The sequence below is a fragment of the Chenopodium album genome, chromosome 2, assembly GCF_948465745.1.
Source record: "Chenopodium album chromosome 2, dcCheAlbu1.1, whole genome shotgun sequence".
Classification (NCBI taxonomy): Eukaryota; Viridiplantae; Streptophyta; class Magnoliopsida; order Caryophyllales; family Amaranthaceae; genus Chenopodium; species Chenopodium album.
The window spans coordinates 4979896-5040843 of record NC_137835.1 but is presented as its reverse complement, the minus strand read 5'-3'; the positions used below and the strand labels follow the sequence as shown (position 1 = coordinate 5040843).

Here is a 60948-nt window from a genome sequence, read left to right as displayed (position 1 = left end):
GCAACAAACACCAAGCAAGGCTAGGGCCGGGAAAAGCTCCCTATTAGAAAGGGAAAAACAAAGGTTGTAGGTAGCCTTTATAAGTAGTAGTAGTGTGTGTATGAACAAGTTGATTAATTATGTGGTCTGTATTTTTTGGGGTGGATGGTAAAAGCAACTGGTGTTTTCTTTTTTAAAAAAAAACTATGGTCAGCTTTTGGGAATGATATTTTGTTGTAAATGTTGACATGGGTAGATTAACATGATTAATGAAAGTGCCAATTATGGATTTTATGTCCAAATTCTTTGTGTTATATTGGAGTAACAATGTAAAGCATTAGACTTTGCACAAAAAGTAGATAAAAGTGTCATTTCTTCATTAAAGGATCCAAAAGGTACATTTGTGTTCATTCAAGACATCACACTGGATTCTAGGCAACATATTGCTTCATTCTTAGCTAATTCAACAAAAGTAAATCACCAAGAAGGTTTCACCAACCTCTAAACTAACCTAAACTATCTGAATTACCTAAACATAATAACAATAACCACCACAAACACTAGCAGACAGCAAAATACAGGGAGCATGACTCCATGCTTTTTCATTACTATCACTTGATCTTTCAGTGCTTCATTCTCAAGTTCAAGGCAACCTTTTTTAGCTTTCAGAAGCATCCTTAACTCAATCTTTTGCATGTTCACATCAACCATCAGTGAATTAGTCGCATCCTTTTGCCATTTAGTCATTTCAATGTCCACCCATTTGAAATAGTCACAACCCTTGCTATTAGTGTCTTGCTCGTAAAATTGGCAAGCTTGAAATCTTCTCCCAGGATTCTGCTTAGTCCATGAAGTGAGATTGGGAAACCGGATATCCACACTTGCAGATGTGAAATTGTGTCTACACAAAATCAAACCTTTACTTAGCTATAACTACTTGTAAGTTAGAGAACTGGGTCATAATTCACAAATTGCTGTTCATTAATTCACTAATTGAACACCCTTATCCTTAATTTGAATCACAAAACCCTAATTTGAAATACAGTGATTTCATCCCCAAATTAAAAATCAAAAACCCTTAGCTAACTTCAATTGAAATCCCCTAAATTAAGATGAACAACATATCTTTGTTCGTGGAATCGTTGTCATGTTGCAACAACAGTAATAGTTGTTCCTTAATTTTGCTTTTGAAGAAGTGAATTGCAATTTATTCGATTAATTTCATAGAAAAATGAATAGAGGAGTGAAGTATCAAGTGAGAAAGAAAGAAAGAGAGTAATTTTTTTTATATTTTTTATCTTTCCATCTTTCCATTAACTATTCATATAGTAATATAATCAAGTGTTAAGTGAAAAATAAATTCTATTTTTAGTTTTTAGGTAGTAGAGGGAAAGTTGTTTAAAAACATTGATACATAGTATTATTATATAAATTAAAAATTTTACTTTTTCCATTTCTTTTTAGTTGACACGTTTCTTTAGTCACGGTTGCTAATGCACAAATTCAACCGTTTATATCTTTAATTACCTATAAGCAAAAATTATATAGAAAAAAGTTGATATTTGAAAATGTGTTATGTGACATATCTATAAACAACAAAATACTGTTAAAGATAAGTATGTGAATAGTACTAAACTCAAAACACGCTAACTAAAAGAAATAGGTAGCATGGGATAGGGTAACCGGATAAGAAGTGATAAAAGTGGAATTTTGGTAAAATAAAAAAATAAAAAAATTAATAAATTTATTTATTTATTTATTTCTAAAAAAAAAAAAAAGGAAAACATATCTACGGAGTGTATAAAGTGAAGATAAAAAATAAAAACATTTAGGAAGGTTTTTGAGCAAAATCCAAATAACACTTCACTAGTCAAATGTGACATTTGACTGATTCATTATTCAACCGTTTTACTCTCCTTTCTTTTACATATGCAAATTGGATAATTTGGATTACATCAAGTTTCAAAGAATAATCTTTGCTTGTTGAACTTTGACTCCTTCCTCCAAAGCTCTTCCTCGTTGTTATATGAGCACATGTGTTCAAATTTTAATTTATTATTGATTTTTAATTTTAAAAGTAATATTATAAAAATTAGAAAGTGCATCTGTAATTTCTTATTGTCAATTTTTAGATTAAGGATGAACGTTACCCCGTAACACAAATGGCGATATTCAAAATTTCAAATTATAACTTACTTAAAAAAAAAATTGATACTTCGTATAAAACATGTGATCAAGTCCTATTCTTATTTTTTTTGAAAGCTGATCAAGTCCTAATTTAGTTGTGTGCGTTAAAAAAAAAAGTCCTAATGATCACATGAGATTCATTTCCTTGGTTTATATGATACTCTGTAACTATAAGGATTAATTCTCAAATTCCCATAAAAAAATATATGTTACTTCCTCCATTATTTATGGAAATCAAATTTTATTGGAAAGACAATTCTTATATTTTGGTCAACCAAACAACTTTACCGTTCACAACTTCACATGATACTCCTGTACTTCCTTTATGAATAACATTTTACAACCTTTATTTTTTATTATACCATATAAATGACTCGTATATAACTATATACTCCCTCCGTCCCTAAATAATAGGAATGTAATTTAGGGACGGAGGGAGTATTAATTAGGGTAATGCTAATGCAACCCTTAAGGTTAATAAACATTTAATATATATATATTTTTTTGAATAGCCATTTAATATATTTTCTAATTTGGTATTAATTTAGATTTGTACGATAAAATTACGCACAAATCATTATAATTAATGCTATATTTTCATTTTTTTTTAAATTTTTACTCCGTAGCTTTTTATATGTAGCCCTGCAGACGACGTACAATATCTTTCTATGGAGTATTAACAAAACAATCGTTTAAATTATTTTATAATCCATATATTTTGTTAATCCGTATTTCATCATTATTCCTAGTGGGACCAAATGACCCCGCAACCTTCGGTTTTTGAAAGTTTGCCCACATTCCCATCTCGACTACTCAAATAATTCCCCTGGATTTTTATAATTTCCTACAAATAATTTATTCCCAGAAAATCACTTTCATTTCGTTATTGACCCACTTCCATGCTTCTCTCTCCTCCTACTAGATACGTTACCCTCAATTCAACTTTCCTGTTTTTTGCAAAATACAAAAGAAATTCTTTTCTAGGGTTTTCCAATTTTTGCTATTCAATTTCGATCTTCCCTGAAATTCCCAATTTTCGTGTTTGACGAAGATTTTGGAAGGAGAAAAAAAAAAGTGTATTTCTTCTGGGGTTTTTCTACAAAGAGGAAAACATTTCTAGTCGCCTTATACTTCAATTTCAAGCCACAGCTATTTGTAGTAATCTCCAATTTAATAGTCTAAAAGCTGGAATTTTGTGGGGTTGATGCTTCTGGGTTTGATTGGCTTTGCATTTTGGTGGGGTAAAGTTAATTGCTTGTTTACTCTTTGTTTTAACAGTGACCCATTTTCAGGGTTTTGTTTCAGAAGAGATCTGGTGCTGTAAATTCATGTGATTGCAGGAAAAGGGTATGATTTCTGGCTTTCTGTAATTCATTTTTTAGCCTGTTTTTATTGGTTATATGCTTGGAGTTTTTGTGGGATTAGGACTCAATTTTGTGGGGATTGTGGAACAGTTGACTATGTGTGAAAAGTAGTGAAAGAATTAGTTTGAGGTTCATATTGTTGTGGCTGAATTTGGTTAAAGAGTTTGTGGATGGATAATTCGAATATGTCGAAAAATCGACCAAATGATTACTTGGGTGTGAACAAGATTGGGAAGAACATTAGGAAGAGTCCATTGCACCAGCCTAATTTTGTTAATAGTGGTACTACTAATAATAATGGTAACAACAACAACAACACAGCAAGGCAGCAACCACAACCCCAGGTGTATAACATTAGCAAGAGTGATTTCAGGAGTATAGTTCAGCAGTTGACAGGGTCGCCTTCACGGCAAGATCCTTTGCCAAGGCCGCCTAATAACCCCCCTAAGCACCCGAGTATGAGGCTTCAGCGCATTAGACCTCCACCATTGAATCCTATTAATCGCCCTCCAATGCCGCCAGTGGTGGCAGCTCCGGCTCCTATGCAAATGCAACCTCCGCCTCAAGGTCATCATATGGCACCACCTCAAGTCCCATTCAATAATCGACCACCACCTCAATTTGGTCAGCGCTCCCCTAGAGGGATGCAGCCATTTGCTCCTGGTGATGCAGCTTGGGGAAATCCAGCACTCTCTCCTATATCAGCCTATATGCAGCAGCTACAAAGTTGTATCGGTGATGGTGGCTCTAGACCGAATCAATTCCAACAGCAACCGCAGATGCCAGGACAATATCAAACTCAACCTCAGATGCAGCCACAAGCTCCAAGGCATATCCAAAGTCAACCTCAGGCGTATCCACAACAAGGTCCTGGGCATTTTCAAGGTCAAGCACAACACCCTATGCATCAACAAGTTCCTGGGCATGTTCAGGCACAGCAACCACCATCTCCCGGTTTGCTTCCTAACCCGAACATGCCACCAGGTCCACCATTGCCTTCACCGGGATCAAATGGTCCTGCCCTTTTGCCATCACCAACTTCCCAGTTCTTGTTGCCTTCACCAAATGGCTTCTTTAACATGTCTCCAACACCGAGGTCTCCATATCCTCTCCTTTCACCTGGTAGTCAGTTTCCACCGCCATTGAGTCCAAACTTTGCATTTTCACCATTTGGTCAATCTGGGATTTTGGGTCCAGGCCCTCAGCCACCCCTTTCTCCAGGATATGCATTTCCTTTATCACCTTCTGGCCTTTTCCCCATGTCAAGCCCAAGATGGAGGGATCCTAGCTTCTAGAAATCGTGAATGACTTGTTAGATGGCTGCGGCATGATTGTTTAGATGGCAGGCACATATCCTTCATTGTAGGATTCATTTGTATGTTGTGCATTGAAATGATCTGTACAATCTGATCTTAGTTGTTCAGTGGAAATTATAGCTTTTCCGTTGCCCTTTGTCCATACTGATTATTGTGAACATGAGAGAAGTGAATATCAGCTGTTAGTTATTGGTTCTCTGGCAAAGAAGCCCTCTTCTTGTTGCTCTGGTATGATCACACAAATCTCAAGAGGAAGAGGCAAGATAACCACCCAAACAAGCTGGCATATAACGTCTCAACAGTATACTATGTAAGCAAACTAGTCAACAACTTAGCATACCTTCATTGTTTTTTTATTTTTATTTTTTTGGTTTATTTTATTAGGTAACTTGTTTTTCGTATTAATATCATGTAGAACAATAAGCAATTTCAGCTCTTTACCAGTTGCTTAGGCAGAATGGTGTCTATTGCTTCTGTAAAGCTAATTCAGTGCTTATAGAATCTAATATACATGTTTTTTAGGGGTTCCATTTGTGATGTTTTGTTTGAAATTTGCAATATGCAATCTGATTACTTTGTTTTCCCTTGTTGGGTAGGTAGATCATCTATGATACTTGTATGTTCCTTTTGCATTTGCATTTCCTTTACATATTACATCTCAGAATTGAGAGCCATGAGCATGCTGCTCAATATATTCCTTTGTTTTCCCTTGTTGGGTAGGTAGATCATCTCTGATACTTGTATGTTCCTTTTGCATTTGCATTTCCTTCTCAGAATTGAGAGCTGTGAGCATGCTGGTCATTATATTTGCTGTGTTTAAAGCTCCATAGATTAGAAATGTTTCCATATTGTCTCTGGGTTTGCCGGTATTGTTTTCAAGAGCTTGTTATGGCATCGTGACGTTGGTGTACTAATTAGCCTTCCTGCAATAATTAATATTTTCGGATAAGGAGCTAATTGGCCTTCATTGAACATTTGCTTGGTGCGGAGTTTGTCTATTCTTAAGTGTAAAGATCAATGTAATTCTTTTTGCAGAGCTTTGGAGTCCTCTTAAAAAAACTACAGGCATAAAAAGGTCAGTGGCTTTGTAGAGAAGTATGCTACAAAAATTAGCTGATAGAATTGATAATTGGGGTGTTGTGAGTGATGTTGGGTATATGGTGGTATATGGTATGTTAATACATCATTGCCTAGGTATCAATGGACTTAAATATTTTTGTTAATGCATTTAATGACAATCTTGTGTTGTTGGAGATCTGTGGTAACTTTACTTTCGTCAATGGTGGTTATGCAAGGCGTGATAATTATTGGTTTTGTGAAGTAGATAATTAGTAATTTGAGGCTACAGAGATCAAAAGAAGCTTAAGGATGACTGTTATTCTGAGATATTCTACTTATCATCATCATATATACTTTTTTTTTTTTTGAAAAAATCATCATATATACTTAAGTCAGTGTTAAGTAGTTGTCAACTAGAATTGATGGGAAAGCTGTAACCCTGTAGGATAAGGATAAGAATAGAATGCAATTATTCTGTTAACTATATGTTGGTTTATGTCTATAACAATATAAAGCAAAGGAATTTTAGGTGATTTATACATAGTGAAGCAGTTTTCAGACTATATCACTAAGGATTCTTGGGACTGAAGTCATGTTTTAATAACCTAATTTCATTGGGGGAAAAAAATACAACAATGGAACCTGTAATGCTGCAAGTGGGGAAAATAACGTATTATGTGTGTGGAGATGACACATCAGAGAGTCTCTTTGGAAGATATTATAATGAACTTAACATCAATGACTTAACTTTGCAGTGAACACGAGATGATATTTTAATAGAACAGGGAATAGAGCAAGATATTACATTGAATTTATTGTCTGTGATTTGATTTTGAGAGCTGAAGGATATATTTTTTGGAACCCACTACTGACCTAATCTGAATGACTTGGTGCCTATGATATTGAACTAATGGTTTAAAAAGTTCAGGAAAAGAAGAATTGGGTGATGTGAATTTGAGAATTAAAGCATCAGAGAGCATGCAGAGTGAATTGAAACTGTAACTTTAATTAGCATAATGCCATTTTTTGTTTTGGTTTAATTCTTTGAACTTCGACGTTAATGCTAAGAATTGGTTCTAAAGTAATTAAGATTAGTTACATATTTGACTTTAGTACTTTAATATATTTCTGGAGCTCTCCTTAATTACGACCCTTAATTTAGCCCTTGAATTATTACATTGGTACACCTTGTCAGTGGATACTTCCTGTCATGTTTCAGTTTGAGTTTCTAATTGTCAATATCTTATAATCTATGCATTTGAAGCACTGGTCATGCAAAAGGTATTATTATGAAAAGTCAACAAGGACAAATTTTAGGAAATGTATGGAGTATGATGCTTGTCGTTAGATATTATTATTTTGTTCTCGCAAGTTAGGCATCTTACCTTGTATTCCCATTAAATTGTTGTACCCAGGATTTTCCAATTATTTGCTTAAAGTAGGTTTGATTGAGAAAGATTTATAGCTAATTATTTAGTTCTTGTTCAACCTTAGCACCCATGTTGACTAAGCTCCCAAGTTGACCATCCAAGTGATGTTTTTAGTCTACATTATTTTAGCATTTCTTAATTATGGTTATTCTGTCTTAATTTTGTAGTGTGTATCTTGAATTCGTGAGATTATATTGTCTCACGTGTTAACATGTGCTAACGTTTTTGGTAGGGAAGCAGATCTCGTGTTAACGTTATATTGTCTCACGTGTTAACATGTGCTAACGTTTTTGGTAGTGGTAGTTATTGAATGAACTGCACTTTCAATGACAGATCTCGTGTGTAAGGGAAGCAGGGAAAATCTGTATGCAAGCTAGGTTGAAGTATGTACTTTGTTGCTTTCCCAGTACTGACTTTTTCTTCTATGCTCCTGGAGTTTTTGTATTATGATCTTCTTCGAAGTATAGTGATACTGGCAACTGGAAACTTGGCAAGGGTTGCCCAAGTGCACTAGCTGTATAACCGTTTAGACATAAGCATGCGCCTTCTTGCAGAGCTTTGCCCTGTTTGATGGCATCCTAACATCAAACTTTCTTTCAAATATCATCGATTATTATTAGTTAATTGGTTGATGATACCGATTGTACCCTTCTTGATACCAATCTTTTGAAATTTTGATTTCGACCTCTGTTTCATATTACTCACCCTTCAGCTCCGGAGATGATGTGCTCTACTGCTCTGATGCCATGGTTGCATTTTTTAGCTGCATCAGCCATTTGGTTCCATGTCTTATTTTGACTGCCTTTCTGGGATTGCTATCCGTTCTCGCAGATTTTACTTCTTTGCCCATCTGTATTCAAGCACTAGCACCACTCGCCTTCCTTCTAATTCCCCCCATTTCAATCGTCCAAACTGTTGCCTTTCCTTTCACTTTTGGTTACACTATCAGATGATTGAAACCGTTGCATTCCGTGTTTGACCTGTATTGAATGTCATATGCATCTCGATCTCATATTACGCTAACGGCTTCTTTGGTAGACATCATCGTTTTAGTGAGTTATTGCAATTAATGAAACTCTATTAATCCACATAAAAAATATAAAAAAAAAACATTTTCAATAATTCAATCATCTAAGACATATAATAAATTGTTATACTTTTAAGCCATTAATTTTTCAAAATATATTACAGTGATTGATTTCGTCCACTCTTTTGGATTAATTTATTATTCTTTACACTTAGAAGTATTATCCAAATAGGTCAGCAAGGATTTGGACGGCTTTATACAGCTATATCTTTCCACTTTTGCTTGACTACTAAGCTTGTACTTGGAATATTCTTTGTTAACATTTAGGCATGTTTTTTCTTCATGACACATCATTAAAACACTACATCAGCCTAACCTATCTTATAGTTATAGATGGGCACCAATAATTTACATTAACTACCAACAATTTCAAACACACAAGCAACAAGACTCACTGTCAAATGCCCACATGATTTAATTCATTCACATACTAAAGGATTTTTAATTGTGCCTTATTCACTTGATTTTAACTTATTTAAATGTTTTTGAATTTAATTAAATTTACTAGATTTTATTTTAATACCTTTATTTGAACTTATTTCATGAATTTAGTCTTAGTGCACTATGTATTTGTCAAATTTTCCTTTTGTGAACTTAACAAATTCATTAAAAAATGTCTATGTATGAGGTTATGTTGGCAACAGAACAAAATATGTTACGGTTGCTTGGATATATGTGGTGCTCCACTCTATATGCTAAACTATTTCCTGTCAAAGTCCCCCACGAACACGATCAAGCTTTGAATTTGATTTCTATCACTTATCTTGGGAGTTTATTTCTTTTGGCTCCATTATAGCATATCATAGTAAAGGAATATATATTTCGTATCATATTCTAGTTAGTAGTAACAAACCACCAGGACAAGGCCGTTCAAGCATGGATCAAGCGTCTTTCACATTGAATTTGATGCGACCCTAAGCACAAGTAGATGTCGTACATTATAATCAGTTTTACTAAACACGTTATTTTCATGTTAGTATCTCCACTTACGACCATTAACTATGTCATCGCAAAAGAAGCAATTACACCAAAAATGCTCCGAATGTGCTTAAGATTCTTTGTATAGAACTAACGTAGTAACCCACCATGTCTTTTCTTTCCCATTTAGGAAAGGCAATTGACACATTTGTAACCAATCACTATTTTTTTTATTTTTCTACTTAGGAAAAAAAAAAATAAAACATTTATTGACAAAATGTCAAAATTTGTTGTCAAATGGGTATTCAAGTATTTGTTGTGAATACAAGTTAAAACCAAAATAAACCTCTACTTTTAAGAGGTCGAACTGTCAAAGGAGTTTTTATAAGAGGAAAAAACAAATGTATGCATGTTTACGGTCCTTTATTCAAGTTGTATATTATCCCTATAATTCCTATTATATTCCTCTGGCATATAACAACCAAATTCAACATAATAATTATATCGGCAACAACACCAACAATAATGGTAGAAAATATTAGTGGTGTTCTCAAGTTGCGTGCTTATCGTCTTCAATTGGTTTCTTTGAAAAGCAACCCTAATAAATTTCCCTCCCTCTATCAACATTTTACCATTTTTACATGCTCCAAATCTATCTCACTCCCATCACTAGTCAATTTAAAAGGTACGTCACACGAGATAATACCATATTTTGGTAAAGATTGTAAGGCCCCGTTATTTTCATCTTAAGCAAATACATGAAATACTCTTTCTGACTTGTAATCTAGTTTTTGGTGTGTATTGTGTACTTTCAACAACACTAGTGTCACAACTAAGGCCTGTGACTGAAATGAGCTGAACTGAACTTATTAGATCTGACCTGAACTGAACTTAAGTTAACTGATATTTTATGAGAGAAAAAAAATTAAGAACTGAACATATTAGAGCTTAGCTTAACTGAACTAAAAATAATCCGATAAAAATAGAGCCTAAATTTATATGTCAAAAGGTAGTACTTTTTATAGTTTTGTGAAATGGTGCACCCAAATATAAAAAGGCAGTCTTTGTAGCTTCTATAATTAATTCAAGTTGTAGTACTAGTACTAACTATTAACGTCCCTCTCAAATTAAGAGTCTCACGTTTGTATCTCTCTCAAAATTAATGCAAGTTGGCAAGTTGCTACCAATCCAAAACATGTTTCGATCAAAATTCATAAGTTAATACCATACTATAAAGAAAGGTAGGTGGTGTTATATTGGCCTTGTCTGCCAAATATTAGAGTCTTTCACGTGGGATCTTAGGCTATCAATCAAATTCTCCACTCCAAAAAAAAAAAAAAAAAAAAAAAAAAAGTGTGATCATCATTATTTCAACTTCAAATCTAGCTAATTTGGCAAAGAAAGGAGAGGGCCAACTCAAATGGATTAAAACCCTAAAGTTCTTGGTAGGTTAGTATATGCATATAATCACACATTTTCATGACTATAAAGTAAAAAAGTCATTGGAGTGTTTTATAACCTATTAGAAACAGCTAGTCGCATGTTTCTAGTGATCTGAACTAGAAAAATCATAGTGACCTGAACTAGAAAATTCATATTTTTTCTTATTGAATATACAAGTAATATCCAATTCATTTAAGTTAAGACCGATAAACATTCACGTGAATATTCAAAATACAATACAGAGTATATATGTAGTTAGAGCTGTCAGTTCGGGTAAACGACTCGAGTTTGGGTCGGGTAAGAGTAGGTCAGGTCAATTCAGATTGATTCCATAACCAATGCGGGTCGGGTTTGGGTTGGGTCATGCTTAAGTCAGGTCATACTTTTTATCGGGTTTGAATCGGGTTAATAACAAGTCGGGTTACATTTGGTTCGGGTGAACAATATGTCGGGTTTAATTCGGGTTTTCACGAGTTAGGGTAATTCTTGGGTTAGGGTAATTCTTGGGTTTGAGTCGGGTTCGATTCAAGTCAATAATTTGCGGGTTAAAATCAGGTTGGGTCATTTTTCGGGTTTGAGTCAAGTTCAGTTCAAGTCAGTAATTTGCGGATTATAATCAGGTCGGGTCATTTTCAAGTTGGGTCATTCTCGGGTTCGGTTCAAGTCAATAATTTGCGGGTTATAATTAGGTTGGGTCATTTCCAAGTCGGGTCATTCTCAGATTCAAATCGGGTTATGTTCAAGTCAATAATTTACATGTTACAATCAGGTCGGGTCATTTCCAAGTCAGGTCATATTCGGGTTCAACTAACTATAAATAGATAATTATCATTTATATCAAGCTAATTATTTCCTTTGACTATAAATAATATATATGGCAATATACAAGGGAACTATATATAGTCTATCATTTAGGAAGATAATTATCTCTTTTGACCATACAACAAATATATATATACTATATTTAACTCTTAAATTTGAGGATGATGCTCATTTCTTTTGCTGGCGTGGACCGACTTCGTCTCCCAAGACAAAATGCTTTGATAAACAATAATAAGGTGGTCTAAATTGCATTCAAGGTGATTTGAAATCGGGTCAAGAACAATTTGGTTTGAATTTAGGTCGGGTCGATAACAAGTCATGTTAATTTCGAGTCGGGTTAGTAGCAAATCGGGCTGAATTTTTGGGTTGGGTAAGTACTCGGTATGGTAAAAATCGGGTTGAATTTGGGTCAGGTCAATAACAATTCGGATTTATTTCGAATCGAATTTGTAACAGGTTAGGTTAAATTCGGGTCGGGTAATTAGGAACTAGTCGGGTTGACTTCAGGTCAGGTTCGTAACAAGTCGGGTTAATTTCGGGTTTTGACAGGTTAAAACGGGTTTGCATCAATTTTGGTTCAAGTCAGGTTCGGTGCAAGTTAATTAAATTGGCCGTTGAAAACCGGTAAATTGGTGCAAGTTGTAAACCGGTAAATTGGTCGTTTAAAAGCAAATTGAATGGTTCGACACACCCAACTGGAATAACAGAGGGTATTAGGGACCATGGTAAAGATTTCGACCATTTTTATTTCCGGACGAATAAAAAAATTCTAAAATTGAAGGCTAATATCCATGCTTTTTGAGAAATTTTTGAAGGTTTCGAGGCCCGATGTCGAAAAGTCTTGAAATTCTATGGGATACATCTCGGGGTCATATAATGACGTTTGGAACCATATATGATCATTATTTGTTGTCATAAATTTTTGTGGTAGGCTTAAATTAATGAAATCGATGCAAGTTGTAAAACGGTAATTTGGTCGTTTAAAGGCAAATTGGATGGTTCCACCCACCCAATTAGACTCACAGAGGATATTAGGGACCATGGTAAACATTTCGGCAATTTTAATTTGCGGGCGAAAAAAATCAAAAAATTTCAAAATTAAAGGCTAATATCCACGCTTTTTGAGAAATTTAGGAGGTTTCGGGCCCGGTGTAGAAAAGTATTAATATTTTAGGGAATAAATCTCGGGGTCATATAATGCCGTTTGGAACCATATATTATCATTATATGTTGTCATAAATGTTCGTAGTAGGCTTAAGTTAATCAAATCCGTACAATTTGTAGATCGATAATTAAATAGGCCGTTTAAAGGCAAATTGGATTGTTCCACCAACCCAATTGGACTCCCGGAGTATATTAGAGACCATGAAATTTTTTTTTTGGCAATTTTTATTTCCGGGCGGAAAAAAAGTCAAAAAATTCCAAAATTGAAGGCTAATATCCAGAAAAAAAATCCACGTTTTTTGAGAAATTTTGGACGTTTCAGGGCCCAATGTCGAAAAGTCTTGAAATTTTAGGGGATACGTCTCGGGGTCATATAATACTGTTTGGAACCATATATGATCATTATTTGTTGTCATAAATGTTTGTGGTAGGTTTGAGTTAATGAAATCGGTGCTAGTTGTAAACCGGTAAATTGGTCGTTTAAAGGCAAATTGGATGGTTCCACACCTAATGGGACTCCCGGACGGTATTAGGGATTATGGTAAACATTTCGGCAATTTTTATTTTCGGGCGAAAAATAAAGTCGAAAAATCTAAAGTTGAAGGCTAATATCCACGCTTTTTGAGAAATTTTGAAGGTTTCGGGGCCCGGTGACGAAAAGTCTGGAAATTCTATAGGATACATCTCGGGGTCATATAATGTCGTTTGGAACCATATATGATCATTATTTGTTGTCATAAATGTTCGTGGTAGGCTTAAATTAATGAAATCGGTGCAAGTTGTAAACCGGTAATTTGGTCGTTTAAAGGCAAATTTGATGGTTCAACCCACCCAATTGGACTCCCGGACGGTATTAGGGACCATGGTAAACATTTCGGAAATTTTTATTTTCGGGTGAAAAAAAATCAAAAAATTTTAAAATTGAAGGCTAATCCACGCTTTTTGCGAAATTTTGAAGGTTTCGGGGCCCGGCGTCGAAAAGTCTGGAAATTCTATAGGATACATCTCGGGGTCATATAATGTCGTTTGGAACCATATATGATCATTATTTGTTGTCATAAATGTTCGTGGTAGGCTTAAATTAATGAAATCGGTGCAAGTTGTAAACCGGTAATTTGGTCGTTTAAAGGCAAATTTGATGGTTCAACCCACCCAATTAGACTCCCGGACGGTATTAGGGACCATGGTAAATATTTCGGAAATTTTTATTTTTGGGTGAAAAAAAATCAAAAAATTTTAAAATTGAAGGCTAATATCCACGCTTTTTGCGAAATTTTGAAGGTTTCGGGGCCCGGTGTCGAAAAGTCTGGAAATTCTATAGGATACATCTCGGGGTCATATAATGTCGTTTGGAACCATATATGATCATTATTTGTTGTCATAAATGTTCGTGGTAGGCTTAAATTAATGAAATCGGTGCAAGTTGTAAACCGGTAATTTGGTCGTTTAAAGGCAAATTTGATGGTTCAACCCACCCAATTGGACTCCCGGACGGTATTAGGGACCATGGTAAACATTTCGGCAATTTTTATTTCCGAACGATAAAAAATCAAAAAAATTTAAAATTGAAGGCTAATATCCACGCTTTTTGAGAAATTTTGGAGGTTTCGGGCCCGGTGTAGAAAAGTATAAATATTTTAGGGGATACATCTCGGGGTCATATAATTCCGTTTGGAACCATATATGATCATTATATGTTTTCATAAATGTTCGTAGTAGGCTTGAGTTAGAGAAATCCGTGTAATTTGTAAACCGGTAATTAAATTGGTCGTTTAAAGGCAAATTGGATTGTTCCACCAACCCAATTGGACTCACGGAGGGTATTAGTGATCATGAAAAATATTTCGGCAATTTTTATTTCCGGGCGAAAATAAAGTAAAAAAATTCCAAAATTGAAGGCTTATATCCACGTTTTTTGTGATATTTTGGAGGTTTCGGGGCCCGGTGTCGAAAATTCTTGAAATTTTGGGAGATACATCTCGGGGTCCTATAATGCTGTTTGGAACCTTATATCATCATTATTTGTTGTTATAAATGTTCGTCGTAGGCTTGAGTTAATGAAATCGGTGCAAGTTGTAAACTAGTAAATTGGTTAGTTTAAAGGCAAATTGGATGGTTCCACTCACCCATTGGGACTCCCGGACGGTATTAGTGACCATGGTAAACATTTCGACAATTTTTATTTCCGGGCGAAAAAAAGTCAAAATATTCCAAAATTGAAGTCTAATATCCAACCTTTTTGAGAAATTTAAAAGGTTTCAGACCCGGTGTAGAAAAGTATTAATATTTTAGGGGATACATCATCTCGGGGTCATATAATGTAGTTTTGAACCATATATGATCGTTATATGTTGTCATAAATGTCCGTGGTAGGCTTGAGTTAATAAAATTCGTGCAATTTGTAAACCGGCAATTCAATTGGTCGTTAAAAGGCAAATTGGATGGTTCCACCCACCCAATTAGAGTCTCGGAGGATATTAGGGACCATGAAAAACATTTCGGCAATTTTTATTTCCAGCCGGAAAAAAAGTCAAAAAAATTTTAAAATTGAAGGCTAAAATCCACGTTTTTTTAGGTAATTTTGGAGGTTTCGAGGCCTGGTGTCGAAAAGTTTTGAAATTTCAGGGGATACATTTCGAGGTCATAATGCTGTTTGAAACCATATATGATCATTATTTGTTGTCATAAATGTTCATGGTAGACTTGAGTTAATGAAATCGGTCCAAGTTGTAAACCGTTAAATTGGTCGTTTAAAGGCAAATTGAATGGTTCCACCCTCCTAATGGGACTCCCGGACGGTATTAAGGACTATGGTGAACATTTTGGCAATTTTTATTTCTGGGCGAAAAAAGTCAAAAAATTCCAAATTGAAGGCTAATATCCACGCTTTTTGAGAAATTTTGGAGGGTTTGAGGCCCGGTGCCGAAAATTCTATGGGATACATATCGGGGTCATATAATGCCGTTTGGAACCATATATGATCATTATTTGTTGTCAGTAATGTTTGTTGTAGGCTTGAGTTAATGAAATTGATGCAAGTTGTAAACCGGTAAATTGGCCGTTTAAAGCCAAATTGGATGGTTCCACCCATCCAATTGGACTCTCGGCGGGTATTAGGGACCATTGCAAACATTTCGTCAATTTTATTTTCGGGCGAAAAAAATTAAAAAAAAAATCCAAAATTGAAGGCTAATAATATCCATACTTTTTGAGAAATTTCAAAGGCTTCGGGGCTGGTGTCGAAATAAAATGAGATTTTAGGGGTTATATCTCAGGGTCATATTATGCCATTTGGAACCACAAATGATCATTATATGTTTTCATAAATGTTCGTGGTCTGGTAGGCTTGAGTTAATGAAATCGGTGCAAGTTATAAACCGGTAAATTGGCCGTTTAAAGGCAATTTGGTTGGTTCCACCCACCCAATTGGACTCCCGGGGGGGTATTATGGACCATGGTAAAGATTTCGGCAATTTTTATTTTTGGGCGAATAAGAGTAAAAAAATTCCAAAATTGAAGGTTAATATCCACACTTTTTGAGAAATTTTTGAAGTTTCGGGGTCCGATGTCGAAAAGCCTTTAGATTTTAGGGGATATATCTCGGGGTCATATAATTCCGTTTTGAACCATATATGATCATTATATGTTGTCATAAATGTTTGTGGTATTTTTGAGTTAATGAAATTGATGCAAGCTGTAAACTGGTAAATTGGCCGTTTAAAGGCAAATTGGATGGTTTCACCCACCCAATTGGACTCCCGGATGGTATTAAATAACATGGTAAACATTTCGGCAATTTTTATTTTCGGGCGAAAAAAGGTCAAAAAGTTCAAAAATTGAAGGCTATATCCACGCTTTTTGAGTATTTTTGAAGTCTTCGGGGCCTGGTGTCGAGAAGTCTTGAAATTCTAGGGAATACATCTCGGGGTAATATAATGTCGTTTGGAACTATATGTGATCATTATTTATTGTCATAAATGTTTGTGGTAGGCTTGAATTAATGAAATCGGTGTAAGTTGTAAATCGGTAAATTGGTCATTTAAAGGCAAATTGGATGGTTCCACCCACCCCAATTGGACTCCCGGAAGGTATTTGGGACCATGGTAAACCTTTCATCAATTTTTATATCCGGGGGAAAAAGTCAAATAATTTCAAAATTGAAGGCTAATATCCATAGTTTTATAGAAATTTCGAATGTTTCGGGGGCCCGGTGTCGAAAAGCATTGAGATTTTAGGAGGTACATTTCGGGGTCATATAATGCCGTTTGGATCCATATATGATCATTATATGTTGTAATAAATGTTCGTGGTAAGCTTGTGTTAATGAAATCGGTGCAAGTTGTAAAATGGTAAATTGGTCATTTAAAGACAAATTGGATGGTTCCACCCAGACAATTGGACTCCCGGAGAGTATTAGGGACCATGGTAAACATTTCGGCAATTTTTTTTTCCAAGTGAAAAAAAAATAAAAAAAAATTCCAAAATTGAAGGTTAATATCCACGTTTTTTGAGAAATTTTGAAGGTTTCGACCAATGTATTACTTTAAATTTAATTAATAGAAGTAAACTAATTTGCAATCAGTAAACATAATTGTTCAATAATACGAGTAATAAGGTGAGGAATAGTTTCAATTAATGAGTAAAAAGACGGGGCTTTTGACAAGTTGGATAATGAATTATAAGGATCTAATGCTTTGGCCCACAAAAATGTAAGTGACTCATGGTCTCATGGATATAAGAGCATGGGCATTGGTGAGTCACAAGCCTACTCACAACACTATCTCTCTTCTTCTAAGCTACCTTACCATTGCATACGGTGACTCGTTATTACATACTCACAAAGAGGGGGAGCAACGTCTGCTGATGCTCTGATGAGTAACTGACATATGCATGGGCTTTGCTGACTCTTTTATAAAGGAATATCATATTTATTTGTTGGTCCAATTACCACATGACAACTCATCCAAATTGCTGAACATTTGCATGAGATGTTGTTTTAGTCCAACAGCTCTCCAACGGCTCTATTATTTGGAGCACTTTCGTGTTGATATTATTAGTCTAACGGTAATTTTTCACTTCATTTAAACATATTTCCAAAACATAATTTCACCAACGGTATAATTATAATTTTATCTATAAATAGAGCCTAATATTGATATAGTTTTTCACCCTTAAAATTTCACTCTTCTTTTTTTCATTATAAAAATATTTTGTGATTATGGATCTTAATAATCCTAATTACGGAAGTGGTTCCTCTCAAAATAATCCAAATAACCAATCTTCCAATTCTCCAAATTTTCAAAGTAATTTTCATTTTGATCCAAATAACCCTAATAATCCAAATGCTCAAAGGATGTTATTTTATAACATTCCTAACCAACCAACGCATCCAAACCAACAATTTGTACAACAATTCCCAAATCAATTTCCAAACCAAAATTACACCCAACAATTCTCAAACCAATTTTTAAACCAAAATTTGCAACAAATTCCCCAAAATTATCCTTCTGGTTTTATGTTCCCAATGTCGCAACATTATGGTGTGAACCAAATAATTCAAAACAGTCCAGCAACTCCCGAGGGAGAAAGAAGCAGTAACTTAACCCCACCCGATGATCCAAGGGTTCCACAACAAGCCAATGATGATGCTGATGGTGTTGGTGATGATGATGTTGTTCAAGGTCCCCACGGGAGCAACACTAATGTTAGGGCAGGAAAATGGGGTGCAAAAGAAGATGATGCCCTCGTTTCGGCTTGGGTAGAATGTGCAGTTGAAGATCCAGAGACGGCAACTGATCAAAGTTTGGCCGTAATGTGGAGGAACATAAAATCCCTTTACGATCAAGCCAGAGAAGAAAATCCATCCACCATGCGCCCTAGAACTTTAAGATCTATTAAAAGTCGGTGGGCAAGAATAAATAAAGATGTGAGTATATGGGTTGGTTGCTATAGTGAAGCGAAAAAAAGGTATAGGAGTGGTACCAACACTCATGATGAAATGACCGAAGCTCATGAAATATATAGAGGTACGTGTAATGGTTCACGCTTTGGTTTAATTGGTTGTTGGGAGATGTTGAGAGAGTTAGACAAATGGAAGCCAATGGACCTGGATTTACCTTCTAGTGATGGTGGCAATTCGAAAAGATCAGAACCAGATACTCCAACTGATGAAGGTCCAAAAACTCACTCGTCGCCGTCGTCCTGACGGGGTGAAAGCATCTAAAAGAAAAGGTAAATCTGTTGTCAATTCTGGAATTCAAATTGGGGGTAGTTCTGAAATTAAAAATTTAGAGTCGTTTACTCAAGCCCGATCAGAGATGAATGTAATGAAAGGTCAACACAAAGATGTTGATGAAAGGCGAATTGATGTAGCAGAACGTATGCTAGAGTATCAGAAGGAGCGAGATGCCATCAAAGCTCGGAAGAAACAAGAAGAAAAAAGGTTCAAGCTATTTAGTGTCCTTCTTGCAAAACCAATTCTATCTGAAGAAGAAAAAGAAATATATCTAAAATTAAAGCAAGAATTTGCACATCTTCTAGGCTAATTTAAATATCAATAATAATATAAAATTAGCTCAATAATGAGAAATGTTGTAAAATATGACCGACATGCAATGCTACATTGAAATGTCACATGTTGACAAGAAATCTGTAAGCAATAATATCAGAGAATCTCATCTTTTACTGTTTTGTGTACCCATACATTGAATTGTCATACAAAAGAAATCTACAAACCTTATCAGAAATGTAACCTTTTTAAGTTGTTTATCCATTCAATGAATTACCAATGTAAAAAATCTGTAAACCTTATCGAAAATCATATCTCATATACTTGTGTGCCCATATATCATAATAATTACCAGCCATTTTTTTGAATAATTTTAGAAGTTATAAATAAGGGGGCTACACTTCATATTTCAATACATAAATATAAGTATTATTTCTACAAAAAAAAAATAACTCTCTCTTCCTCTCTACCAAAAAATATTACAAAATGAACTCTGATTCAAATTCTTCTAGTTCATCTAGTTCTGGGTTATTTGATTACATGGTGAACGACTATGTAGAGTGGCATGAATCAATTACCCAAAGGCGAAAAGAAGATGAATTGATCGAGGAAGCGATCAATACAGCTGTTGTTCCCTTTGTAACATCAACTTATCAGACCCCTTTCACTCTTGAACCTATGTACCAAAGGTGGTATGTACCAAGAGATCGAGAATATGCTGATATTCAGTTATATAACGATTACTTTAGTCCCCAACCATTGTACCCTGCTAATATGTTTCGTCGACGGTTTCGCATGCGTAAGAATGTGTTCACACGCATTGTTAATCAACTAAGCGAAAGTGATGTTTACTTTCAACAAAGGCCGGATGCCACCGAAAGACTAGGTGCATCCCCCCTCCAAAAATGCACTGCAGCAATTCGAATGTTAGCATACGGTACATCTGCCGATGCAGTTGACGAGTATCTTAAAATCGCGTCAAGTACTGCAAGAGAAGGTCTGGCTCACTTTGTTGAAGGGGTCGTAGCTCAATTTGGACCAGAGTACTTGAGGAGGGCAAATACTATGGATAATGAACGGCTCCTCCGTGAAAGTTATGCTCGTGGATTTCCTGGTATGATGGGCAGCATTGATTGCATGCATTGGGAGTGGAAAAATTGTCCGCGTGCATGGAAAGGAATGTATCAAGGTAGAAGTAAAACAACAACGGTGATCTTGGAGGCTGTTGCTTCGCAAGACTTGTGGATATGGCACGCTTTTTTTTGGAACCCCGGGGTCTTGTAATGATATAAATGTCCTCCAACGGTCGCCGGTGTTCTCTGATATATGTGAGGGAAAAGCTCCAGAGGTTACCTTCAATGTCAACGGAAATACATACAATATGGGTTATTATCTTACAGACGGTATCTATCCGAAATGGGCAACATTTATCCCAGCAATCAAACATCCACAAACTGGTAAGCACAAATTATTTACCAAGAAGCAAGAGAGTTGTCGAAAGGACGTTGAACGTGCCTTTGGAGTGTTACAAGCTCGATTTGCAATAATACGTCAACCAAGTCTAGCATGGTCGACCGAAATTTTATGGAAAATTGTAATGGCTTGTATTATCATGCATAATATGATTGTTGAAGATGAGCGAGATGGATATTTGCATTATGATGCAACTGAATTTATCAATGATCAACCGCAAAATGTAGCTGAATCATCAACTAGTAACAACAACCAACCATTTACTGTGAGAAGTGGACGATTGGATAGGCTCAATCTAAATGGTTATATGGAAAATAGAAATAATGTTCGTGATAGGGAGACCCATATTGCACTAAAGAATGACTTGGTTGAACATATATGGGGACGTTTCGGCAACGAATGAAGAGATGACAAAAGTCGCTGTTAATGAATATTGTATTTTAAATTTTAATGGATGTCTTTGCTAAATAAACTATGTTATTAATATATTGTATTATTTTTGTACTTTTCATTTCAAATATTAGAAAAAAAAATTTATTAATATTGTACTATTTATAATGCTCTAATTAAAAAGAAAAAAATTTAAAAATGTCTAACTTTTTTTAATTAATTATGTAAGTTCAAAAATTACAAATAAATAATAGAGATTAATACATGTTTTAAAAAATATAAAATAAAACAAGAGTGAGAAAGAGAAAATGATGGGATAGTTAGGAGAGAGAATGGTGAGTAACCTCACCATTGTAGATAAATAAATAAGGTGACTCACACTAGTAGCTTAAGATAGTAGAAGGTGAGGTGGAAGATGATTTGGAAAAAAGATAAATAAAAAAAATAGTTGAAAGTGAGGTGGAGAATGGTGAGTAACCTCACCAATGCCCATGCTCTAACTATATCCTTGCCCCCACCTTCTCACTTGTCCAGATGCCAAAAGTATTCATTACTCATTTTAATTTTTAATTTCCTTTCTTTTATATTTTCATCTATATATTTTTATCTTTTTATTTATGAATAAAAGATAATTATAGATCATACATTTTGGGTTTTGACTTTTTAGAAGTGGGAGAGCATATTTTAAGAACTCTTTTACAAATTGCTGACTTTTTTCCTCAAAAAAAAATAAAATAAAAAAATTGCTGACTTTTCGAAGCTTAGAGTTTCATATTATAGTTTGACTTGAATTTTGTAGAATTAGATTAAGAGAAAATACAAGTTTATCTGTATCAAACTTGTATAATGAAAAAAAAAAGGGTGATATGTGTTACAGTATCCAAGACATTGAATTTCATAAAATAGAAATAAAAAAATCCATCAATCAATAACTATATACTAAAAGACACACCAGCAATGACACGTGTCAATTTCAGGTGTGTCCTTACCTTTTTTTTTTTTTTTTTTTTTAAAAAAAAAACACCTTTTATAAAACTTTTATATTTTAAGAAATAATTGTATACAATAATAATTTTCATAATCAACCATATAAAATGAGTAAAGATCTTTTACATTCTATACATAGAAATGCAACTAAATACTTAAAATAACGCATGTAATTACTTAAAATAACGCAATATTTGAGAATTTTTTTTTTTTAAGAATATATAATCTTCATATACTTGACAAGAATAATTACTAAATTAGGAAAAAAAAGGCATATATATATATTAGCGAATGATTTTAAAAATAGTCGCTAATCACCGACCATTACAAATGATAATTGGTCGCTATGACTAATCGTTTTTAAAAATCAATCATTCGACATAATTTTAAAATACTCATTTAACTAAAGTACTAAAAAACTTTTTCACGTGATGTTCAACATTTAAATTTTTGTACAGACATAAAATAAGAAGAAAATAACTGTATTTTGGTAAAAACTTGCTTACAATAGCTTTATTAATTTTTAGTTAAATATAATGCTAATTTAATAATGAAAATTCAAATATACATTAATTTAATAATAAAAATTCAATATATTGTGCATGGCACGGGAGCTAACCTAGTTAATCCATAATTAGTAAAGCCATTGTTACAATAATTCCAAAATGGAGTAATTTTAAAATGTATGACAACATCACAAGTTGGAAAATGTAATTAATAAATGTTTTAAGGAAAATGATTAGGGCTTCATATAAGAAGTTAAAATGGAAAAAAATGGCAATAAATAAATATTTATTACACCGATTTACTCGTGTATTGTTGATAAATTCCTAACTTAATATTCATACTTAAAAAAAAAAAAAGAATTAGGACTGCATATAGCATTACCCATATTTTAATCAACAATACTATTTTTAGCAATTGTATTTTGTCTCCGAAACGATTGTTATTTTCTGTTAAATTATAGTCAATAAATGTTTCTTCTAATAATTGTCCGTCTTATCCTCATTCATACCTTAAGAAAGATGATGCAAAAATCGATTTGCACCCAAAAAAAAAAAAAAACAAAAACATAAAGAAAAGTAAGCATAGAATTTCAACTTTTAAAAATTGGTGCTTAGTGCAAACACCATATTTAATTTGTTTTTTTTTTTTTTGTCATTTTTTTTTTTGTTTGAATATCTATTTATTTATATATATTGACAATGAATGCACCATATTAAAAGAAAAGAGGGGTCATTTCAATTGTCTCAATCTAGAGAGTATAAAATGAGAGATTTCTTCTAAGACTAAAATTTAATTAATTTATTTAATTTATTTATTTATTTTTTGGAGGAGTCTATTTTATTTAGACTCCTTATAAAGGTCAGTTAAACTTTTTAATATGAATTTTGCCTTTTTTTTTTTAGATTTTATTGAAAATATTCTGTTTTTGACTACCTATGGAAAATCCATTATGCCGTACTAAATTACCTTTTCAACGGATATGTCTTAATCTTTCTAATTCTTATTGCATGTACATGTACAAGTACAAGTACAAGTACAAGTACGTAGCACAACGAACTTATAGTTATTTTCATTTATTTTGGCGAGTAATACTTAATTTGTCTTCCAATGCAGAGATGATTAATAATAATACTTGCTTTAAATTGCTTTATTGTTGGATGATAAGTTCATTATCAATAATTAATCTATACTCAATCCTCATATATATTTTAGAATTGATTGAAATGTGTTCATTAGTAATTTTAGTATAAATGTATTACAATCATGTAATAATTTGCTTGAAACTTTTATAACATAAATTTATTTGAAATTAAACTAAAAAGGAATGACATGTACTCTACCTTTGAAGTTTGAATTATGGGTTAGCTATACACTCTCTTATAGGTTAAATTTTAAACCCTAATTGGGGTTTGTATATGACTAATATTGAATTTAAACAATAATGTAAGCTAACAAATAATGACATACTCGTATACTTGAACATTATAAATATTCTTTCAAAAATTCATACCTAGAATTTTACTCATCAATTTTAATAAATACTCTGTACATAAACATATAGAGCAAATCTTCGCTAATCACGATATGCTTGAATTGTTTTTATGCACCTTTCTCTCAAGGGGAAATCTCATTCGTATGATGAGCACATAACAACAAAGATATAAATACATTCTTGTATTACATTTTTATTAGTGACTTGAAATCTTGACCTTCGAGGAGAAAGAGGAGACATATTATAGTACTAGATTATATTCTTAATTCTTATTATTCTATGTACTAGTAACTAGTAAGTAGTAAGTTATATGGTCCGAGACAAAATATGCAAATTGCATATGCCTTAGGCCCTTAGCTTATTAGTAAAGAATCCCACTTTTTTTAAAAAATAAAAAATAAAAAGCTCCTCACCAATAAAAATTAGTCCTATTTATTATTGTAAGTAAATGATCGTACTACTCTAAGCACCGAAATAAAAAGAAATAAAAGGTACAAGTTGTTGTACTCTGAAAATCATCAACCGATTTCATCATCAAATCAAATATTAAAATATTGCAATTTGCATATTTTGTCTCGGACCATATAACTTTCATGTCATATAGGTTTGCTTTGATATTACTATTTCTAGTTAGTGGTGGGCTGGTGTCTAATTTAGGTGGCTTTATTTTATTTTCAAATTCATTTTGATATTTGTTTGTAAAGACTAAAGAGAACAAACTTATTAATATTCCATCAATATTTCTTATCTAAAATGTTTTCATATACTACGTATATTTTTCTCAACATATATGTAAATGTCTAAGACAATACAACTATACAAGTACATCTTACTAGCAAATTGTTACTCTCTCCCGAGGGGGGGGGGGGGGGGGGGGACGTTCCTTTCTATCTTATTCATGCATTTTATAAGCATAATTGTATTGTGCTCTCTAGATGTGTAGATTAATCTCCTCTAACTTTAAGACTCTAAATTTAAATTATTCTATTCTAACTCGGAAAAAAAAAAAAAAAAGAATACTATAGAGTAGTATATACTAATACATTTTTCCCATTAAACAAATTTTAAGTAAGTAGGAAAAAAGTACTTCCTGTATAATTGTGATGTTGAGACAAAAAGAATATACAGCCAATTTTATATCTCAATTCAACATATCTTTAATTTCTATGTATGTATATGTCACTTTCTCGTCATAAATACTACGGAGTATTAAACTTAATTAAACTTCTCCAATCCACTTTTTTCAAGATAGGCATTATACGTGATTAAGATAATATGATAATCATATTATATATGAAGTAACATTTATAATATATTAACCATAACTTTTACATAAATGCGACAAAAGTCAATTATATTTATGTATATAACCAAAAAGAATATATATATTCTTCCTCCTTAATAATGGAGCAACCTAAGCTAATTAAAAATGGGACAGCTGGACAAGGATACGTGGCTTCATAACATACATATACATATATAATAATCCTAATTAAAGTACTCTATTATATAGTATAAGATGATCTTAAACAATACTTTATTCCTCATTTAGCAATATAATCTAATAGTGCACGCATAGTTTATTGTTTAGATTCGTATCTTAACCTAAATATATATTGGTCATATACCATTAAAAAAATTCAATTAAAAGAAAAAACCTTAACTTATTTCCTTTGTTTATTTTTTTTTAGTATGCCCACTCAGTTCACCTAAGCTCCGACTACATCCGGATCCGACTCGGGTAGCACACCTGACTTATGGTGGGTGAGTCTCCCAACCAGGGGCGGAGCCAAGGGGGGGCTGGCGGGGGCCTTAATTGGCCTCCCCATTGTCTCAAGATATTAATTAAATTTGCCCTTCATTGTCATTAATTTTGGTGTAGAGGAGTTGGTTTTTTTCATGTGATAGTGTGCAAGCTGTCAAGGGATCAAATCTTATAGCTAACAAATTTTTTTATTTTTTTTTTCAAGTAACACTTATAAATTCCGGCTCTGCCACTGCTCCCAACAAGATTTTCTGCATACGGTGAGACTCGAATCCATGACCTCCCTTAAGCGACATCAAGTCGCTTGCCTTTTGAGCTAACTCTGGTTGGTTATTTTCTTTGTTTATTTTTCCTCTACTTCATAAATAAGACGTGTTGCACTATACTATATATGTTGATATTTACACTATTCGCAGGATCTTATTAATTTATCTATTGTGTTTTATATTATACGCATGAAAAATTAAAGTCACGATTATGTGACTGATGTGATCAGAGTTATGTGTCAAGAAGCTTAAATATGTAAATAATGCAAGGATTATAGCCTTAGCTATAGGCATATAGCATTATAACTTATTATTTGAGAGCAACACATTACTCTAGCTTGAATATGCAATATGCCTAGCTAGCTAATAAAGAGATAGTATTATTGAATTAAGCTCTACCATCTCCACAAAACACTAGCAGCCAAAAGTATGATTATGAGCTCATTGCTTAATAAGCAACACAAAAACATAACATAATAATATATGGTCTTACATACAATTATGTTAATGGGACCCAATACAGTTAATCAATTACATTGACTGTACTATATTTATACATAGAGGAGTGGGAGATCATAATCATGTTATTGAGCATAATCATGATTATTATTTATTTATGTCATATAATATATTTTCATGTATGATGTATCAACCAACGGCGTCCATCAAATTTGTGATTGATTACTAACCTAATTATAGGAAAGTGGGTCCATCAATTTGCAAATGAACTGACCAATCAAATTGCTAGGATTTGGAAGAACTTGAAGGACAGTTCTAATAAGTTCTCCAAAAAGAGCTTTACTTTCACTTTTGCCTTTTTTTTTTTTTTGTTAAGTAGGTTTGATGAGCCGCAATAACATTTCCATCTTGAAGGAAATTTGACTATCTTCATTAGGGCTCAAATGATTTATTGGTTAGGTATTTCTTTTGATAAATAGAGTAAGATTTTAAAAAGTTTGGACCTTTCAAATTTTTTTATCCAACATTGCCACTAATTTTACATTTTAACATGATTTTCGTTCTTTGAAGTAAGGTAATCAGCATTTAAATACGTGTATATATCGTAAGCTTTGTTCTCCTTACTTTATTCTTTTTCATGCTTATCTATTCTTGTTAAAAATCATACGAAGTATGTAGTAGAGTAAAAAATATCAAACTAAAGTCAAATAATACATATGTTAGAGAACCAACTCAACCAAAAGTTTAAACTGATGGTTGAAGCCCAAGAAGATGTTTTATACTCTATCATGTCCCTTCACATGAAAAACCTTTGGGCTTGAAATATGGATGCAACATGGGCTTCCCGCATACCCTACGCAAAATATTCCACTTTGAAAGGAAGGGTGGATGAGATTCGAACACGTGACCCAATCATCAGCTTAAGTTTTTGGTTGAGTTGGTCCTCTAACAACATACATAAGTAATGATTGATTGAATAGGAAATTAAAAAAAATAATTAGACTAGACCAAACTAATATATATATCATACCTGTAAAAATCCAATCATCCCAAATCAGGTTTTATAAACTTAATTTGGATCAAAACACCTTGAGCTTACATAGAGAAATTTGTTTTGTCCCTGAAAACTGAGAGGTGACATCTTTTTTTCAATGCAACTCCTCTAACTTCTAGTATAGCAAGAGTAAAAATGAAATTTTACATTGTATGCACGACTCATGAGCTCACATAGATCATAGATGTAAGACAATTACTCCTCATTTACATGTTGATTATTTATTTAATTATTCAAATATCTAATTTTCATAAATGCATTATTAAATATATATATAGTTTGCAATAGCTAGATTGGCCAAATTAAGAATATACTTCGTGGTTTATAGAGGTTTAATTAATTAGATGAAACATTTTTTTTAAAACAAAAAAGAAGCTAGCTTTGGTCTTCATTAAAACAAATAAATACAAAGTAAATAAAAGCTTTGGTCTTCACCACCTTCCGCATGAAGATTAACATTAGCTACTAATTATTGATTAATTGTTAGTTGTTAATTATAATTTTGGTGGTTATTAACAATATTTATTTTTTAAAGGTGGTTTTTTACAAAAACAAAGATTTAAAAGGTGGAATCTAACATAATTTCCTTATTATTATTTTTTATAATTTACCTATATTTACATTTTTTGTAAGAATAAGGAATACGTAAAAGAAAGTGTCGTATAAGTAATTCCTTAAACATGATTCTTTTATAAATTTAAAGGGTGACACATCTTTAATCATAATTTACAAGTTTACAACTCAACAGCGAGATAAATCAAATAATATCCATCTTTGAAAAGGAGAGAATGGCTTATTAATTTAAAGACAGGGTGTTTCACTATGAGAAAAGTACAAGTTCAACATTTTAGCATAGGGTTATATTTATTAGGCAAAAAAGGCTAGAGTTGTAAAATAGAGCGTAAAATCTATTATGTGCCAATGCGTAACAAAAGAATAGATTATCACAATTTGATTGGTATTTACTATTAGCATGAAAGCTTGCCAACTAAATTATCATTTGAATAGAAAGGGGTTAACACATGCATTACTCCATGATTGTCAATGGAATTGAAATTGATTTAGCCTTTATTTATTTATTTATTATTTAAGGATGTCCACCCGATTTATTAGAGCTTAGCTGTGACTACATCTGGATCCGACCCGGATCACACACCTGACTTATGGTGGGTGAGTCTCCCAACAAGAGTTTGGGTATACAGTGAGGTTTGAACCTGAGATCTCTTATAAGCGACATCAAGTTGCTTGCCACTTGAGCTAGCCAACTCTTGTTTAAAATTTTAACCTAATTCACTAAGGCTTATTATTTAACCTAATTCACTAGGGCTTATTACTTTTTTTTTGGTATATGTGATACAATTATTGATCAGAATTACTCTCTCCATCCATTAAGAAGTCCACGTACGTCTTACAAAATTTCCATCTTTATTCCATTTTTTCGCAACGTTGTGGACCTAATTTCTTATTATACTCTATTGATCTTTAGCCTATAGAGATAATATACTCTATACTACACACACTTATTAGGCCCTGTTTTGCAGTTTTGTTCTCATTATTTTCACTTATTTGAATAATTTAGATATAATAAGTTCAAAATGTTGGAATAAATTTTTTCAACAGTAAACAAAAAATTACCTAGTTTAGTTTAAAAATCAAATAAATTATACTTGCATTAATTTAGGATAATTTCTATCAAAATTTTTTTGGTGAAGATGATAATTTCTATTAAACTAAGTAAGTTAAATTAGTAGAATCCGATAAATTGAACATACCCTTACATCAAAGAACAAATTGAGTAAGATTTTAATCACATAGTGGACATAGTTATATTTCTCAATTAACTTGGTTTAGGTCTTAAACCATAGCTTAATGGAATACGTAGCTCAAATTTTAGTAATTTCACAATCATTCAAAATTAGGATCTTCTACACTATGCCTTTGTTTACCCTTTAATCCTAACGAATTAGGTTTGTGTTGGTTGGACTTTTTTTTTTAGCTCTTATCCATATATGAGCATAATAATAAATTGTGTCAACCTTTTTGTTTGGACTATTACTCCAAATAGTAACACTCTTTCCTTGACCTTATGGCTTATCCATGGCATATGAAGTCTTTCATCGGATTTTTTATTCTTCATATACCTCAATTATATATTTCATTTTTCACCTTCTTGTTGACTAATTTGCCGACATTAAAATATATTTCACATTTTGTCCCTAACTCAAAGAAAAAAAAAAAAAAAGGAAAAAAAGAGAGTTAAAAAAACCCTATATTGAACTATTGAAGGTTTTTTCAACTATATTTTCCCCAAAAGCTAGAATATGCTTATAATTAAGTTGATAAACCATTAGAGAGGTCAACTGGCATCTTCAGTGATTCATGTTAGCGTGATTCTAAATCAAACATAAAAAATAAAAATAAAAAAAATAAAAAAAAATAAAAAAAAAAAACCCAATAAGTTGAAAGGTTTATATAAAAGCTTTGAGCATATACTCTAATTTTCAATTATAATTAAGATAAAAACCGTATATCGAATCTGAGAATAATTGTTTCATTCAAAACAATCTATTTTAATTATTAACTTTATTTATAAGTGAGAGTGATGGATAGCTCAAGTGGTTAGATCTTCCCTCCCGATTCCAGGAGATCCTGGTATCGATTCTCTTGTCAAGTTGATGTCATTCTAAATTGTTATTCCACTTTAAGGGAAGGGAAAAGAAAGGGAGGGGGGGGTGAGCTCCATTTTCCCTCCAAATCTCTCCAATTTTGGAGAGATTATGGTTATTAAAGAGAGAGGGAAAATGAATCCCTCCTTCTCCTTCCCCTTCCTTCCCCCAATCTTTTACCCAAACAAGAGATTTTGTCCCCCTCCATTTCTCTTCTCTTCTTTTCCTTCCATTTCTTCCTATCCAAACAAAGTGTTAAGGAGATTAAATTTCTTATTGTAATCTATTACTTTCCTCTCAAGAAAAATAAATATATAAATAAATAACTACAAGACTCCGTCATGATATTATTTTCACATTAAACTTGAAAATAATTTGCCATTAAAAAACCAATGAATCATTCACATGATTGAAAACAATAAATAAAAGGCAATTCATATGAAAAAATTAAGTGGACAAATTATTCAATTATATGTATTTTTTTTCATTTTTTTTTTAAAAAAGATGTAGGAATTGGACAATTGGTCGAATTGATTCCATACGTCTTTAACCACGACTTAAATAAACTATCAATTAAGTCAACTCTCTACATTTGCATGACCTAAACTAGCTGATAAAAATTAAAATGAATAATTGACATAAAAAAAAATCCTAACTATACTCATCTTAATTTATTTTTAATAATTATTAGAATATATCGTCTTTGAAATAATCTTCTTAAATTAGTCTGAAAGTTACAAAGCAATGTTCAAAACAATACTCGTAATATGTACTCCGTATATTATATTGCTTTAGGAAGATACTCATATTGATTTTTGCTATATAAATAAATAAAAGGCGTAGTACATATAAAACTTCGTAAATGTTAAGCTAATAATGCAAGGGAAATTTACTTTAATGTTAATATTCTAAGTACTACAAAAATTATGAAACCATAATCAATAAACCTAATCAGTAATTACACCTTAATATAACTTAATTTCAAAAGTTATAAAATCCTTAATTAATATCCATATTTTCTATTTCAACATTAAAAATGGGCCTACAGCAATAAAATGAATGAAAAACACAATATTATCATGCTAGTGTAAGTAATATAAAATTATAAAGTGTACAAAATACAAAATTGGTAAAAGGAAGATTTCTTTTCATTTTCCTTAAATAAAAATTCCATCAACATCAACCATCTCAACGTGCTTAAACTTCAACTACAGCACTGTATTTAACAACTTCATTTTTCTTTTCATGGGGTAAAGATTTTCCAACAATAAAGAAAAATTGAAATTAAAATTTACCCAAAAGAGTAAATAATAAAAAAAAAAAATGAAAAATGTAATTTTACGTCTCAGATTCAGATTCCCTCCACTACCTTTTTTTTTTTTTTTTTCATTCAATTTCAAAAAAAAAAAAAGACCCCAGAATCACAATCACAATCACCTGTTTTCGACGGCTGCGGCGTCGCCGGAGTAGACCGAGGCGGCGACGGAAGCGAGCTTCTGAAGATTAAGCTTAACAACAGTATCAGCAAAAAGGCGGGTGTCTTCTTCAGTATTACCTTCAGGAACATCAACTAAGTAACTCTCCAAAACAATAGTGACGTCATCCTCGCTGGAATCTGGGTTGTTAACAGGATGAAGTGACGTAACAGAGCGGTAGTTACGGAGGCGGTGTTCACCACCGATGATAGTAAAGCCAGTAACAAAGCGAGAATCATCAAGGATATCGAGGCGTTCGGTGCTGGTAGCAGCAGGGAGGCCAGAAATGACGTTAACATCGCGCGTGGATCCAACGGAGAGGGTGAAGTTGTCGCGAACAGAGCAGCTTTTGATGAAGTGTTTGTAGGTCTGGGGTTTATCGAAGCGGCGGACGATGGACCAGACGACGGCGCGTGGGGCGTGGATTTTTTGAGCGAGTAGGGAGGAACATTGGCGGGATTTGTTGAGGCGGTAGGTGTGGAACTCGGTGATGGAGGGGATGAGGGAGGTGAATTCGTGGTGGGATAAGCCGGGAGGAGGGGAGAGATGGTGGGTGGTGGTGTCGGGGTGGTCGTGGGAGGAGGATTGTTGAGGAGGATCTTCCATTGAAGAGGTTTCCGCCATTTGTTGGAATTTGAGGAGGAGAGAGAAAATGGAGAGAGAGAGAGAGAGAGGGAAAGAGTGGGTGTGTCGTGTGTGGGGGGTAGTGGGGGCTGATAAGGATTTGTTGGGTTTATTTCTGGGGGTGTGTTTATAATGTTTCGCTTTTCATTTGGGTTATTTTGGAAACTTTTTTTTTGTACTGCGTTTTTTGTTTTTTTTTCATTGGACAATTTGTTTATTTGGTTCGAATGAATGAACCAATTGGGTTGTTAGGGATGACAGCGGATCTGGATTCGTGGATTTCGATTTGTTTTCATGAGTATGTCCTGAACTCCTAATGGATTCACGTCGGATTTAGATTTTTTTTGAGAAAAAATGGATATGGACACGGGTATAATCATAATTTCGATGTTCAGACTGTTTACTCGTTTTTTTCAATTTTTTTTTAAAAATAACGTTTGTGGAATTGTGGGTTGATCTTTTCATTTTTATGATACTCGCTCCTTTGATACTCAAATTATAATCAAAAATTAAAACATTCACTATGCAAAATATTTTAATCAAGGATTTCAAAAAAAAAAAAAAAAAAAAAAAAAAAAGAAATTAAGGCCTTCAAATCACATAATATAACAAGAAAGAGGTGAAAGTGATGCAACTATTGTATGCTCAATAGTCAATACTATATACTTCATTTCTCTGTACACGCTAGCTGGTGTTACTTCGTAATTCTTATCAAATATTTCACATTTTTACTTAAAGGGGTAGAGGGGGTATAAAATTAGTATTGAAATAAAAGTCGTCCATAAAAAGGGTAGGGTAGTTCACTCATATTTTTGTAAAGCTCTCTAAATTTATTCGTCTTAAATAAAACTACTTCATATTGTTAACTCTAGCTTATTAAAACCAGTTATTTATGGATAACCAAGGAAGCTAATTAGTTATCTAACTTTTTTTTTTTTTTTTGAAGATTAATTAGTGATCTAGCTTAAAATATATAGCTTGGGACTTTGTGAGTGGACACCACACTAGTACACTACACACCAATTAACCTCGGCGTCATTACGTGATTTACGTCATAATATGCTACGTGCTCAAGGAGATTAAAGGGGTGTGATCTGGATTAGGCCTTTGGGACATATACTCTTATTAGGATAATTATGGGAGAATATATTTGATATACGAAGTATATGATATCGATTACTTGTGTGTATTTATATTAGCACTACTTAATAAAACCCATCAAAAATAAATGTCAAAGGTGGTCAATTATTCGGTTAATACTTATCATAAATTACAAGAGTACATCTCAAAATTTCAATACAAACATAATAAGATTGGGTAGTAAATTATTTTTCGGATAACATCCAATGGCACTTGTCTGCCCCATCAACATGTTCAAGTATGGCAATGACAACAATAAAGCCAAATTACCATATAGAATCCCATGAACAACAAATTTTGGATCATGTACGACTTGCAATCTCATACATGCTCACATGAAGTTAATTATACTCCAAACTAGGTCATAGGCTCATAGCTTACTTAGGCAACGATCCAATAAGAAGAGCGGAGTTTAAGTTACTTGACAATTCTAATCACAACTTTATCCTTACACCCGTTTCCGTACAATAACGTAAATTAATATTACTCGTAATTATTAGTGACGGCATTAAATGAAATTAGGAAAAGGGTCACTTCCAAAAATAGGTATGGAAGAAAAATAATTGAAAGAAGAGTGTAATAAAAGAATTAGAAAACATAATTGTATGTACAAAATAGTCATGGGTAGTACATTAATATAAGCTGTAAATGAGCTGAATATTGAACCAAAGAATAAAATACCTGCCGTAAGCGGCACATTTTTTTGCTTTTTATGTCAATTGCTTTACTCAGATTTCTCGCCCTCTTATTCTTCATCAATTTTCTTATTACTGTATTATTTATTTGATGGGAGGCAGATATAATACATTATCTGTATCTCTGTATTCTATGTCATTTGGTTAACAACAATAATACAGTTGTCTCTGGTATAATTATTATTCGACAGACTTTGGTTCAAAGTTTGTTCAGATTTCTTATTGGACCCTATTTTACTGCTTCTTTTCCTAGAGGTTGAGTTTTTTTTTTTTTTTTTTTTTTTTTTTTTTTTTTTTTTATTTTATTTTTATTTTTAATTTAGTGTGAAGTGAAGTATTTAAGGACTTACTCCTTTCAATATATGTGCTCTACTTTTGTGGATACAAATGTCAATATGATATTTTGATAAAATAGTGTTGTAAATAATATGAAAGTGGAATTGAAACACAAGTGAAGTATTTTAGGAAATACTCTCTTTAAAACATGTGCTATAATTTTGTTGATACATATGCTAATATGAAAATTTGATAGAATACTCCGTATTATAAAAGTCAAATATAAACATGTATTAAAAAATGGTGAAATTTCATTTCTCCATTATAAAAAGTTTTTCTATTTGAATAGTGATTGTATCACACCTTTCAAAAAACAAAAAAGTGATTGTATTACAATTTATTTATTTATTTATTTTTAATTTGAACTAATTAGAATTCCAAGAATGTTGTTGGCTAATCTGCTAATCCTACAAGAAGGATAACAAACATAAACTGCAGTGACCAATTGGTTGTTGGTGAAGTGGTGATTGGGACTACACTTGGTAGGAAGGAGCTGTGTTCAATCCCTCGTAACAACAATTGGGAGGGGACTTGAATCTAACCACCCAAAACTGATCTCCAAATCCGAATTAGCAAAGAGTGAACCAGGCAGAACACCAAAAAAAAAAAAAAACATAAACTGCGGTGAAACTGTGAAAGGCCACTCAACAGTCAGCCCATTAGCTCCAAATTGGCTTTCTTAGTTCTTATTGTCTAAATAGGCCTTAGTATCTTTTTTTTCTAAAAAAAAAGGGCCTTAGTAGCCCTTATTGTCCAAATGATCTATTTTATGGAGATTTAAGTGGAGCATTATGCATTATTACACAATACACACATTTGTAGCCCTTTCAACTTTTCAAACAAAAATAAGTCAAGCACTTTGGAATTGTTAATATGGTTATGGGCTGCACGCCTGCACCCGTCTACCAGAGATAGAGAGTCTACTTAACAACTCCGCTCTTGAATCGGTTGTACCTCATTCCCATCCTCCCTACGTCTTCATCTTCAAGACGAGCTTCTTCCTGTTTTTAGGTTGACGAGTGAAGACTCCCAGAGATCTTTTGCGCCTGTTTGTTGCTTCTGTTGGGAAAGGCTGCTCCGAAGCTTACAGCATCTGGGTTGCACCACTTCTCAACGAACAAGTTTACATTCCAAAACCATATGAAATTAGGAGATTTGACTTCTAACCCTATAAAGTGTTAACTTTTTCATAGTTTATTAATGTAGGACAATTACATGTGTTGTTTGAAAAGGTTATTCCTTAACAAAAACTAATCATACACAAATTCGTAATTAATACGTACCATTATTAGTTACCACTAAACAAGATAATACTCTTTGGAGACATAGTCACAAGTCTCACAACATGAATACCTAGATTAATACAAGTATGTTTGACATAATACATAATTGAAATATAATTAAATGAAACCAAATCATGAGCAGCCCAATAATCTCAAATGTAACAAACTAGAAGGAACCAATTTCTTTTGTTTTGGAGAAGATTTATCACCCTTATTACTCTTCTTATCTTGCTTTGTCTTGGCATTATGCTCTTTTTCCTCTGTAATCTGTGTAAAAAACATCAATTTATTTACATATTGTTTAAACATTCTCATAAAAATTAATATCGTGTTTAGCAAATTACGCGCATCTAGTTTAATCACTACAAAATGACTGAACTTAGACGTAGATAATACCGGGAGTTTGTCCATGCAAGTTGGGGATATAGGTTGCTTGTTGTTGCTACGACGAGGCAGCCTAAATCTAGAAAAAGAGTTGGAAAATCCCTTTCTTGATATTCGAGGAGAAGTTTCATCTTGAGAGTATTTTGATGGAGACAAACCAGCTTCAGATTCAATGAGTGAGCATACCTATACATCATATTTGCATAGAGTATGGATATGAGCTTATAGTCCCATGTGCATACGAGTTTGCGAGGTCACAATAATTACCATGTTATATAATTGACAGACGCAATAAAGATTAACAAGTCAAGAATAAAAGATAATAATCCTTAATTTGAACCTAAAATACGGAGTAACATTATTTATATCTTTTCTTTAATGATTGGATGTGGCCCAAAAAAAAAATGATGAGGCCACACCCATTTATTAGCTCTTATGCATGATATGGGCTAGTAAGGGTAGGGAAAACCATATGCAATACAACTTTTAGCTAATACAAGTCTTTTCAAAACTTTTATGCTAGGAAAGTGATTTTAGCGCTACATACGATTTGACACTCATTGTGAAAGCACAATTTTTTGTGTTGAATTTTTCTTACGCTTGTACGATAATTAGTAAACCAGGAATTCAAACAATAAGATACTTGCAGAGTATATTGTATATAGACTATACAACTTTGTTATTAACTGAATCCATGTACAATTATATAACTCTAATCACGAATTTACCTGGATTAATCGTTCCTCGAGAGACGTGATTCGATCCAAAATCGAACCTTTGGATTGAGCCTCCTTGACAGCCAAGTCAATTGGTATGCAATCTCTGTTCACAGCCCCAAGTCCTGCACCATCATTGGTCCATCTTGCTGATGAACATTTCCTACCTTCCAAATATTTAATCTTCATACAAAAGTATAATTTTAGTACAATGTTTCATAATATACTAATACAACTTATACGTTACATAGTAGAACATACTTTATAAAATGGACTTAATACTTTATAGTATAAGATAAATCATAAACTTGCTTACCGTAGAATCCAAGTGATCAAGCCTAGAATTCAGAGAAGGCATAGAGTTTGAAGACAGAGATTTTCTCAGATTTCCATCCATCTTTTTTAGACGATATATTCTTAGAGATAAATATATATATACAAGAATCTAAATTTGATAAAACAAAAAATGAAGTAAATATTTATAAAGAGATGGGAAGTTAGGAGAAATGCACATTTAAATGCAAGAAATAAGTGTTGACTGAAAAAAGAAGGCATGTGTTATGGGAGTGTCTGTTAGTGTTACACGATATTGTGGCCATTAAATGTGGCTGCTAATGAGGCATGGATGATGGATGTGTTTAGTGAAGTTGATCGGATAAAATATGGCAGCATTCACATGCTATTTACTATTGTGGACTCGAATGTTATTTCTATTATAGATACCTACTCTGCTTCTTACCCTCTTCAATTCTATACACGTGCAATGTATCGGGTTATTTTTACATTACCTTGTAGCTCGACACATAATTAATACCTTATTGTATTAATAATCTACTATTTAGATATTTTGAAAGGTACTTGGAGACCCCTTCCATATCCACTTCACTTTCAAAATATTTCTCAAAATTCATATGAAGTCATGTATAACCTTCAATTTTAGAGAATTATTAACTTTTTTAGGCTTGGAAAGGATAAAGAATGATTTGTTTTCCATGGACCCCATGACGCCCGAGGAGGCCACTTCAATGGTTGAAACCATCTACTTTGCTTATTATAATCAATTTAGTCAATTATGGACCCACCTCGTGTTAGTTACTCTAAGGCCTCAAGCATGTATGCTTGTATAGTTGTATGTGATGTGGTGCATATCAACGAGCAGCACTTCAAGCGAAATACTCGTAAGGTATACACAAGACTCATATATCAGACTTAACAATTGTTCAGGAATTGGCCTGTTGTATGAAGATATCTTTCGACTTCATCGCCTCTCAATGCTCATACTAGTTTTACTCTACCACACTGTTTCCAAACATGATGTAAACCAGCACTTTTTCTCCCACACTTTATTCAAGGGGTAAAAAATGATTTGAGCAAACGTTTGAAAGAATTATCAACATTAACAAGTCAAATCAGTAATAGTTTTAACAAAGGGAACATTTAAGTCACCCTAAACTAGACCTAGTCATCTCATAAGCCAAGAAACAAGCTGCATTTGCTGGTACACTCCGACCCATGGCAGGACCAAACCCCTTGTACAATCCTTTGACACCCTCACTTGCTAATATCTTTTTGAACGCGTCTATGGAGCCAGAATATTTGGGTGCCTTAAAATCATCGATTTGGATAACACTCTTCACCACATCAGTCGGGTACACTGCGCCCCAGAAGCAAGCTCCACCTATACCTCCTGCCAAAATCAAAGAGCCCCTACCCAATGAGGAAGTATCATGGCCACCAGCTAAGTACATTTTGACAGCTTCATACACCCCAAACATTGCAGCATTGCCCGGAACTTCACGGGCTAGAGTAGGGACCAAGCCTTTAAATAGACCCCTTGCACCTGCTTCAGATAAGACATGCTTTGCTACATCTATAGGTCCTCCGTACTTAACTGCCACTGTAGCTGCGCCAGCTCCAGCCAGGGAACTCTGGGCCTGCAACCTGTCCTTGCCAGAGGATGTTTCAGAAAAAGTCTATTTACTTTGATCTAAACATTTATAATACATTCCATTTACGCAACAACAATTTACATATGCTCATCACTGCTGTAATTTGCAGGTGTGCTTAGAATCTTAGATAATAATTTGTGTATCTGTGAGATCTCTAAATTCTCAGACATGACATCAATCAACATTTATTTTTCTGTGTAACATGTAAGAATTTTACAAATTTCTCACGATTGGAAGTTCCACAATTTAGGCAAAACAGTTAGCCAAATCATTAAAGAAATCAGAAGCAATTACCAACCAAACAACAGGGCACAAGAACTGCATAGGGTCATAGTTACAATCCCAACAATACAAATGAACACGTCCTAATCAAGACACCTGCCAATGCTTGAATCAAGCATATTAAGAAAAGCTCTTTTCTGGATAAAGAAACAGAAGAAGAAAAATAATAGTATTCTGGCCAGCACAGCCTATTCAAATATACCAGTAAATCAACATGTTGCCTCCAGATAGTGAAATACACAGGTAAGCAAGCAATCACATCTAAATTCTGACCAAATTTAAGGAAAAAACATAAATGAGGGAAGCAGATTGCATTGTCATTGTACCTGCACTTGATCAATTCTGTGGGGCATGCCAAAAAAGAGACAGCAACTCCAGCTCCAGCACCACAAGTAACTTGCTGGCCAACTGTGAGGTGTGCCCCAGGTTCAGACCTTAACAGGCCTTCCATTTGGCCCCTAACTGTGAAAAGTACGGCGTTGAAAGCAGCAACAGTAGCAAGTGGGGCCCCCATACCTTTATACAAACCCCTAGGACCTTCTGCAGCTATTGTTTGCCTCACAGCATCCATAGCACCTGAGTACCTGGGAGCTTGGCCAGGAAGGGGAGTTGGCTGGCTTTGGAGCTTCACCTTGATGGTGTCAAAAGGATGCCCAACTACCAGCTGAGCAGCCCCTCCGACAGTCCCAGCAGTCAGGTCCTTTGCTACGTCTCCCATTTCTGAAGTCACAAAATCAAGATGTATCCAAGACCCTTAGTGATATAAGAACATCTCAGAGAAATTAAAAGGCATGATTTACATAAACATATTCTTCTAGTAAACGATAACACTGTAAACTGGACAGCAAGTTTGTGTGTTGCAACTAGCAACCGTAAAATCCAGTTCCAGTTCTCCTATATAAAGCAAATGAAGAAACCTAAAAATCTTTTTCACACAGGATGACAAAAATCTCAATGATGAATTTCAAAGATTGCCATAATAATACAACCACAATTCATTTTTAAGGATAACCATTTGGTTTACCAATCAACAGAAAATTCTCACACAATTTTCAAATTTGCACTTTTGAAGCTGAATACTTCAAATTCTTTAGCCAATACTGCAATCACTATTTTCATCCTTCAAATTCAGCTGAATCACACGTAAACCATTCAAATGCCTAGAATCAATCCTCCCAACTAATTGAAACTGTACAAGCCCCTCATATATAATGCTTTCAACTGAAGGATACTCAGCTCTCCGCTTTATCCTACCCTGTAGCCACCATTTCTTGACCTATTTCAAGATAATTGATTATATCATACATTCAACAAGGTCATCTTTTTAGTAGTTGATTTACAAAAGTCATAAAACTTCGCAATGCCCAAAAATACAATCTCCTCTTGAGCTACAAAGTATTTGATGAAACAAAGTTCAGTTAGCATTGGTCTATGAGACTGAGTTCAATGACTGACTATGAGGTAAAAAAAAGGAAGCTATAGACCACAAAAACAACCACCATCATGGAAAAGAAAAAAAAAATACGTAGTACTATTTTTAGAATTATACCATCTTAAACCCCTATCCTAACGAAATTTATCAGAAAATACAATTCTTACTTCTGAAAGTAATGCAGTCATTTTTAATTGTGTGATATGAAGTGCTAAAGTGGCAACTAAATCGAGGAAGTAAAAGCATTTGACATCGTGATACTGATACATATACATCTCCAGGCTGGTGTTATTATTCCCCAATTCTGAAGTTCTTAAGCAAGCAGAAACTCTGCTCACTATTGCAATTATCTAAATACATAACAACCTTGAGAAATAAGTAACCATATGACAAAGCACTCAGAAAAAACTACAAGTATATCTTAAGATTTCAGCAATCTAACAAATTACAATAGCCGGATCAGCTAAAATGTATAAAGCAAACATGAAGATCCCAGAATGTTAATTATATCAATGAAAAACAACATAACTAAAAAAAATAAAAATTAAAAATTAAAGACCCCATTCACATGAAAAACATCAATGAGACTGAATTAATTATTGGAAATAAATTCGAGGTCAATACTTACCAACAAAATATTCTTATGCAACCCAAATCACAGCCAACAAAAGCTCAAATCAAGCTTCCAATTCAATCACTCAATCAGAGTATACGATCTGAAAAAATTAATCCATACACTATTACATTCAAACAAAAAAATCTCCACTATAAGACTAGTCAAATAATTACATTCAAACGAATTCAACAAACATTCAAGAAATAGAGGGATACCATTTGAGTATTACAGCATGAAGCCAGTAAAATGCAAGAATTTAAACAGATTAAAAAGAAACCCAGAAAGAGGGAAACTCAATTAGGGAAGCTGACCCATAAAAATTGGGATTATTTACTTTAATATTCTGGGAATCTGGGATTCTATTAAATATATAAAATCATTGAAAAGGGGTTTCCTAGAATCAGAATTAGAGAGCCACAAAAATGAGAGTAATGATAAAAGATAATCAAAAGGGACGTGGGTAAGAATGTAACCTTAGGTTAGAGATGATGAAATTGAGCCCCAGAAAATAAAGTTTGCTCCTTTTTTTTTTTATCTTCCTTTTTCCTGCAGCAACCACCACCACCAGTTGCAGACAGAAGGATTTGTTGCCGTCGATTTGGTGGGGATGAAGGAGGAGAGAGAAAGAGGAGATGTGGTATTTATACTCCATGATATTATGAGCAACATCCAAGGGCAGGCCAATCACTGAAAATTGACTCAAAAGATACTCTTGGGATTCTGTCCTTTTCTGTATTTTTGTTTTGTCACTTGTATAGTTGTATTCAATTTTAGGTAGTGCACACATGAATGTAACAGTACATTGTCCACCACCACAAAAGTTGGTCACCAACCCATGATCCTGCAAATTGTGTTGTTAGTCTCGTTACTCTATACTCTGTATTATACACTCGGGTGTCTCTATATGGTAAAGGCAAAGTAACGTATGTACATGTACATCAGATGCTATCATGCACGTATTTGTATTGTTATTCATATTGTCTAAACAAAAATGTTGTTTGTACGGAGTAGTAAAGAAGGAGATGTTGAGATTTTTGGGAATGAGTTGTTTTGAATTCAAACCAAATGAACTTAACATTTTTTTTTTATGAGAACACGTAAATATATTACAAGTACATGTACTGAAGTTTGCCAAATCAAACATGGGGGGGGGGGGGGGGAGGGGAGTACTTTCATCAGTTGAGTTGAACGTAGCTTGAGAAAATGCAAGTTCAAGCCTAACCAAAATTTAGGCACTTTAGCTTTGAAATACGTACTCTGTAATAGTTTTTGGAGTTGTCATCATTTGAAAAATTTAGCATGTACTTTGTATACAACAATTTGAAGTCCATAAGCATCTACTATAGACTCAAATATTACTTTCTCTTATTACGAAAATTCCATGTTATTCACTATTCCGAAAAGATACTCCTAACAAAAAACACAAAACTAAGAGTTTTAAAAAACTGACTAAATGCTGTAATAAATTACTACTTCAGCAACAAATTAGTTATCTTCAGCAATTACTGATGATTCTTGATCTTTAACCTGATTCTATGTTCCCCTTGGCGCTATTACCTGCTCAGAAATATCCAATCTGCAGACAATCTAATTAGACAATTCACAGTTCAGTATTATCTCAAAGGCAAAGGAAGGGAGATAAATGAAAACAAATAAACAATATTTTGTGCTGCCGCTGAAAAGATCTCTATCACTACTCAAAAGAAACAATTCTCACATGTATGAAACCTTTATATCTATCATCACACCCTTAGCTACTACTATATATGCTCATATAAGCACCTAACTATTATTATTATTACTTATCTTTTGCTCTATATATATGCTATTTACACCATCTATACCTAAAGCCTGAGGATAAAAGCCGGCCCTCAGCAGCAACAGCAGCAGCAGCAACCGCACCAAGTACTCGACACCTTGGGTTACCTAGAAGAGGTCAGCTAGTTGAGCATGGCATCCCAAGAGAGAGAACTAATGAAACATCCCCGTCTCGGTCAATTCCATCATTCAAGGTAATTTCAGGTTCATAATCACTTTTGCTGGGAAAGCCAAGAGCTAAATCCAAGTCCAATTCTTCTGAACCTGACCTATTGTCTAAGCAGTGGTTGAGATTAAGAGTATTATATCTCCTGGGATTCTCTGATGGCTCTATCTGCAGCTCAACAGTTGATTTAGCACATTCTCCACCATCGGATGATCCTGATGGTCCCGAGTCTAAAGAAAAGGAATTCCCACTGAAAACATCATGCCCCTGCCTCAATTCAGAGGCTGTAAAACCCATATCCTTGTAGCTTGAATCAGAGCGAAATCCAACCTCTGCAGTGTGTTGCCTCGCTAATTGGCCACATGGAATAATATCAGTCTTCATAGGGCTCTTTATATCGTTATCAGAGAAGGTATTATTTTTCTGCAAAAAGAATAAGATGCAATGAATAAATGTGAGACAAGATCATGCCACATATACAATATAAAAAAACTTGGACAGCTAAAGCCTAAGCATAAACCATTGTCAAACTCATACTGACTAGAATCTCAACTCTACCAACACCAACCCCTCCTCCCAAAGGATAGAAAAAAACTAGAAGTATAAGAGTAAGAATTATCAAGCAATATAGGTGATACAGTGTCAAGTCAACTTAAGGGGACTCTCACTTGCTGCAGTTGACTTGCACTCAATAACTCACCTCCCTTGAAGAACAGCAATTTATGGGGACCAAAATTAATAAATACAAGTAAAGAAAAGGTATTGGTATCGTAAGTTCTGATAATACTATCAAAATATATTCCACACATATTCAGCTGTGCATACTGCTGCAATATTCAAAGACATAATTAGAGAACTCAGGCGAATGATACCTGCAAGTAATAACTATGTAGGCCCCCACCGGAATCCTCTTTACTCCAATCACGAACAGGTGTAATAGCATCGGCTTGGAAATCATGATATTTCAGAGTTGCTATATGTTTCTTTAATGGAGGCAATTCATGTTCAATACTTTGTTCTTTAGACATGACTAGAGCCAAAGATGGCAAAGCAACTGGTTTAGCAGATTCTGGCCCATGCATGGAGCAGTATGATGTAAGTGCAGAGCTCCCAGAGAGTAATGCAGAAACAAATTTGCTCTGTGATCCACAAGTAGCAGGTGAAGATACACCTTGATTTACAGTCACAACGTTCAAGTCAGGGACACGAGAATCATCAAAATTCTTCATTCTAAACACACCCCACAAAAATGGCAGAGAATTCCAGCCTGTCAAAAAAATATAAACAATTAGAGACAATAGGACCCATAGATCTTTGAGACCACCGAGAAATAAACACTAACTTGGTAACACAGGAAGTTTACTTTTAATAAGAAAAACAAACCACTGTAGCAAAGAGATACTTACGATGTGATCTAGCAGGAAGCAAGCTCGATGGAAAAACTAGAAGTTGAAAACCTCCAAAGTTCGCTTCCAGAGCTATATCATTGATTGACATGCCTTCTAGCAACATCCTGTAACTTCTTTCATAACTGCATGAAATGCCAGGAAATTAAAAAGCAAGAAATCAAAATCTTTCACTAGAAAGGCAGATGAGGATTACAGGATTACTAACCTACACAAATCTTGAGCAAAGAAGTAGAGAGCAATATCTTGCTCATTCGGATTATTCTTCTGAAACTGAATGGGCCAAGTGTGCAATCGCGGCACTTCCTTCAACAGAAGTTCATCAGAAAACTTAAGAACCAAATCAGCAATCTTGGATGATGCACAAGTCGATAAGTGTGCTTGTACCCCATAGCAGTCAGTAGGGAGTTTCCCACTTTTCTCCAAACTAAAAGTACCCCTATATAAATATGATATGGTAACATTTTAATTTAAGATGCTCCAAGAGGTCTACAGATAAACATGAAAGATTGAGAGAGAGAAGAGGGGCTAAGCAAACAAAACAAAAGGAGCATACCTCCAAATACAACTAGATTCTGGAACTGCAGAAGTCAAGTTGGGAGCCATATGGTCAAGATTTACCGGATCAATTGTAGGCTTGACTTTCATATGCTGAACCGTAAAAGAGGAAACATCATTGTTGTTTCTTTTGATCTCGGCTAGCTCAGCCTTCTGAGTGGATAAGCTCATTCTCAGATCAGGGTATGCATTGACATTTTTGGCTGGAGAATTGATCACATAGCTTGCACGATTGGGAGAATTACTTTCTTCAACAGATCCAGCTACGACACAAAACAAAACTAAATATTAAAAAAGCAATACCGGAAAGAGGAAGTCCCTTAACATTGTTGACCAAACCACAGTTCAACAAAAGTCTCAAATCAGAACATGTAAGAAGAATCCTACCTGATGTGTTCACACGGTTTTTGCCTTCAAGAGCAAGGGAATCAAATGCTTCAACATTTGTATTTCCATTAACCTGGATGGCAGATTTGTCCTCAAAACTCTTTATGGGTGAAGATGCCACTTTACCAATCTGGGGAGCCACTTTGGTACTAGAAGACCTAACATTTGTAGGACTAGAACCAGCAGAAGGAAAATCTACTTGATTGGTCTTGCTCTCCAATGAACAATTTTTTTCAGCAATGTTGCTTTTATTTCCATATCGTACACCCTTAATATTTGAAACGGAAGACTGCATATTTGAAACCTCTGGAGGCATTGAGCTGGCACCAGTCAATGACAAAGATTCGACCACCTTCTTGTCAGGATGATCCTTCTTCAGTTCACAGTCAGCTTTATCTTTGGTAGATCTTCTCCTTTGATGGATATCTTCCCTCGAGTGTTGTACTTCCAAATTTGAGACAGAACTGTCATCTATTTTTTTATCGATAAAAGACCCTGCAAATGAAAAGAAAATGCCATTGAGTTACTGACATAAATGAACTGAACACTGACATGCCCACTCCACCACGTTGTCAATTGACATGGGAATTAACAGGAACAACTTGCCTCCACAAGATTGTTGTTCAGGTTTGGATGATCTATGTTCTGATGAACCTTGCTTCACCATTTTGTTATCAGGAACAACAAAAGAAGATACCTGACGAGCAGCATTTTTCTTCTCATTCATGTTCTTCAATGAAGATCTATGAGTCAACCGCGAATTCCCTCCAGAGTCAGAAATCTTCAGCGGTTGAGCACTTCTGTCATCAATTCCTTTCTTTGCTTTTGATCTCACATCTATAGCAAGCCCAGGTCTCTTATCAGATGAGCAGGAAGCTTTACTCGAATGATTTGACTTCATTTTACCATCATGATGAATAGCAGATATAATTGTTGGTGAACCTTGACTAGGTTCCTGTATCCGTGATGAGTTTGGAGCATCGTCTGGTCCCTCCATCATAACTTGCCTCTGTCTCTTTGGATCTTGCATCAACAAGCACTCTTCGCAAAACCAATCACCTTCGGGCACTTTATCCATTTTAGGGCTCATGCAGTAACTAATGGTATAAACAAAATGCAAAAAGGGGCATCATCATAAATGCTTTGCAGGAATTTCAATTATGTTAAAAGACAAAATACGTATATATATGATCACTTACATATGCTCTGCTCCATCACTGCACTTGCTACAAAGAGCAAGTGATGCCTCTCGACCAGCATCACCACAAATATCACATATTCTTACCTATACAAAATGGAACAAGCTATGTCAATCCAGTAATCCACACACAAGTATGACTCAATCAAGTAGCAACAATTCAGATAACAAGAACTCGTGACTTCAGGAAGAACTTCTAAGAAACACAAGATATCATCTAAGCACTTGGCAACCTTAGTCAGGGTGCTGGCAGCTGGTACCAAATGCACATTACATGCATGCATGCATGTAAGGTCACATACAAAATAAGTAGAAGAGGGGCAGGAGTCTAGGTTAGAGACAGCGTAGACCCAATATTTTGCAGCAACATGTACAAGTCCATAGCTAACACCCTAGAGCACTACTTGCAAAGTTTTTATTTTTTATTTTTAATTATTAGCATAGGCCAGCTAAAAGCTCTGAATTGAGTTCCAGCAATATGTACACAATCCACAGTAGATGTACCTGATAAAAACTTGAAAATATTCACTATTAGTTTCAATGAAGAGAATTTAAAAGCTTTGAATTGAGTTAGAACCTTATACACATAGATTATATCCAATTTAAGTTTATGTAGGTAATCCATAACTATGATGAGGCAATGCTTGTAATAACTTTTGCAGATATCCGGAATGGCAAACTATGAAACCCAACTCTTCCTACCAGTTGAACAACATGGCAAAGAAGCAGATGCAGTAAACCGTCCCGAACATGCAGATGCAGTTCCGAAATCCAATTTGACACAGAACATGCCAGCTTCTTACTTCTTAGTACTAAAATGACAAACAAGAGAACTATGCGAGATTAATTAATCTAATTCAACATGTTCAGACACAATGACCTTACAAGAATAGAAACCCACCAAACAATTTATGCGATAGCTTTTTCTTACAAGTACTATGTTTCAAAATAGTGAGACAACTAAATTTCCCCCCCCCCCACACACACACACACACACCAAAAAAGAAAAGATAGAGTAAACAGTAACAAAAAAACATACATCCACCAATTCATCTGGTTCATCTGCTCTGTCCTCATGCATTAAATTCTGGTTTTGAAGACAGGGATCCTGTGTGCTGGCAATTGGGGAACCTTTACTAATAGACGGACCATTCAAAGATTTCTCCAAAACATCAGGACAGGGGCTACTAACTGAAACTGCTCGGGATGTAACTATTTTGTGATCTTCACCACCATATTGATCACTACTAATCATAGCTGCACCATCGTCTTTACTTATACAAGAGCTGTTGTCCCCTTGGCAGTCAAAAACATCTTGATCCTGACGTTTTACTGTAGTCTGAGAAGTAATTGCAATTTGAAGCATTGGCAAATCTTTAGAGTAACCAGGAGATTTCAGAGACTCCAAACTCTGAAGGTCGTCAGAAAATGAGCTCTGGCAAGAAGTAGAAGGTATGTTACTCACTTCACTACTGGATAGCTTCCCGTGACTATCGCCTTTTCTATCCTGAGAAGGATCAACAACTAAAGCTTGATCTATAGTTGACTCCGGAGAGGCTTTCAACAAGTCAACGTCCTGTTTGCAAATTTCAGAATTAAATCTAGAAAATGTTCACCAGGAAGGCATGAAAAGGCATAAAGATTGACATTTGGCTTTAACAAGAATTCCACTAGAAAAATATATTCTTGATATTATTCAGATTCTACCGGATAATTATTATAGATAGATAAAGTTACTGCACAATTAGGCAGAAAGCAGTTAAAGCAATGCTAGACAATTTACAAATTAATACAAACTGTTAAGTAAGACTAGAAGTACTCATGTAGAAAGATAAACTTGTTGGAGCAAGGTCGACAAACAACTAATAAGTAGTCCATATATCATATCAGAAAATCAAAAATTCAAAAATATAAGCCACGTAACGATTAAGCAAGCCCGCCCCTTGGCCTCTAAAACCATATAAGCATACTTCAGACACCCACCAGGTATGCACTTGGGGGTAAAATAAAATAAAAATTCAGCTTCTTAGGCAGGAAATTGCCAAGAAGTTTTACAGAATATGAACACCTCAGAGAAGCTTATCTCATGAAAGCTACAAAAAGAACTGCCAAATGCTATCGCCATAAGATAAATTCACATAAAGGCTAATAAATTCAAATGCGGTTTTTTCGGGAGGAAAAGACTCAAACACGAAACATCAACGAGTTGAATACACAAGACAAACAAGGGTTCCTTTTCATATACCTGAAGCATTACTCAGTTAAGCAACAAGCACCTAATTCCTTATGCAAATAATCAAAAACATAATTGCTAAAACCCTCGAAATTCTAGTATAATGGAATAACACAAAAGATTCAACCTTTACAAGGTTATTCGACTGCGGAATGCATACCACCAATCCATCATATACAAAACACAGAGTCGACAACAATCATTCTTATTTACAGCATGATTAATCATGATCCAATTCATTCAGCTTCATCCTCCGGCCCTAAACTAACAATTAAACATTGATTAATCTCCCAAATCCCCATATAAATCATAATTCTGCCTTTATTATACTAATAACACGTGCAGCATCCACCATTATTTCATTGATCAAGCATAATCATACATAAAACAAATACACGATTAACCATCATAATAAACCACAAAATTCTGATTAAAAACCTAATAAACAAACCGCCCCACAAAAAAAATTCGCATTTTTATACCATTTCAATCAATTTTCATGAAAATGGAATTCAAACAATTAACAATTTCACATTGATTAAACCCTTTAAACCTCAAATTCCCACATCAAAACCCAACACAATTTCACAATAAAATAAACCCCAGATATGAAATCTTAACCCAAAAGTCACGAAATTTCCAGAAACATGCAAAAAACCCCAGAAAAATCTACCCCTGAAAATTGAATAAAAATCATCATAAAACAAATAAGACATTGGAATTAGAAAACATGCCTTGGATTTCAAAAGGGTATCGTCACGATCATACAGCTCTCGGAGTGGTTTAAACTTTTGATGTTTCTTCTTCATCACACTGAAATAACAGAGAAAATATTAAGGGAGAAGACTGACCTTTTTATATATTATGATTGTTATATTTGTTTTTTTTTCTTGTATTTTCCTCCAATCAAATAAACTAAAGACTCAATTTTTCTATGCTAATTTTTCTCTCTCTATCATCAGCAACGTGTAGTTTGCTTCATCTTCATGCATCATCTACAACTACACGCTCTCTCTTTTTTTAAAGTTTTACTTAATTATATAAATAATTGACACATATAACACATTTGGCAAATTTTGAATTCCAAGAATTGGTACATTTTTTTTAATATAAAAGGAATGGGGGATGATAGGAGGGTTTTTGGAGTAGCTTTATATCCCCTAAGTATTAGTTGTTTTACCTTTAATTGTTGATTTTCTACTTAATTACAAAAGATAGGATAGAGTCAATTAAATCCAATATCGGATAAGATTTTATTGAGGTTTTCACATCAAAATGGATTCCGATATCAATAATTACACTAGGTTCTCTGCCCACAGTTTCGCAGCAGTTTCTAGGATGTCATTAGCTGTAAATGTAATATAGTTGTGAATTGGGCTTATAATTTGGGCTTTGCAACATTACTAAAACACCGATGAAAATTTTGTGGGAATTGATACGAAATCCTTAGCCATTTGATAAAGCAACGACACAATATTCTAAATACAATTAGCAAATTATTTCCCTTCTCTTATAAGTCTATCTTAATTTTTTAGGGGATTTCTTATAAAGACTATTACTTATTAGATTAAGCAACAACGTACGCGTTTGTTTAAAAATGTAAAGCTTCACATTTTCCCACTTTTTGGTACTAGTGAACAACCATAACACTCCTAATGTAGAATAACTATATTTGTGTATGCCTAGATGTGTGCAAGCAACAACGCAAGTTTATCCCTAAATAACCAAAAATTAAAAATTAAAAATTAAAAATTAAAAATTAAAAATTGTAGAAAGCCCTAAAAAAGGTGATTGCCTATTTATATAATGAATGAATGAATGATGTTCCCTCTATTAAAAACAAATAACCACATATCATAATGTAACCTTATTGAAATAGTAGCTTTATAACCGAGGATCTGTTCTTTTGAGCTTAATTTCTATTCAGTTCACTTTAATTCCTAATTTCCTTCTCTCGTAAATAATTCAGTTCAGCTCTATTCAGTTCGGTTCAGCTCAATTCAATAAATCAGAACAGACCGTAAATTTCTATTTATTAACTTAAACCCTATATATTCTCTATGAACTACTTTTGCTACTCGACACTATAAGTCTTACTCCGTATAAAGTATACGAGCATATCATAGTGTATAACAAATGCATATGTATGATACATGAAATATACTACCTCCGTTACATATTATTTGCAACGGTTTGACATAAAGTAGAGAAAAATATATCTAATCGTTGCAAATAATATGTAACGGATGTAGTATATAAACATACCAAATCATATTGATATATGAACGTCAAATAGTTCTCATACTTTATAGTTATTATAGAAGCAGTAATCTCAAACACTTGTCTTAATCATACTTCAAATAATTGCAAATTATTTAACATGATAGGGTTTTACCATTATTATTACTAGATGTAAGCCCGTGCGATGCACGGTTTTTAATTATTTCATTTTGTATTTTTTTTTTTTTTTGTGATTTCTTAATATTTTTCGTTTTTATTTTCTATTATATTATTTTAACATTAATTTAAGGTAAAATATTTTGTTAAGTTTTAAATCATTCTTATTCAAATTTTACGTATATAGAACTTAAATTTATAAATTGAAATAAATATTATCTCATTCATCGGATAGTTAGATAAAATCATTAAATCAAAATATAATTTTTACATCTAATTTTTACATCAGATATTTACATAAAACCATTAACATCTAATGATAATTTATATTTTTTAAATATCAAAATATAAATTTTAGTTTTTTAAATAATATAAATCCTAATATCTAAAGATAATTTTTAGTTTTGTAACAAATAAAAATGATAAAATTTGGTGTTCTTAAATAATTAAAATCCTAATAAATTACTATTCGTCGTTTTTACCTACGTGGCAAAAATTTAAAATTTCATTCGTCACTTTTGTTTAGGTGGCGAGTGATTTTTTTAATTATAAAATAAAATAGAAATCTAATTTTTAATTGGTCGAAAATATATCTTTTCTTATGTGGCACTCCCAATGCTTTAAAATTTCATTCGTCACTTTTGTTAAGGTGGCGAGTGATTTTTTAATTATAAAATAAAATAGAAATCTAATTTTTAATTGGTCGAAAATATATCTTTTCTTATGTGGCACTCCCAATGTTAAAAGGCGTTCATCACTCAAACAATGCCACATCACCCAAGCAACCACTCAAACTAATTAACATTACCATATAAAAACATAAGGATAGGGGGGTTTGAACCCTCAAACTCTTATAACACATATAACTATTAAACCATCTAAGCCAATATTAACTATGTTATTTGAATGAAAAAAATTTCATATAAGTGTCACAAGGTTCAATTAAAAAATAATAAAAAAATATTTAAAGAATAACTCAATTTTAGTTTGACAACAACAATTGCTGTTTTGAAAAGCTTTTAAAAAAAATTATTAATTGCACGTCTATAATAGTAGAAACCTGGGGCAACAACCGGGCTTACTCACTAGTTTTCAAGTATTAAAAAACAGATGAAACATAGGAAATAGAGTAATAATAGCTGCAAATAAATTCAATTATATATTTTGCCATCGAAATTCAAAATATGCTTAAACTATCATAAAATCAATACGAGTAGATATTTTCAATGGGTTACACTTTAATAATCATGATAATATATTCATATGTACCACAAGAAGCTCGAATCTAGAGGTCCAAAAAACAATCATGAGAAGTAGTGAATTGATGTTGTTGCATGCGATATCGAAGCTAGACAAGTTCTAGAGAATACTAGAACTACTTTATAAAATGTTATAGGGTACTTGAACCAAAAAATATCCAATGTACACGTACTTACTATACGACGCTTGTTTGCTTGATTAGTGGCTCGCATACATTCTCTTGTTTACTGCATGATTTTATCACCACTTATCAATTGCCACGTACCAAGTATTTTTTTATTTGGGTTATTTTGATTTTTATATTTGTCAATGTATAATTCCATCCCTTTTATATTTTTTAAATTTAGATACTCCCTTCATTTTATATTAAATTAAATGCAACATTAGTGTGTTTAAAAAGTTTACTCCATCCGTTTTGTATTAATCGCAATATTAGGATGTTTACAAAGTTTAAGAAAATTTATAAGTTGTAGTCTAAAAAAGTTTTTTTTTATAAGTATAAAGTATAGTAAGATAGAAAAATAATAATAAAAAAAATAGCTTAAGTGATGAGAAATTGGGAATGGTAGGAAAGAGAAATAGAGTAATAAAATATTTGTGAAAGTAGGATTGTGGGATAGAAAAATTATAAAATAACGGTGAGTCCTTTCTAAATGTAAAAGTGTTGCAATTAATATGAAACGGGTGAAAAAAGAAATTATTGTGATTAATACGAAACGGAGAGAGTAAGAAAATTTGTAAGGTGGGGCCCAAAAGAGGATTTTTATGAGTTATTTTCTTGTAATATGAGTAGACCCGTCAATTGGGTTAGGTCAGGTCATTTGGGTCAAGTTGCTTTGAGTCACAGGTAGAGAAATGCTCAACCCTAAACCATAGTTTCGAATTCGGATCAACCCAATGAGTTTAGAATTATTTTTCCTTATTGTTAGAAATGTATGATTTTTCAAGCTTATTTACTACTACATAATTTTTCAATTTTTTTTTTCCCAAAATTTTTAATTGAAAATTTTCACTATATTATTTTTAGCCATTACATTCTACATAATTTAAATTGTCACCATTTCACCAAAGCACATCAATTCCTAACTAGTAAAAAATGATAATAAAATTAAAAATAATAAAACTTTTAAACATCCAAAATTTAAGGAGGAGGACAACATTATTACGAGTATATGTATGTAGTATGTATAATATCTCTTTTGACATAATATCACTAGACCTGTTAATCGGTGGCATGACGGTGATGTGGGTTATGTGGATGCAATTAGTGTGGGTCGATAAGTGGTGTAAGAGGTGATTGGTGTAGATTTAAGCAAGAGTTATAGGAAATAGTTAAATAAGAATAAAATATGTGAAATGAATTGAATATCCGATGATAGGCAAACAGTCAAAACTTAATCAATAAACAAATATTAATTTTCAAATAAATGTATTATTTTTAAAAAAAAAACCATAACATCGGGTCGATAGGTCAGGTTTGGATCGGATTTGACCCATAAATTTAGCACAAATATTTAATAACATCCGGTTTACACTAAATTAGTGTAAATCGGGCTGGGCATGTAACTTCATCAACTCTAAGTCATGGAGTCACCGCCAAAGTCAGCCGGACCACTGCCGAGAAAAACACCCACCGCCAAACCAACAACCCTGTCGCCACATTCAGCTGCCGCACCACCGTCGAACTCCCTTAGCATCTCCCAATAATCCGGCCGAACTCCGATCTATTGTTCCTTGTAGATCGTCATCTCAAATTTTTGCCTAGAAAGGACATTAGTTATCCATCCAAAGAAATTATAAACTCTTGATTTTAAAATCCCCTCATGTCCTATTGAAGCAGGAATAAACTGTAAAAGAATTCAATAAGGAATTGTTCTGCCCGATTTCGCGTCGGTACTCTGTTTCAGAAACAAGCCAAAGAAGGAGAAGCTCTCAATTCAAGCCCCAATTTCAGAAACAAGCTAAGTTAATTGTCATTATTTCGTTAAGCATACGACATCAATCAAGTATACTTTTGCATGCGTTTGTGTTTATTTTTATTGATTTTGATACTCTGTTTTTGGGAAAAAAAAGTCACTTTTGTGAAGGAAAAAAAAGGGTCACTTTTGTGGAAAAAAAAGAACACTTTTGCGGAAAAAAAATGGTCACTTTTGTGGAAAAAAAAAGAACACTTTTGCGGAAAAAAAGGTCACTTTTGTGGAAAAAAGGGTCACTTTTGTGAAAAAAAAATCACTTTTGTAAAAATATAAGTTACTTTTGTATAAAAAAAAAGGGTCACTATGGAAAAAAAGGGTCACTTTTGTAAAAAAAAAGGGTCACTTTTCGAAAAATGTTCGATGTACAATAAAATTATTGTAAACCGGGGGCATGCAAAAGGTCAAACAGGTTCGGATTAAATCGGGTTACGTATCAAAATTTTTTGTTCAAGACCCACAAAACGGGTTGGATTCGAATCGGGTTTGCAAGTCGGGTAAAAAATTGACAGGTCTATATGAGGCATTCCAAACGTCTCATGAGTGAGCCTGTTTTAGTATGCCTCACAAGAATATAAAACAATTATTTTGTTCTAATTTTAGAGATATCTCATGGGCTGTCAAATAATACTTAGGGCATGTTCTCATTGCGACTGAACTGAGCTGGACTGAATTGAACTGAACTGAACCGAGCTTATTAGAGCCGAACTGATCTGAACTTATTAGAGCAGAACTGAACTTATTAGAGCTGAACTGAACTGAACTTACTAGAGTTGAACTGAACTGAAATGAATATTTTATAAGAGGAGGAAAGTATGAGCTGAACTGAACTGAACTTATTAGAGCTGAACTGACTGAAAATAATGGTATCAGAACAGGCCCTTAGTGGCTCACACCGTGAGTCGTTAGTACTTTATTTATTAAGGACTTGTTCCTTCAACTTATTTCATATACTCCGTACTTATTACTTATTTCTTAATAAATTCATATCAGAAAAATTTAGATCAGGACATATCATATCTTTTGATTATCATTTACATCATTAAATATCGTTAATTGCTTTGTAAAAAAAAAAAATTATAAAAATTACAAAATTATAAAAGTTACAAATTATAATGAGACAATTCTAACAAGATCCATTTTGATGATGTTTTTCTTCATAGATTAGTATCAAAATGCAGTCATAGTTTAGTCAAATTGTTAAATCAGATCAGACCAGACAATAAAAATTTAGATCATACCTTACAAAAATCAGACCAGATCTACCTTAAAAAAAAAATCAAACCAGATATCCCTTTAAAAAAACAGATCAGATCTATTTGTTTTAAGTGTAATAGAGAAACGAAGACAAATAAAGGGATTTTTTTTTTTTGAGAAAAAGCGTTAGGGAGTGAGGACGTCAGGAGTCAGGACGAGAATGTCGACCAATACTTGTGGAAAAATGGCTATATTAATGGAGATATCTTAATTATACACTTCCTAACAACTCTAATAGCAATTATCATGTGGTAGTTAAGGCTTTAATAATCGGGATCTTCATTTATTTTTCTATAAAATAAAAGACTTCTCATTGATGTAGAGATTATTATAGAAGATCGACCACGACTTTTATTGTTAGCAAACTTTAATTCTGCTGAAATCTGTATTTTTAATATTTTATTCACAAGTTAACTGGAAAAAACAAAAAAACAAAAAAAAAAAACACAACAACTAATCATTGAAACAGTACTTTATATAGCATTATTGATTACAATTTACAAATAACAAGAAGAAAAGAAATCTCTTTATGATCATGAACTATGTAGATTCTATTTGAATCACCCTAGTTTATCTTATTCAAATCACACCTTAATACTACGTATATATATACTAGGACAGTTAACGCGCGCAATGTGCGCGTCATAGCTAGTCATATCTAGGAGTTTTTTTGGTTTGACTTTTAAATCACAAATTTAGTTAAATTAACTATAAGAGAAAATATAAACAACTATGTGGGTGGTATAAATGTTCAAGATAACTAACATTAATGAAAGCATAAAAGTAAATAAATATTTTAGAGGGTATAGTTGTCTAAACACTAATCATTAAAAGTAGCTTGTACATATTAATGAGGGTAGGTTAAGTATAAATTTATCTTGTTATCTAGTTAATACATGCATGGTATCATCTAGACCGAACTGACTCAAAGTAAAAGGGCAATTCTCATTATATACCCATGTAAGATCTGTTCTGATTGACTGAGCTGAATATTTATGAGAGAAGAAAATTAAGAACTGAACTGAACTTATTAGAGGTGAATTGAACTGAACTTAATCTGAAGAGAACATACCTGTAGTGTATCATTTCAATATCGTATTTCTTCAACACTATTTCTTGATTCATTTTCAAATACCCTATGACTTATGCAAGATTTTAACAATCATAAAGTGTGAAAAACATTGTCAGCATTTCAAACTCCGCTTTGATTAATTAAGCCTAATGTCACACAATGAAAATATAATGTGTTTGTGCCACATAAATTATTAGATATGATGACCAACTTTGAGTCCACCTTCTATTCACACTTGATTGAACTTAAGACCACTATCATATGGGCAAAAAATAAAAATGCCACTCTCTCTCTACTCACTTTCTCACTCCTCTTTTCCATTTTTTATGGGCATTTTATTTAAGAACTCTTCCCACACTTATGGGCTAAAAAAAAATAAAACCGGATCACCATCTCTCCTATATTTTCTCTCACAAATACTCATGGGCCCATAGGTATTGTAGCAATTTATTTTTGCCATTTCTATGGATGAGCATTTGATAATCTCCTCATGGACATTTTTTTTTTTTTTTTTTTTTTTTTTTTTTTTTTTTTTTTTTTTTTTGCTCATGAGTGGGATAACATTTTTAGCATTTTTACCATTAAATTCTCCTCGTGGGCATATTTTTGCCTATGAATGAGAGTGCTCTAATAATCCCTAATATTTTTACTTTTAAGGTGAAGGTATTGCACTTACTATTACTCCGTATTATTATTAGTATTTTATTATCTGCCTAAAAAATAAAGTTAAAAGACTGTTAAAAAAAAATCACTAACCAAACACTCTCATAACCATCTACAGTATAAAAAACCAATTCCAAGATTTCCAACCTACATACCCATTATAACCCACTATTGATTATCCCAACTTGCTTATGGCCATGCCAATAAGAGGCTGAATTTGTTATTACCGGACTAGTGACTACATATAAACTAGACCCTATTCTAATTTTGAGTCGAATACAACCCGCCTTGTTTACATCCCTTAGTTGAATTGAAATAATTGAACTAAACGAGCTCATCATAATTGTCAATCAAAGAACCTTTTACTTCAACCCGAAAGTGTTCAACCCGACCCATAAGGGACCATAACCAAACCGTCCGAATAGACATTCGACATCCCCTAAGGTCCTAATCACTTTATAAACAACCATGTTTGTATTTAAAGAGTTTTAGTTGACGGGTACTCCTTATAATGCAGCAATTAGTAAGGTAATCATTATCTCCACTTGGCAAACATTAACAGGCTACCACAGATATCATCCTCTCAAAATTCCCATTTGTCACCATTAACATTTAAACCTCCATTACCATAAACTAACCACAGATTTACAAACAACACTCTCTTTCTCTCTCCTCTCTCAGCCGCTACTTCCAAATCCTTTATTACAAAATACCCTTTTGCAAATTCACTCCATTTTTATTCAATTTATCAACAAATAAGCTTAATAAGCTATGCCAATTAACCACAACTTCACCCTGTTCTGATAAGGTTTCCTCTGTTTTCCCCCTTTTAATGGAGTCACTTCCATTGATATACCGAGCTCCACACCCTCCAACGACGTCGTTTAAGGCTTATAATCATGGATTTGGGTCTCTCTCCTTTGACTTTTTTCTCCCTAAGTCAACCCTTTGCAGGAGGAGGTTCAAGTATGGTGCTGGTGTTGTGAGGGGTTCAGTGGACCCTGGTAGTAGAAGGAGAGATGGGGTTGATGGGATTGAAAGATCAGACGGTGGTGGAGTAGGGTATACTAGATCAACAATGGAAGTTACCACATTTAATCAGAGCTTTGGAGATGCTGCTAGTGCTACTTCTGCTGATTTTCCTGTTTGGGATAAGATTGGAGCTGTTGTGAGACTTAGCTATGGAATAGGTAACTTTTTCTTATCTGGGGTTTTTCCTTTTTATGTGGGGTTGTTTTAATTTTAAGTAATTTATTTTATTTGATGTTAAAAGGTTTATATGTTAATAAGTAGAAATTTTTATAAATTGTACCTTTTCATTAATTAATTGGATTAAGAGAGCAATAAAGGATTAAAGGGTAATGATGTAAACGAAATTTGATATGAGTTACTTGGTACTATCAACCCGAAGTCCCGAACAATGGGTGATGATGTAAACTAAATTCTATGTGAGGTCCTTGGTACCACGACCCGAACAATGGAACAAAAGGATAATGATGTAAACGAGGTTTCGGTATTAAATTTTATGAATTATAATGAGATAATTAGGTGTAGCCGTGTAGTAGGTTTTGAGAATGAATTCCATTACCTAAATTGTTTAAACAAAGTTGATATGCTCCATAAAAGTTTACCAGAAAGAAGGGTGGATGAGGGAAAATATAGAAAGTTGTTTTGTCAATATCATCCTTTTATTGTCACTTTGTTGTTCCTTTAAATTGTTGGGACTCTTGGGAGGCTCAATTTCTTTTTGTAGTTGCTTTTAGGTGAATAATCACATAAATTTCAAACGAAGAAAAAAAAAAATTATTAAGTAAATGATTGGGTTAACCATCACTTCTGCGAATTTTTCCATACAGTGATCCTCTATTCCTCTTTATTCGAATCTAATTTGTACATAGTATCTTATAAGTAATCCTTTATCCTTGTACACTGTAATGATTTTTGTTCCCTATATGATATGTTACTCTGACTCGACTACTTGTGTTGGACATAAGTACATGTGACAATGTTTCTTGATGTCAGTCTCGCTATTTAAGTATTACCTCCATTACATATTATTTGCAACGATTAGATATTTACTTTATGTCAAATCGTTGCAAATAATATGTAACGGAGGTAGTAAAATTTCATGCTTTTGGTCCATAATCATATGTCAATTGTACATATCCATGTCACATTCCTGAGCACCCAACATGGGTAAGTTAAAGCGGAATGATAAGTACAGTCGTATGAAGTATTATGTTGGACTGTAAAGTAGACTTTATGACATAGCAACTTAGCAAGCGATGTGGTGCCGTAGTGTTTGTCACTTAAGATTTGCACACTATGCCTTATGGTTTTCCTTCTATACTTGAAAGACGGTTCGCTTTATCAAATTATGTGACAGAAAAATGTGTTTGATGTACTGATAAAAGTGATAATTGTGTGTGATTTTGCTTACATTAGGCATATATGGTGCTATGGCTCTTGCTGGGAGGTTCATATGCTCACTTTCCGGAATTGACAGCTCTGGAGGTTTCCAACCGTCATTTGATGCCATTATTCAAGGACTTGGATATGCTACTCCTCCAATTATGGCTCTTCTATTTATATTAGATGTATGTCTTATGACTTTCCCTTTGAATGAGCCTGAGGCTAGCTATATGTTACTCTGTATATATAATCGCTGGCTTAGATGTTTTTAATTTTGTCATGTTCACCTTTTCATAATTAATTTCCTAATGGCTTATGTTAAGTGGCTGTAGGACGAGGTGGTGAAGCTATCACCCCATGCTCGTGCGATAAGGGATGTGGAGGATGAGGAACTACGAAGCTTCTTCTATGGAATGTCACCATGGCAGGTAGATGATTTAGCAACTTTTAGAATTAGAAGACTTGCTAAATTGAGATAACATGTGATATGTGAAAAAAGTGTTGGAAGTTTTGACTAATATTTCATCAATTTTGCAGTTTATACTCATTGTTGCAGCAAGCTCAGTAGGTGAGGAACTCTTCTATAGAGCTGCTGTCCAGGTTAGTAAATGTCTTCAACCATTTTGGATTTCTTTATCAAATAAAACCAGTAGTAATTTTCCATTTAGGGAATGCTGCCACTTTGTGATGGATATTGGAGAGTAGAAATATAGTTATATCTTCTGCAAAAACATGTGAAAGTTTTAGCCTTTAAGATTAAATAAACACTACTTCTTAAACAAAAATTTCAACTTTATAAAAGAGAATAGTAGCCAGTGATAGTTGCCCGTGTTAATTACATTATAAGGACACATCTTAGCTTGGAAGAGGCCTTAAATCA

The 60948-nt window shown here is 33.5% G+C and overlaps 6 protein-coding genes and 1 pseudogene across 9 annotated transcripts in view; 2 read left to right on the top strand and 5 right to left on the bottom strand.

Annotated features, from left to right (window-relative positions):
• Positions 1-3045: 3045 nt before the first annotated feature.
• Positions 3046-5406, top strand: LOC145580661 (protein HAIKU1-like). Its single transcript, XM_081637790.1, has one exon. The coding sequence runs from the start codon at positions 3701-3703 to the stop codon at positions 4823-4825; it is 1125 nt and encodes a 374-aa protein (XP_081493916.1). The 5' UTR covers positions 3046-3700; the 3' UTR covers positions 4826-5406.
• Positions 5407-31387: 25981 nt separating this feature from the next.
• On the bottom strand, positions 31388-32524 carry LOC145580653 (abscisic acid receptor PYR1 pseudogene; annotated as a pseudogene).
• Positions 32525-35863: 3339 nt separating this feature from the next.
• On the bottom strand, positions 35864-37566 carry LOC145580645 (uncharacterized). The gene is made up of 3 exons (XM_081637777.1): positions 37306-37566; positions 37002-37172; positions 35864-36459 (listed from the first exon to the last, which is right to left on the bottom strand). Exons 1-3 carry the CDS (start codon positions 37384-37386, stop codon positions 36022-36024), a joined length of 690 nt encoding a protein of 229 aa, XP_081493903.1. The 5' UTR covers positions 37387-37566; the 3' UTR covers positions 35864-36021.
• A 735-nt stretch (positions 37567-38301) lies between these two features.
• LOC145593896 (mitochondrial carnitine/acylcarnitine carrier-like protein) lies at positions 38302-41895 on the bottom strand. 3 transcript variants are annotated; one of them, XM_081650257.1, is made up of 4 exons: positions 41742-41895; positions 41281-41368; positions 39547-39940; positions 38302-38930 (listed from the first exon to the last, which is right to left on the bottom strand). In XM_081650257.1, the coding sequence occupies exons 3-4, from the start codon at positions 39936-39938 to the stop codon at positions 38432-38434; spliced, it is 891 nt and encodes a 296-aa protein (XP_081506383.1). In that variant the 5' UTR covers positions 39939-39940; positions 41281-41368; positions 41742-41895; the 3' UTR covers positions 38302-38431. The 3 variants fall into 3 exon arrangements, with proteins under 3 accessions (XP_081506383.1, XP_081506388.1, XP_081506394.1); XM_081650262.1 differs by lacking the exon at positions 41742-41895 and adding an exon at positions 41484-41708; XM_081650268.1 differs by lacking the exon at positions 41281-41368 and having other exon boundaries at positions 41742-41887.
• Positions 41896-42639: 744 nt separating this feature from the next.
• Positions 42640-46056, bottom strand: LOC145580628 (uncharacterized). Its single transcript, XM_081637763.1, has 6 exons — positions 45604-46056; positions 45215-45479; positions 44867-45097; positions 44659-44783; positions 44125-44519; positions 42640-43675 (listed from the first exon to the last, which is right to left on the bottom strand). Exons 1-6 carry the CDS (start codon positions 45917-45919, stop codon positions 43205-43207), a joined length of 1803 nt encoding a protein of 600 aa, XP_081493889.1. The 5' UTR covers positions 45920-46056; the 3' UTR covers positions 42640-43204.
• LOC145580633 (uncharacterized) lies at positions 45941-50185 on the bottom strand. 2 transcript variants are annotated; one of them, XM_081637770.1, is made up of 5 exons: positions 49769-50185; positions 47841-48377; positions 46803-46888; positions 46301-46700; positions 45941-46098 (listed from the first exon to the last, which is right to left on the bottom strand). In XM_081637770.1, exons 1-5 carry the CDS (start codon positions 49841-49843, stop codon positions 46075-46077), a joined length of 1122 nt encoding a protein of 373 aa, XP_081493896.1. In that variant the 5' UTR covers positions 49844-50185; the 3' UTR covers positions 45941-46074. The 2 variants fall into 2 exon arrangements, with proteins under 2 accessions (XP_081493896.1, XP_081493894.1); XM_081637768.1 differs by lacking the exon at positions 45941-46098 and having other exon boundaries at positions 46105-46700.
• Positions 50186-58287: 8102 nt separating this feature from the next.
• The window catches only part of LOC145593886 (uncharacterized), a 3985-nt gene continuing 1324 nt past the window's right edge, over positions 58288-60948 (top strand). The window contains exons 1-4 of the mRNA XM_081650250.1: positions 58288-58846; positions 60102-60253; positions 60401-60496; positions 60606-60668. Of these exons, the coding sequence (XP_081506376.1) occupies positions 58489-58846; positions 60102-60253; positions 60401-60496; positions 60606-60668 (669 nt within the window). The 5' untranslated portion in view covers positions 58288-58488. The remainder of the gene's footprint in view (positions 58847-60101; positions 60254-60400; positions 60497-60605; positions 60669-60948) is intronic.

Coding starts and splice junctions, on each gene's coding strand:
- LOC145580645 (XM_081637777.1), bottom strand. CDS start 37,386: ATGGATGGAAATCTGAGAAAATCTCTGTCTTCAAACTCTATGCCTTCT. Junction 37,173..37,305: donor TTGATCACTTGGATTCTACG/GTAAGCAAGTTT, acceptor TTTTGTATGAAG/ATTAAATATTTGGAAGGTAG. Junction 36,460..37,001: donor TCGAGGAACGATTAATCCAG/GTAAATTCGTGA, acceptor TATGATGTATAG/GTATGCTCACTCATTGAATC.
- LOC145580628 (XM_081637763.1), bottom strand. CDS start 45,919: ATGCCTCCAGAGGTTTCAAATATGCAGTCTTCCGTTTCAAATATTAAG. Junction 45,480..45,603: donor AAACCGTGTGAACACATCAG/GTAGGATTCTTC, acceptor TTTGTGTCGTAG/CTGGATCTGTTGAAGAAAGT. Junction 44,520..44,658: donor GCTTCCTGCTAGATCACATC/GTAAGTATCTCT, acceptor TTTTTTTGACAG/GCTGGAATTCTCTGCCATTT.
- LOC145580661 (XM_081637790.1), top strand. CDS start 3,701: ATGGATAATTCGAATATGTCGAAAAATCGACCAAATGATTACTTGGGT.
- LOC145580633 (XM_081637768.1), bottom strand. CDS start 49,843: ATGAAGAAGAAACATCAAAAGTTTAAACCACTCCGAGAGCTGTATGAT. Junction 48,378..49,768: donor ATACCCTTTTGAAATCCAAG/GCATGTTTTCTA, acceptor ATTTGCAAACAG/GACGTTGACTTGTTGAAAGC. Junction 46,889..47,840: donor AACCAGATGAATTGGTGGAT/GTATGTTTTTTT, acceptor CATTTTGTATAG/GTAAGAATATGTGATATTTG.
- LOC145593896 (XM_081650257.1), bottom strand. CDS start 39,938: ATGGGAGACGTAGCAAAGGACCTGACTGCTGGGACTGTCGGAGGGGCT. Junction 38,931..39,546: donor ACAGAATTGATCAAGTGCAG/GTACAATGACAA, acceptor TGGCAAGGACAG/GTTGCAGGCCCAGAGTTCCC.